General features: G+C 36.1%; 1 protein-coding gene across 2 annotated transcripts; it reads left to right on the top strand.

Annotated features, from left to right (window-relative positions):
- Positions 1 to 53,065: 53,065 nt before the first annotated feature.
- Positions 53,066 to 69,902, top strand: LOC308272821 (adenosine 3'-phospho 5'-phosphosulfate transporter 2-like; the record flags this gene model as incomplete). 2 transcript variants are annotated; one of them, XM_080709832.1, is made up of 9 exons in its annotated part: positions 53,066 to 53,266; positions 55,953 to 56,074; positions 60,453 to 60,607; positions 61,998 to 62,105; positions 62,906 to 63,003; positions 65,636 to 65,728; positions 66,125 to 66,236; positions 68,435 to 68,504; positions 69,749 to 69,902. In XM_080709832.1, the coding sequence occupies 9 exons, from the start codon at positions 53,066 to 53,068 to the stop codon at positions 69,900 to 69,902; spliced, it is 1,113 nt and encodes a 370-aa protein (XP_080565958.1). The 2 variants fall into 2 exon arrangements, with proteins under 2 accessions (XP_080565958.1, XP_080565959.1); XM_080709833.1 differs by lacking the exon at positions 65,636 to 65,728.
- Between the last annotated feature and the right edge of the window lie 2,187 nt (positions 69,903 to 72,089).

Below are 72,089 nucleotides of genomic sequence, written 5' to 3'. Positions count from 1 at the left end.
TTTTTTTTTTTTTTTTTTTTACCCCTTCCCTTTTGAAATGACAATGAAGATAATGTCTTAGAAATTCAGTGTTATTTCTTTAGTATACACATATGGAGGGTAAATCTATCCCCAACCATAAGCGTCAATTCCCCATCCTGACTCGGATTCCCATGAGCTGCGACAGCAGACATCTTGCTTATGCTGTAGCTACCAACTTCTTTGGGGCAAATTTCATCTTATCAAAATTTGACACTTATAGCAAATGGAAAATGTGAAATTTTTATTTAGCAGTTCCAAAGAGAGTCAAATTTTACTACCTCAGAAACTTTTACTTATTCCAACTTATCTGTCAGAGCATTGGTTCTTTCTTTCAAAAATTAATTATGATGCTGTCTTGTTACATTCTAAAATATGCCAAGTCCTTAGTGGTTAAGGATTCTTTATTTTTGACTTAGGGAGTGATCCTTAACTCTGAGGAAGAGGAACAAACAGCTGTGTTACTGACAGCTAGCAGCTGATTAAGAGCCTGCAAGTATTCTGGAGGAAAATCTCTTTGTGGAACAAAATGCCAGCGTGATGCCAGCAGCAAAGAATACTAATTAGCAGGGCTGGAGGGCCTTTGTGTTTTGTAGAGAATGAAAGGGACAAAAGGGAAGAAACCTTCGTTCACTTGGAGAAACTTGTATTTCAAGTTTGCAAATGGCAATCAGTATGGAGTTGGTTAGTGTAGTGGTTGTTGATGGTGATGACAATGAAAATGATGAAGATGAAGATGAAGATGATGATGATGGTGGTGGTGGTGGTGGTGGTGGTGATGGTGATGATGATTTGGTCCATTTTTTTCTCCAGGTTGACACATATTTTATTACCACAATGGTGGGTTCTCTTCCTGTTGAATTAAATGGCATGGAATCCTGGCTTATTCTTTCTTTTGTCAGCCACATGCTTGTAATTTTGTCAAAATTCTTTAAATTTTCTTGACAATTCAGTGTAACCATTTGGAAACTCATCACAGTTATATAATTTAACTAATTTCAATAGTTGGTAAGTATTCCTCTGTTAGAGAAAATATGGTAAAAGAGAACTGGCTCATGATAGCTTCAGGGAAGCAGAATTTTAGATAAAATTTTAGATGGTTACATTGTATCCTTATTTTTAATTTTATCATAATTTGTTATTTTTTTAGTGGTACTGGGGTTCCTGGAAGCCCTTCTACCTTCGGGCTACACTCCCAGACCTATTTTTATTTTGTTTGGAAACAGGGTCTCTTAAGTCAGCACGGCTGGCTTCGAACCTGTGCAATCCTCCTGTCTCCGCCTCCCAAGCACGGAGATTACAAGCGTGCGCCACCACGCCCGGCTCTAATTTTATCATAATTTAAAGTTTAGTACTTTACATGAGATTTTGGCTAATGGTGGCATTAATTAAAACTAATTTTATGAAATTTGACATTTAAAAAAATAGAAAAATATACTATGAAAAAGATTTAACAAGCTGAGTGTGGTGCTGCACACCTGTAACCCCAGCATTTGGGAGGCTGAGACCAGAGGATCACAATTTGAGGACAGCCTCAACTAACTTAGTGAGACTCTTTGCAACTCAGTGAGACCCTGTTTCAAAATAAATAAAAAATAGGGCAGGGGTGTAACTCAGAGGTCGAATGCCCCTGGGTTCTATCCTTAGATCTGAAAAAAAAAGTAACAATATAGTGTGTATTTCTTTACTTTTTAAGACAAACATAAAATTCAATGAAATAACTACTATAAAAATAATGGAAAAATAATGTTTTAAGAAATTGAGATTTTTACAAGAAGATAAGTTTTTCCTATAAAGTTTAGAAATAGCTATCACTACTTTTCCATTTGTATAAATATTTTCAAATAAAGTAAAAATATTCATTAATTAGGAAAATAGGAACATCTTACATAAAGAGAATACAATATACTAGCCAATCTTAAAGATTATAGAAATTGAATACTTTGTTCCGAAAACTGTAAGTCAAGGTGGGATTTTTAATTATCAAAGATTACATTAATATACTAAAAACAATATTTTATTTGGTGAGATTATGTCTTATTTTATAATACAAGTCCCCTTTAATCAGTCATGTTAACACAAATACATGCAAATGAATTTATATTGCTTTTTTTTTACTGAGTGATCAGACAAGTCTTTGGGCAAGAAAAAAGGATCATGTCAGTTCAAATATGAAAATAAGGGAAAGGTGTTGTAAAACTAAAGTAGTTAAGGTAGTCTTTTTAAATTTTATCTTATAAAAATTTTAAGCCAAGCCGGGCGTGGTGGTGCATGCTTGTAATCCCTGCTCTTGGGAGGCAGAGACAGGAGGATCGTGCATGTTCGAAGCAAGCCGCGCTGGCTTAAGAGACCCTATTTCCAAAATAAAAAAGTATAGAAATAGGTCTGGGAGTGTAGCCCAGACGTAGAAGGGTTTCCAGGAACCCCAGTACCACACACAAAAAAATTTTTTTAAACCAAAAGAGGTAAGATGAGATCACATTATTATATTACACAAATTTTCTACTTCTAAGTTAGCAGAAAGAAATATATTTAGCCGGGCGTGGTGGCGCACGCTTGTAATCCCCGCGCTTGGGAGGCGGAGACAGGAGGGAGGATCGCGCTGGTTCGGAGCCAGCCTCGCTGGCTTAAGAGACTCTGTTTCCACATAAAAATGTTAAAAAATAGGTCTGGGAGTGTAGCCAGTGGGAGTGTATACCAGAGGTAGAAGGGCTTCCAGGAACCCCAGTACCACCAAAAAAAAAAAAAAAGAAAGAAAGAAAGAAAAAAAAAGAAATATATTTAACAATTATATGTAGCCAGGTAATGAATTTTAGAACTTGATTATCTTTTGTATCGCAAACATACAATGCAAAATAAGTCATTCAAATAGAGTCTCAGTGGATGCTGCAGTAAAATAAGTGAAGGGCAGGTGGCATATGAGCCTTTCATTCCTACGGAGTCCACTTTAAGTTAATCCCACCCCAAATCATATCTGCCTGGAACCAAGAACAGAAAGGGCTCACAGTCCACAAAGAATCCCCAGGCTTCTTGTACGCACAGCAGCCGTCTTGGATACCAAGTGTACCTTTTCTGTGAAGGTTGCCTCTAGGTTATAGGAATGTGTAAAGAATTATCAGCTCACTTCAGTTCAGAAGTTATACATCCTCAGAATCTCTGCTTCTTCTTGTACACATTGCTGTGAATCTTAGTCTGCAAGTTGGAAGCCGGTAAGCTGAATTTGGATGACAGAGGTGTTTTGAGTGGTTAGTCATGCAGTCTTAAAAAAAAAAAAAAAATCAAAACTAGCTTTTTGAGAAGCACCCCCTTACAATCCTCCACAGTCTCCTCCATGCGCACGTGTCCCCCCCCATCAGGTCTACACTTTCATGCGCATGCCCAGCCCTGAAGACATCGGCATTTGGAGTCCCTGCAGAAGAAGGATGGCCTTATTACCGGTCCATACCCTTAGCAGGTGATCAAGCTGATGCCATATTGGCCTCTCTGCCCTTCAGACATCAGAGCCTCAAGAATTCAACCAAACAGAAACCTGCTTTTTAAAAGGAAGGGAGAGGGGTTGACAGGTGGAACCGACTGGAGGGGAAGACAACAAGCCTAGAGACATTATGAGAAACATGAAAAGGGGCTTGAATAAATAGAGATAAAATATATCTCCAGACAAAAGGTTCATTTTTTAAAATTACATATTTAAGGTATGATTTAAGTGCCATAAAATTACCCCATTTTAAGTTTATACTTCCATTATTTTTAGTAAATTTAAGGAACTTAGATTTCATCACCCAAATTCCTTAACACAATTTCATTCAAATTCTTAGACTTAATACAGTGTCATCCTAATTCTTAGCAGGAAATGGGTTTTTAGGAGATAGAACAAGAACTTGTTTAAATGATTATCAGGTTAATTTGGGAAAACAATGTCTAAGAGTGAGACGAAAGATCTTGAAAGAGAAATGAGAGTGAATTTGCCTGAAAATTAAAATGTGTATTGTAAAGATAATGTGGTATGGCTGGGAATGGTGGTACAAGCCTGTAACCCTAGTATGTGAGATGTAGAGACAAGGCAATCAAAGGTTTGAGCCCAGCCTCAGAAACTTAGCAAGACCCTTAGAAATTCAGCCAGATCTTATTTCAAAGTAAAGAAATTAAAAGGCTGGGGGTATACCTCTGGCTTCAATCTCTAGTACCAAAAAAAAAAAAAAAAAATAGAAGAAAGAAAAGCAAAGATAATGTGGTACTGGCCCACAATTGATCTGTACAGTCAAGAAGTTAAGTCCTAAAGCAGGTATTAAATTTTAGTTGATAAATGCAACTTTGAAAAAGTAAGGAAATTTTTTTTAATAAATAAGTTCTGGTGTAGTATTGCATAGCAAGGTGACTATAAATAACAATAATATGCCATATGTTTGAAAAAGCTAGAAGAAAGAATTTTAAATGTTTTCATTATAAAGAAATGATAAATGTTTAAGAAGATAAACAGATTTACCCTTGTTTAAACACTATATATATATATATATATATATATATAAAGACATCATATGGTCCCTCATAAATATATACAATTTTATGAACAATTTTATGTCAGTTAAAAATATAGTTAAACCGGGTGTGGTGGTGCATGCACACTTGTAATACTAGTACTTGGGAGACTGAGACAGGAGGATCAGTTTCGCAGCCAGCCTCAGCTATTTAGTGAGGCCCTCCACAACTTAGTGAGACCCTGTTTCAAAAATAAAGAATAAAAAATTGGGTTGGGTGTATCTCAACCCCAGCACCACAAAAATTAATTAATTAAAAATAAAGTTAATTACCGGGTGTGGTGCTGCACACTTGTAATCCCCGCGCTTGGGAGGCAGAGACAGGAGGATCACACTGGTTCGAAGCCAGCCGCACTGGCTTAAGAGACCCTGTTTCCAAATAAAAATATAAAATAGGTCTGGGAGTGAAGCCCAGAGGTAGAAGGGTTTCCAGGAACCCCAGTACCACCAATAAATAAATAAATAAATAAATAAATAAATAAATAAAATAAAAAATAAAGTTAATTTATTTATACTGGAAGAGGTGACAAGATATCAGGATTAGGAGGGGAAAATGGAGACTTGCTATAGGTCTAACAGCTTTGATACAGGTCTCAACACAGTGGGGTGGAGAAAAGTGATGGACTTTAGCACTGGAATGACCATTCAGAATTGTGCCAAGTTGGGTCAAGACGTCCTTCCCATTATATTTCCATATCTACCATGTATTGTACGTGAACTTCCCTGAGGAAGATTATAATCCCAAGCCAGGGAGCCAGCAAGGTCCAATTCACCCCCAAAGGGGCCAGCAGCTAGAGGGTGTGCCCAGCTCCTAGGGAAAATAGTCTGTGCTTGAAGTGTGCCCTTGCACAGCTGAGGATCATGTCTACAACAATGTGCAAATAACAGAGCCAATTTCTAATCATAAAAACGTGGAAAGGAAGAAACTTAGGCAACGATGTTCAGTTTCACTAATAATAAAATTAGTGCCAATCAAAATAATGGTTCTAAACTAGCTTGCCTCTCAAATTGCCAATCATTTATAATAGTAATAATAACAGACACTTACTTTGTGCTTTTATGTGCCAGGCACTCTATCAAGAGCAGTAGATCTATTATCTACCCCATTCAGTTCTCACAATGACACTGTGACCTGTGTGCTATGATTTCAATCTAAATTGTGCCAACAAGGAACATGATACACAGAAAGCTTAAATAACTTGCTAAAGCTTGGTGAGTCGCAGAACTGGAGTCTGTGCTCTGAGCCAATGTTGCAACTGCCTCGTTAAAGTAATCCTCACCTCGTTAAAGTAAATCTCACCCGTGAGAGGGCCCCAGGTAATCTACCGCGGGTAAAAGTCTACACAGACACAAGCTTTCTGTCTTTGTTTTTGTTTCTTGTGGTACTGGGTATTGAATTCAGGGGCATTGAACTCAGGGGCACTGTAGAAGATACACCCCAATCCATTTTTGTTTTTTATTTTAAAACAGGGTCTCACAAAGTTGCTGAGGCTGGTCTTGAACCTGTGATCTTCCTTTCTGAGCTTCCCAAGTACTGGGACTACAGGCCTGGGCCACCATGCCCGGTGAGATAACCTCTCTGATAATATCATCCTTAAGATGTCCATACTCAACAATCCCGCTTCCAGAAGAGTGTTTCAAGGAAACAATTATTGTGGTTAATTATTTATTTATAAAATACTTATGGCAACATTAGTTATGCTATTAAAAAAAAAAGGCTAAGTTGGGCATGGTGGCACAGTACATGGGAGGCTGATAGGAGGACCAAAGGTTTGGGAATGGTCTCAGCAAGCAGTAGACTCTCATCAACCTAGCAAGACTCTGTTTCCTATAAAAATAAAATTGGGCTTGGGGCATATTTCAGAAGTAGAATGCCCCTGGCTTCATTCTCCAACCGTGCCACACACACAAAAGCCTAAACAATCTAATAAATAGGGTATGGCATATCCACATGATAAAATATCCCACTGTCATTAGAAATAAAGTCTTACAAAACATTGAAATTGAGGAAATGCTTAGGATTCAACAAACAGAAAAGGCAGGAGGTAGACAAGTATAAGCCGTCTGGTTCTAAATGTGTACACATATGTGCACAGATAATTATGTACACACATAACTAAAAATATAATAAAACTTAGTGGAAGGAGCTCAACAGTAAGTTTACAAGTTATTTTGAAATGTTTCTACTTTTCTGTTTTATATTTTTCTATAATAAACTTAGATTGCTTTTATAATAATAAAAATAGTTTATGTTACCTTATAACTAAATCTTGTGATAAAAAAAATCCTGGGAATTCTCATAGAAAAAATATTTAGAATAAATCATTAATAGTGTTACATATCACTAGCTAAATCAAATGAGATGAAAGCCAAAGTAAGTTTTAACATAGAACCATATTAATAAGTAGACATTTTGACTCTGTCACACTGCAGGAAAATATACATAAACATAGTATTGGCTGATCTACCTAGTCCTCTCAGGGGTCTTTTATGGCTGACCATTTGCTTGGTGATATTACATGGAACTAACATAGGCTTTTCAAGCTTTCCTTAACGAAGTATCTCAAGAATCTTATCCTCAGAACTCTGATTCTCTATAACAAATAGTACTGGATAACTGGAGTAGAGATAATACTAGGTAGATTACTATGGTAATAAAAAATATTTTGTTGCTTTTTTTTTAACCATGGCCCAAGTCTGCAGCATCACTATAATTTGGTGACCAAACCTTTTGATCAATGTACAGTGAATGATTCTTTTGAAAATTAGCTGAGCCACCAGGCAAATCTTATATCTCCTTGTGACATTTCAGTAATTCAACTCAAGACAGCTTCTAGCTAGTACTTTTATGTGAGCAATTTATTTCCAGATATATGGTATGTAATTCATATAATGTAACATGTCTTTTTCTGGAATGAGAGTGTAAGTCCTAGATAAAGCACATATGTTGAAAAATATTTGTCATATTTGCACCCTTTCACTTGCTGTTTGAAACAGAAGTCCATGTAAGATCCTGTGCAGTTCCTCATTTGAACAACTTTAAAAGGTAGGTTAGATAGCTATCCTGACTAAAACTTCCAGGAATCAGGGGATGGATGGATGCTATAACAACTAGTCCTTAGATAATGCTATGTGCCAGGCATGGTTCTAGGACTATTCAGTTATTCACTCAGATAAACTTTACAATCACCCTATGAAAAGAGGATGGGGAAACTGAGGCACAAAGAGGCTAGTGCTTTGCCAGCTTGAACTCCATATACTTTGGTGCCAGAGCTTATGCTCATGAATATTTATTAGGATGTCATTTTATATGCTTAAAATAATAATTCAGTTTAGGGTCTTCAAAGACAGTTCAATTCTGTAATGTTGGATTACTGACATAAATTCCAAAATATCAACTCTGGCAATAATATCTAATATCTCTTAGCGCTACATATATCATACCAATCTGTATATGATGTTCTTCACAACAATTAAAGCATGTACCAGACACATGTCCAAGAGATCCTTGTCTCATTAGTTAAATGCTTAAAAAAAATAAAGCCTAGAATGGTGGAAGGGTGGCTAGGCCAGAAGGATGCCCTGCCTCCCCAGCAATCTGGGAGGTCAGTGGGTTATGTGGAGCCCGCTCTAAAATTATGAACTCATGCCATGGGGTCCTGGTAGCTGGACCCTATTCTGGCTTTGAGCTTTTCCTCATGTCGAACTTTAATGTTTCACAATTTGAGGGCTGAACTGATCCTTCACCCTGGTTTTGCCGGCAATAACTCTGTGCTGGTCACAGAGATCTTATAAACTATTGAGAGTTCCAGCAACTGTCTCAATAAAGTAGTCAGACTGTTGTGTGGAAAGTGAAATTATTTCCTTTTGACAAATCCTACCAGAGGCATCTTCTTTTTAATTGTTCTAGCATAAACTACTCAATTTTACCAATTTTGCCATCAAAATTCTTTTTTATCAATAATAAAAAAATTTAGGGCGGGGGATGTAATTCAGTGGTAGAGTGCTTGCCTAGCAGGCATAAGGCCCTAAGTTCAATTCCAACCACCTTTAAAAATAATTTAGTTCTGATGTCTACATTTCATACTTATGGTTTTAGAATATCACACTATCTCAAAACGCCACTCTCTTTGTAAGAGCCTGTATTTTGCATCTTGTAATCTACAAACAGGCAATGTATATCACTCATACAGTGAACTGATTTGAAAATGGTACCCAAGTGTCCTGTGCTTGCTGTCCCTCAGGCAAGAATACTTGGACAGTTTCCGTAACTGGATCCAAACAAAGCCCCTCTTCTCAGGAACTTCTCTTTTTGTAGTACTGGGCCTCCAAGCTCTACACCCAGCCCTATTTTTTGTTCTTCATTTTCAAACAGGGTCTCACTGAGTTGCGGAAGGCAGTACCTTAGATGCAGCCTTTATTGGGATCATTAAGAAGCTCAGTCTTTATTAGACCAAGAGGAGCCATTGGAAAGTTTCACAAGAAATATATGTATAGCACAATCCTAGAACACAGCCCAGAATAAATTTTCAGTGCTAATCTAAATGAGTTTTCAGTATAAACAGCGAATATTTGTATCTAGATTTGTTCCTTTGTTCTGAGACATGATCAAATAGCTCCATCATGGTAGAGCTACAATTTGAAAAAGCTCTGTCATGACCAGTAGATATAGTGACAGAAGCCCTAATTCCAAGAAGCCCTTTAGGGCCTCCAAGAAGATCAAAATAGCTAGTTGTGGAGAGAATCTCCACAATGCTCAGCAGCACCCTGGAGAGCAGCTCACTGTGCAGGCTGCTTCAAGGGATTCTCAGGAAAGACCATGTGCTCTCACACCCAGCACCCTGAGAAGCCACCCGGGAGGCCATCTGGAATTTATGAGGGTCTTTTAAACTGGAAGCTTCTGTTTCTTCCATGGCAAGAGGATGAGAAGATCCAGAACAAGGAAAGGGAAAGCAAGGGAAGGCACTCACTATTTTCAGGTTCTATCTGCTTTACAAGATATCTCTGCTGTGTGAGGGCTGGTATAAACTCCACGTTATGCATGAAGAATTTTAAAAATTTGTCAGGCGTCAAAGAGCTCCTGAAGAGCCAATGTGAGGTCTCTGTACATTTATACCACGCTACCTGGTCTCCCCCATCTGCCTTGCCGGCCAGGGATCTATTTGCTTTATTCCTTTCACCAATTTTGTTGCATGAACATAAAATTATCTTCATGGAGTTTCCCCTGGTGAGACCAGTGTTCTCAACAAGGTGAACTGTCAGCAAAGACGGCATCTCTGAAACATAGTACTCATCCCATTGGATGGGCTGTCACCTGATGCTTCCAAATACCTTAAGCTAATTTTTTTAAATTTCTTATTGGTGCATTATATTCATACATCATATTGGGATTAAAAAAAAAACTTGTGTGTACATACATGCACACATCACTGATTTAACCCCTACCCAATTCCCACCCCATTCCCTCGCTATCCCTCCCTCCCTTGCTGGGCTTTGTGGTTGACTTCAATATGTTTAAGTACATTGTGTGTTTTAGAGATTTTCCTTCTTCCCCCCTCCTTTCTCCTCCTTTATGTTGTCTTGTTTGCTCCTCTATAGGATTTCCTTTTTCATCTAGAGTTCCTCCTATGACCCATTTCTCCTTAGCTCTCACATATTAGGGAAAGCATCTGATTTCTTATTTTTTTTTTAACTGACTAATCTCACTTAGCATAATGTCCTCCAGTTCCATCCATTTCCCTGAAAATTATGTAACTGAGTTTTTTTAATGGCTGAGTAAAATTCCATTGTGTACATATCCCACATAATTTTCATTCTCCACTGCTCAGTGGGTGCCACACGCTTGTGCTGCTGATTCCCAAGGCTTCTCTAACGCTCAGGCCACATCCCTCAGCTCAAAGTTCCTACCTTAAGCTACTTCCTACAGTAGGTAGCTTATCCTGCAGCATCATTTCATAATCCCAGATATTTTTCACTTCTTGGAATCATATCTATAACATTTGCCATCTTCTTTCAAGCTTCTAACATAATTTTTCACAGCCAATGTTAACATAATTTCATTTTTACTAAAGATGGGATTCATAAACTAAACAACTAAGGAAAAGAAAGATGGATGGAAGGAAAGAGCAAATGAGGGAAGGAGAAGGTAGAGAGGAAAAGAGGGAGGAAGAGAAATAAAGCCTGAATTTTTACTTTTTTATTCATAAAATTTTTAGTTTTACAGTCCTCGTTCATTTTCTTTATTGATGCAAAAAATAACTAAAAGCATACAACTAATGGTGAGGTAGAGCCTGTTCACATATATATGCACACATATATATAATATATACACTTCATTCTGTTATATATTATATATTATATATAATCATTTCTTTCTGTTTCATCTTTATTGTAGTTGCATTCACAGAAACAAATTACTTGAGTTCTGTACAGCCAAGGTTTATGATATATATATTCTTAAGTACTTAAGCATTATAACATATATTATTAGTATGATTGCTTAGGAAACTGTTTTTATTTAAAATCAATTGAACTTTTAATTATCATAAATTATAAAATTAAGAAATGACTCAAGCTTAATCATCAGTCAGGTCTTTTATGTGGAAGTAAAACTTCTGTCACTAGAAATTTTAAGGAACTTACAGATATATACAGTCAGTTTCCTAAAACCTATAGGTGTTTAATAGAAAAAAAAAGAATAACTTCAGTATACCCTTTACTTTCCTAAATTCTGTAGTGCAATTGAAAAGAATACAGTATTTCTCTTTCAAGAAATCAAAGCTCTTTAATGCATATTTTCTAAAATTCCCACTTGTATGCTCTTAGTTTTTCTAGTCACTTATTGGTAGAACTAAGATGGAGAGAAAAATCAGATCTTTGCAAGACCTAAAATGAAAAAATGAAGGGTAATTCAAAGAGGTGCTCCCTGCTTCATGCTTACTTTGTAATTAAGTAAGGTGAATGTCAAACAGAGCTTTTGAACACACACACACATACACACACACACACACACACACACACACACACACACTCACACTCCTGACATAAGCTACCGCATTCCACTGTCATCACTAATGCAAAGCTTAGCTGTCCCGAGGGCAAGTACAATGAGCTTCCCAGTTACTCATCCGAGTTCCCATGTGGCATTTTGACATGTGGATGCTCTTCAGTACACAAAACAGCCTCACAAGTAAAGACCAGTTCAAAGGCACCCTTTGCAAAAAGTTAGCTCACTATCTTGACATAAGCATTATTGAAACATGGGATTAGAGTCTACCTTTATGAAAGATGTTATGTGAAATGCTTCTATTCTTCTTTTCCAGGATTCCTTTGCTTTTAGTGCTCTAACCAAAGTAGGGCAAAAAAAAAAAAAAAGAAACGCAAAAGTTGTTAGGATTTTGGAGTGTTACTATCTCTACATCTTGTGATATCAAATAGCATAAGTGTATTGTGAAGGGTTAAATATATTCTCCCCACCAAAGGAAACAAGGAAAATGTGAATATTCGTAGAACCAAAGATTATAAAAGATGTTACTGTGCCCATGTTTCTCTATTCTAAGTAAAAGGTTTCAGCAGGTCCAACTGAAGTAACGCTGACACACTGAAGATGATTCGTGTCATGGCATGGTGATTCTGAGCCGCAGAGCTACAGAAGCCAAAGGGTCTCCTTAAACAGAACTCATGTTTGTTCACTTTTCCCCCTGCTCAGTATTGTTTTATGTGGTATTGGCTATAGATCTCTGTCTAAGCCATTTTCTATCTTCCTGAATTTACCTAAAAAAAATTGCTCACTTCATAATCAGATGGCTTTATTATTGAAGATATTTTTACATGTGTGCATTTATAAAAATCATATATGTGACTTTTTATTTTCTCAAATATCAGCCTGATACATAGAAAGGAGGCTTACGTCGATTCTAGGTACTCAATTTTTGTTTTACGTATTTTAATAGTCCCTGTTAGTAGTAGCTACGTCTCAGTTTTTAGCTACTGTTCATTATATCTATGGTTTTGTTGTGTTGCAAGGGGACTAAGAAGTTGAATTTTTGAAGTTAGCTTTATTATTTTTAGAAGAGTGGTAGTTTTCTGACGTGTTACTCTATTGTCCATAAAGTAATTTGGAATTAAGCAAAAACTAATTAATATTTAACATACTTATGTTGATTACTATGACTTGACATTTTTTGATTTTGCAATTTTATTTTTTAAATGCTATTTCCACTTGGGGTCATCTATCCAGTTAAGCAAAAGATTCTCAAAAATCCACTCCAAGTTTAGAAACGATATAGACATGATAATATAGAGAGTATAGTTCAAATGCACTGCATGCAGAGCAGCTATTTAAAAACACTGGCAGGTATTTTGACTGGCTTTTTTCCTTATGCATTTTTCTAATCAATTATAATAAAAATTTTAAATTCCAGCCAGGCGTGGTGGAGCACGTTTGTAATCCCCGCGCTTGGGAGGCGGAGACAGGAGGATCGTGCAGGTTCGAAGCCAGCCGTGCTGGCTTAAGAGACCCTGTTTCCAAATAAAAATATAAAAATAGGTCTGGGAGTGTAGCCCGGAGGAGAAGAGTTTCCAGAAACCCCAGTAACACCAAAAACAAACAAAAAAAATTTTTAATTCCAATAAAATGCAAATCAAAGTGCTTTTTGTTGTTGTTGTTTTTGTTTTGTTTTTTGCAGGTCTGGGGATGGAACCCAGGGGCATTTGACCTCCTAACCCCCTGCCCCATTTTTTATTCTTTGTATTTTTGAAACAGGGTCTCACTAAGTTGCAGAGGGCCTCACTGAGTAGCTAAGGCTGTCCGGGAACTACTGGATTAAAGAAAATAATGTGTAATGAATGTTTAACAGAACATCAATTAACCATAAACTGAAGATTAAAGCCAGGCTCAGTGGCATGTGGGAACTGAAGCAGGATGATCTGTCTAGGCTTTTAGTTTGAGACCAGCTTGGCAACATGGTGAGATGATCCCTGTATGTCTTCTAGACTAGTCTGCAGGCTCTTTTAATTCAGAAAAGAAAAAAATGACTATTATTCAAGTTTCACTCCTCTTTGCTTTACTTGTACTATGCTAATTAAAGTCATTGAGAAGAAATTTGGAACGGCATTATACGATACATTTTTTTGTTAATTAGTATTTCTAAAATCCATTCCAAGTCTATTGTCCACATAAGTGTAAGTGTTGTGGTGCATCAAAGATGGGATGACACAATTACATGCTTGGCACAGTGTACAGATTCTGAGCTTGCTAACACTGGCCAGCAGCAATGAAGCAATTAACATACCAGTCCTGGAGTAGTACTGTAGAACACAAGGCATCCAATCTATCAGTAGCTTTCTATTTCCTCTAACACTGATTATAAGCCTGTATTACTTTATTTTTCTCCTAATGGTAAGAGAGGCTTTTGAAACCCAGACTCATCATCTGAATATCATTTATTATGGATATACTTCTTTGAAAGAAGTCTACAAAAGAAGATGACACTTAAGTTGAAGAATTATGTATTATGTTCAGTTATGTATTTCTGTCTATCAAAAATCCCAAAATGTAATGGCATAAGCAAAAAAAAAAAAATGGTTTACCTTGATAACAAGTCAGTAATTTGAGCAGAACTCAACAAGGACAGTATACCTCTACTCCACAGGATGAGAAAATCTGGAATGAGCACTTCCGAGAAGAGTCCTTCTCATAACTGGCAAATTGATATAAAAGATCAGCCAGACAGCAGCCGGGCCGCTTTCTAGCACATGAGTCCTTCTGCAGAGTGGCCTGGGCTTCCACACAGCTTGGCCACTGGAGCCCAAGACCAGGTTCCAAGACACAGATGGCAACAGATCCCAGTATCCAAATATTGTGAAACCAACATGGCTCCCCTCCTGTTACATACTATGATCCAAAATAGTCATAGGACCAAACTAGATTCAGAGGCAAAGAACACAAAACCCCGTCTTACACAAGAGGAATCGCAAACAACTAGTAGACATCTTTAATTTGCCCCAAAGATGTTTATTCGCTTAAATAGAATAAAGATTTAGAGCTAGAGATATTTTAAACATTCTCCAGGTGTGTGTTTTTATTTATGGTCTTTATAAAAGTATTCCTAATTTGAACACTTATACAGCAAAACAAAGAAAAATCCTGAACCAATTAATATACTCAACAATAAAAAAATATAGTGAAGCTGAGTGTGGTGGTATATGTCTGTGATCTCAATACTTGGGAGGCTGAGACACAAAAATCACAGGTTCGAGGCCAGCGTCATCAACTTAGTGAGACCCTCAACAACTTAGTAAGATCATGTTTTAAAATAAAAAACACAACAGGGCCTCGGTGTAAGTTAGAAGTAGAATGCCCCTGGTTTCAGTCCCCAGAACAAAAATCAAGGATAGTGAAGAAAACAAATACCTACACTACCCAAGTAAAAATAAGTCTGTAACTGAACCAATAGTGAGAAATAAGCATCATCTGCCACCCTCTTTTGGGGTCAAGTGGGCAGAATTCTTAGCATTTAGTTATCATAGTTAAACTGTTGGTTTGCATAAGTACAGCTAATAATAACTCAATATTAAAAAGGGAATGTATGCAATTATAAACACAGAAATACATAAATTCTTATGTTTACTCAGTAATTGATGCTTGATTTTTTAATTTTTTTAATTGAATTATCCAGAAACAAATTCCTTAGTGCTCTACTCTACATGGTCTTTGAAGCACAAACTACTTCAGAGAAACATGTCAGACAAAGCTCAAATATATCAACAAGAACAGGATAATAAGAGTTATGTAAGAGTGTTTTGATCCTAATGGAAAAAAGAAAGTATGAATAAAGTAAATATATGTTGGTAAAAAAGATTTAAAAAGAGTACTTTAATATTAATATAAGCAACTTTAAGATACAAATATATCATTGTATATAAATATATCATTGTATATGATATATTTTGATATATTTGTACCTCTAATACACCATGGATTTGCATTTAATTGTGTGGATCCATTAAGAAACTGATGACTTCCTCATATCTCGGGCAAAGTTTTAACCCTGAATGATACAGTAGGCTTACTAGTTGTTTTGTAGTTGATTTCTAAATCCATTGGTACAAAACAGGGATCGACTATCAGCAAGCATTCACTAACCCAGCATCTAAGAGAAACTAAGTAATTTCAAAGATTAAATGAGTGAAAATGTATGACTGCTATATCTATGATCTTACAAAATGGCATTTGAGGGCTGTACATTATTTTAACCATTAAATTGTTGAGTCGTAATTAACTCAAAGCACCAGAGTTTGCTGGGATTCTGTATGATGTGTCAGATGCAGTCTACTGCTTCCCTCTTCTGGCCAAAGATGGAGAGGAAAGTTTGAGTTTCTAGTACTGAATCTGAAAAGGACTGTCTTCATGGTCATCTGTAGTCAGGTCTTAAACAATGAAAATTTACTGAATATTCTATCAGCAAAATAAAATGTCGTATGATTCAGAAAGCAGAGGTTAAACTATCTAGAAATAATTTTCCAGGAGGGTCTGTTGAGGTTTTTATTGGTAAGAATCTTGAAAGTGTGTAGTGATTTAAGTCAGTATTTTCCAAGCAGCCTTCAGAACGTGAAGTGGTGGCGGCATTGCTCTGAGGTCACTGGGGGTTAACACGCTCTCACTGTCAACTAAAATTATCCATAGATAGTGGAACGTGCATGGGTGGTTCTTACAAGGAAGAATGAGAAATTACAACGATTAAGAACTTCAGAGTTTTCTAATACAGGCTGTGGAATGAAATTGAATCTTTTTTCATGATCCTGCTAAGCTGTGAGTCTTGTGAAGGGCAGTGATGAGATTAATTCAGAGGTTCAAAAACATTTATCTTCATTAGGATAAATTAAATAATTTAAATCTCTCTATAGGTCTTTCTAGTTCAGGCCATAGCTCCCCAAAAAACCCAAAAACTTATATTAAAGAAAATAAACACAGAAAGGTTTTCAGCATATGTTCTTTGTTACTGGGTGTGCTGGTGCCCACCTGTAATCCCAGTATTTGATAGGCTAAGACAGGAGGATCCCAGGTTCAGTGTCAGCCTCAGAAATGTAGCAAGACTCTTAGCAAGCTAAGGAGACTCTCTTTCAAAACAAAAAAATAAAAAATTGCTAAAGATGTAGCTTAAAGGTAGAATGCCACTAGGTTCAAACTCTAGTAACACACACACACACACACACACACACACACACACACACACACACAAATGTTCTTTGCCTAAATTATAAATCTATATGCATAGCAGCCATTTTATAGATGAATATCACTCCATATTTTATTCAAAGGAATGAGGCCTAGAGTAATAAGTTCTATTAAAATTAAGTTTCTGGACATATGTGCTTTGAAATATTGATGTAAAATATAATCCAACTAACTAAACTTCCTGATATGAGAATATCTAAATAAAAAGAACAGCCAATATTTGAATCCCAGCTCATATTCACTTTTTTTTTTCCCAGTACTGGGAATGGAACCCAGGGGTGTTCTACCTCTGAGCTTTACCCCCAGCCCTATTTTCCATTCTTTACTTTGAAACAGGGTTTCACTGAGTTACAAAGGGCCTCACTAAGTAGCTGAGGCTGTCCGCAAACAGTGATCCTCCTGTCTCAGCCTCCCAAATGCTGAGGTTACAAGTGTGTGCCATCACTCCTGGACACTTTTTAAAAATTAAATTTAAAAATCTCTCATTTAGAATAAGTAAATGAATGGCTAAAAATCAACAAAATAGGGCTGGGATGTATCTTGGTGGTAAAGAACTGGCCTTGTATACACAAATTGACTGCAAATAATAATAATAATAATAATAATAGTAATAATAATAATAATAACAACAACAATAATAATAATAACAATAATAATAATAATTAATAATAATAATCAGCCAAACAAAATTCTGCTGATATTCAGTGACTGGTTATCTACCTTCATAATGAACAGAAGAAACACTCCTGCATTGGCCTGGTGTCCCAGAATGTGGGCAAAGGATGACTGAGGTTTTGCCCATAGAATGGACCACACAAGGTCCATGCAAGAAGCAAAGCAGCTGTTTCACTACTAAACCTATTTAAAATTGAACTGAAACTCTTTTTTGGAATTGAGGATTGATCCCAGGGGCTTTCTACCTCTAAGCTACACCCTCAGCCATTTCATTTTTAATTTTAAAACAGGACTCACTAAGTTGCAGAGTCTCACTAAATTGCTGAGACTTGCCTCAAAACTTTGATCCTCCTATCTCAACCTCCCAAGTAATAAGATTATAGGCATGTACCACTACACTTGGCTGAACTAAGACTTTAAAAAATAAAACTAAGGCCGGGCGCGGTGGCACATGTTTGTAATCCCCGCGCTTGGGAGAAGGAGACAGGAGGATCGCAGCGAGGGTTCGAAGCCAGCTGCACTGGCTTAAGAGACCCTGTTTCCAAATAAAAATATAAAATAGGTCTTGGAGTGTAGCCCGGAGGTAGAGGGGCTTCCAGAAACCCCAGTACCACCAAAAAATATAAAAAATAAATAAATAAATAAAACTAGAATTATGTTCTGTTAAAAGAACACGGCTCTTAGGAATTGTTACAGAACCCAAGGTATGACCAGAGCCCATCAGCATGAGCATCGTGTAAGATCTTTTTAGAAGTGCAGGCTATTCTGACTTAGTAAATCACAACCTTCATTTCAAAAAGATCCCCTGAATGCGCACACCAAAGTGGAATTTACTGCCACAAACATGAGCTATAAAAGGCCCATTGTCCACTCACTCACTACCTTGGAAGCTCAATGACCTTACGATGACTACTTTTTCCATCTCGCTGGCTTCTCCTCATTCTCCATTTACCTTTTTACACGTGGAATGATGTTGTAACATCTGGAGCTAGAGCAACTACCCTATAACTGTGAGGGTGAAACTTAATGTGCTGAGAACATCAGGGAAGAGAGACTGAAAGAACCTGGTTTCTTTTTTAAAAAAAAATATTTATTAGTAAATCTACCTGCTCATTAAAATGACCCTGTAATGAATACTTCACATGCCTTCCTGATCATTTTGAACATTTGGAGAATGTGTTGCAAAAAATTAGAATTACATCATGTGCTAAAACAAGGCAATGCTCTGCTTTCTTGTTTTGTCTCTGATGCTATAAATAAGTGACCTTTATGTGGTCTATTTAGGGTCGGGCTTCATGTCTGTGCTCTTTGTCAGTGATAACTGTTTAAGAAGGCTCCCAATTATAATGGTAAGTATTTTGTTTGCAACTAAGCTTGTTAACACTATTTAATGAAAATGTACAAAAATAATGTTGCAGTTTCTTGTTAGATTTAAGTCAAGACATTCATTATCCATTCATCCAATGTGAATGTTCCACACATTTCTCTAAGCCATCTGATCAAACAACTGTCTATGAACATCATCTTACTTTGAAAGGTATTGTTCTTGATTGTTCAGCTCCTCCCTAAGCTCTGAAAGTTTCCTCCTCTGGACTTTTTGTCCTACAGATAAAGTATTCATTTAAGTCATTTATTTTTAACCAGGCATTCTGTCATTTCCATTTATTTGCATAACTAAAAAATAATGGGTAGGTTCCATAACAACTGAATCCAAGAACAATCTGGCTCCTGGATATAAAGTGAGAGCAGTTTTACTTTATAAATTTGAAGCCAATTGTCTAGATAGATTGTTTATGATAGAAGCTTGTCTGTAGAGAGCAGGAGAGGGATAGCAATAGATACAGAATTGAGAAAGGATTTCTTTGAAGTTGAAAAGGATCTGAAAATTAAAATATCCTGATGGAAATGTCAATAAGGAAAAATAAATGAGACAAGATTTTAGCCTTTGTAGAAAAAGTTTTAAGAAATTAAAACCATAACTTTTCTGTAGATAAATATAGGTGGAAATGAAAATGGTAGGTGGTAGGTATAATTAAGCTTAAAATCACAAGTAGAAATTTAGATACATAGATGCACAATATTTTCTCACTGATGTGAAAGGGGGGGTTAATTTCTGGAAACCCATGAAAGACATTGTTAATACAGAAAACTGTAGAAACTAATTTCTGATCATGGCTGTTAGGATAGGAGATGGGTAGCGAAAGGCCTACTGGGAAGACTGACACCTACACTGATATACAAATCCCTGAGTTGCTAAGTGAGGCAGCTGGGAAGATGGAAGGTTGCGTGTCATAGAATTTAGGCACACAGGGGTTAATAACATGGTCAAGATCATCCAGCCAATGAAGAGGGAGAGTCCTGCTTCACATGGACACTGGCTCCAATCTCTTACTCCAAACCAAATCAAGGTTGGGAGGATTACTGGAGAAAGGCACCTGTGTTTAAGAATAATGAAAATATGGAGCATAGTGGGCTAATCTCATTACTATTTTCCGAGAGCAAAAGTGAGGGACTCAGCCATCTAGAATGTTTACATTAAAGCCTTGGTTGTTCTTTCCAGGGGGAACTCAGCCCAGATAACCAGGTTTAAAAAGGATTTAAAATCCCATGTTTCATTCTTTCCGATATGGATTTTTGTATGTTGGTTTTGCATCCCGCAACTTTGTTGAATTTGTTTATTAGTTTGAACAATTTTTGTGGGATCTTTGGTAATTTCTACATGTAAAACCAGGACATCTTATTATTCTTCTTTTCTAATTTGAATGTCTTCTATTTCTTTTTCTTGACTGATTGCTATTGCTAGTACTTCCAGGAGTATTTAGAATAGAAATGGAGAGAGTGAGCATCCCTGCCTTGTAACAGATCTTTATGGGAAAGATTTTGGTGTTTTTCTTGTTGGTTATGACGTTAGCTATGAGTTATCCATGAGTGATTTGTATTGTGTTGAGAAACTTATATTCTTTACCTAAACTGTTAAGAATTTTCAAGAAAGAATGCTGAAGTTTATCAAATGCTTTTTCCATGTCAGTTGGGCTGATTATGTTGGCTTTATTTTTCATTCTGTGAGTTTGACTTATTTGCAAATGTTAAATCATGCTTACGTAGCAGGGTTAAAATAGCACTTGGTCACAATATATAATCTTTATGATGTGGTGCCAAATTAAGTTTTCTGGTATTTTATTGGGAATTTTTGCACCATTATTCATCATGGATGTTGGCCTATAGTGTTGTGGTACCCCTGTCTACTTTAAATATCAAGGTAATAGCTTTGTAAAATGAGATTAAAAGTATCCCCTCTAGCTCTGGTTTATGGAAGAATTTCAGAAGTATTAGTAATACTTTTTTTTGAATGATTGGTAGAATTCAGCCTTAATACTATCTGGCCCAGGGCTTTTCTTTGTTGGAAAGTTTTTAATTACATCTTCAGTTGCTTTGTTGTTAGTCTATTCAAGCTTTCTATTTCGTCCTGATTCAATCTTGATAGGCTATATTTTTCTATGAACTTATCAGTTCCCTCGAAGTTATCCAGTTTGTTGATATATAATTGTTTATAATACTCCCTTGTGATTCCTTTTATTCCTAGGGCATCTTTTATAATGTTTGTACTTTATTTATTTAGTTAGTTTAGTTATTTACTTGAGTCTTCTATTTTCTTAGTTTAGCTAGTGGTTTGTAGATTTTGTTTGTTTTTTCAAAGAACCAACTCTTGATTTTATTAATTTTTCCTATGATTATTCTGTTCTTTCTTTTTTTTAATTTGAGAAAAAATTTTCAGGTAGCAAGGCTTTCTTTGTTATAAAATATAGATGTTCCTATCTTCTTGTATCCCTGGTACATTTTTTGAAACAAATGGAAATAATTGTGTCCTCAAAGAATGAAAGAACAAACTTGTCTGGGTTCACATCCTTTTATTTTTTTTAACTTTCTTTTTTTTTATTAGTTCACATACTTTTAATATAATATTTTAGATTCAAAAACTTAATAAATACTCAAAAATCACCTTATTTGAATCAAGAAACACATATAGATTTTGTGATCTATTAAGATATTTGAATTTACTAGTATAAATTAAAAATTTTATACCTCTCCATGGGACACAGTTGATTTCTTATTTACATATTATTTACCTATTGCTTTTTTCTCCTTTGCTAAAAATTTTGTTGGGTAGAGTATTGTGCTCAACTAAAAGTGCTTAATCATCTAGCTTCCTTTGTAATTATGATTAACCATGCCACATATTTCTGCAGCAAGGAGAGCTGGTCTCTTTCTCCAGTCAATAAGTACAAGTTAATGAAAATAAAGCTTGCAAAGTCCTTTCTTCCTGCCTGGAATGCAGATGCAATGCATATAATGCCTAGAAATGTACCCACAACTATGAGCCACGAAGGTGATAGAAAAAAAAGAATAGGAAAATAAAGTTATACGAAACCTTAGAGCTTGATGCTAGTACTGAGTTGCCATTCCAGCCCTTGAAAGCCTACTTTTTGAGCTTGTTGCACAGAAAAAAATTCCACTCTGGTAGGTGTAGTTATTGACATCAAACACAGGTCTAAATGGTACAGTCTCTACCTGAAGTTCAGAATTGATGTTTATTGAGTGCTTATTTTATGCTACACATTGTTGTAAGCATTTTACAAGTGTATCTTCATACTGTCTTAAGGAGTAGGTTTTACTGTTAAACTAGTACTATGAAAGAAGAACAGAAGCAATAATTCACAAGTGAAAATTTTTAAACACAGGAAAATTTTCTTTGAATTTACAAACTCTTAATCTTGTATGTAAAGTCACTGTGATGTGTGTGTGTGTGTGTGTGTGTGTGTGTGTGTGTGTACATATAACACAGTCTTTGCTATAGAAAATGTTCATTAAGTGGATAATATTGTTTTTCTTTTTTTAATTTAATATTATTTTTTATAAGTGGAACATATTGAGAGTGGTGTACATTTACATTGTGCTTCATGCCCTTCCCCCTCCCTTTCCCTCTCCCCCAATAGAGAGTGTCCAGGTTAACCATGTTGTATTTATGCTATTACACATATTCGTATGTAGCTCCTCCATTGAACAACCTCAGCTTTCTTCCTCTCCTATCCTTCCATTCAAGCTTTGCTGAGATTTCCCCTCCATCATCTGGAGTCCCTCTGGTATTACCACTACTCCCTAGCTTGGGCATATTAGAGAAAACATATGTCCCTTCTCTTTCTGTGCTTGACTAATCTCACTTAACATAATGCTCTCCCGCTCCCTCCATCTTCTTGCAAATGCTATTATTTTATTTTTCTTTATAGCTGAATAGAATTCCATTGTGTGTATTTCCCATAATTTTGCAATCCATTCATCTGTTGATGGAGATCTAGGTTGGTTCCATATTTTGGCCATTACAAACTGTGCCACTATGAACATGGGTATGCATATGTTAATGTAGTTCTCTGATTTCAACCCCTTTGGAAAGATAATGATAATCCTATTATTATAGCTATACTAATATTATAATAAGTTTGTATTTTCTAGTTTTACTTTTTAGTCTTGCTAGAAATTTGTTATGAATTGACTAAAGAAAATAGTGGAATATTTTTGTCAATTGAATTCTGCTTTTCAATTTAGTTATTTTTAGTTTCTATTATTCCTTTTAAGTTATTTTTATACCTTTATAAGGCCTCAAATTGACTTCATTTTAATTATTTTACTTTTCTCTAATGAACCTGGTAAATGGAATGTTTTTTTCTTTGAAAGTATGACTTTGGTGCCAGGATTGATACGTAAAGTTCTCATTTTTTTCTTTTGACTCAATAAATAAAAGAATTAAAATAAAAGTAATTTTCAAATAATCAAGTAGCAGTTTGATAGAGTTATATATTTTACTAACTTCCATTTTGACTTTAGTATAATAAAATGTTTTTGCTTTGTTTTGTTTTGGGTTTTTGCAGGTCTGGAGATGGAACCCAGGGGCATTCGACCTCCAAGCTACAGCCCCTGCCCTATTTTTTATTCTTTATTTTGAAACCAGGTCTCACTGAGTTGCAGAGGCCTCACTAAGTAGCTGAGGCTGTCCGTGAACCGCGATCCTCCGGTCTCAGCCTCCGGAATGCTGGGATTACAAGCATGCGCCACCACACCCGGCTAATAAAATGTTTATTTTCAGAGGCACTTGTTAAATGAATCAGTTTCTATGAACGCTGTATTGACACAGCAAGAGGTCATATTCTTGTCTTGGCAATGAAGTTCCATGTGTATCTTTTAAATTCACTCTATTCATTATACTGTCCTGATCCTCTATCTCTCTTCTTACTTGAACCCATGGCCTGGGACAGATAAAGTCTCCACCTAATATGGTTCTATCATGTCTTCATTGCATTTTGGTGATTATATTTTTGTTATATATTACTTGTCGCATAAAGACGTGTTATTTTATCATCATTGTGAATTGTTCACATTAGCAATAGAAAGGGGTTTTCTTTATTCCAGCCAATCTGACTATTTTTAATGCATCAAGCCATTTTTCTTTTTTGTTTTGTTTCCTTTTATTTGTCTGCTTTAGTTTGAGTACGTGTCCTTTAAGGCATTCAGATTTGTTGTTATAAATATTATATTAAATCTTACCTTAGGTTTCTTCTGTTTTCTTTTATGCATCTTTGTTATTTATTTATTATTTTGCTTTGAACATAGGCAGTGTTTATCTGCTTTTTTGTCTGACTTTTATTTTGAACAGTTTTTCTATTTTCGATTTAAATACAGATTAGCCTTAAGATTTTTCTAAAGATGCTAACCTATAATTCCTAATGGTTGGGATGACAGGTAAAATATAAATCTATTTTAGTTTTTCTATTTGAAAAATCTTTCCTCCTCCTGGTTCAGTCTTTACAAATTTAATGTTCAGATTTTTATTACAATATTATTTTTAATTTTTATCCATTTGGGATAGAAAGTACTAGGTTCGAATCCAGGGGCATTCTACCACCAAGCTACACCCCCAACCCTTTTTATTTATTTTTTTTTTTATTTTGAAACAGGGTCTTACTTAGTTGCTAAGGGTCAGGGTCTAGCTAAATTGCTGAGGCTGACTCAGGTCCCCACGTTACTGGGATTACATACATGCATCACCACACCCAGCTGTATCCATCTTTGAAAAATAAAATTTTACATGTGACATCTTTTTCTGCAGACTGACAGGATCTTAACTGGTTCCATTGTGCACTTGGCATGTCTTCATAGCATGGTTATGTCACTGACCTCTGAATCATTATCAGCCTCACTTGGCACCAACGGATCATCAAATCTGACAATTACTTTTACCCTTGAAATGCAGTGGCCCTACATTGACACATTTTTGTTAATATTTTTAATTCTGCAGCAAATAAGTTTGAGTCAGATTGGTCTGAACTGATTCTTAAATATTCATTTTTTATTAAGATGTTAATTTACCTACCATAAAATTGACTATGTAGAAAGTACATTCAGTGGTAGCCAGTATTCACAAGGGCACTCAGACATGACCATAATCTAATTCCAAAATCTCCATCACCCCAAAAAGAAAACCCATACTTGTCAACAGTCACTCTCATTTCCCCTTATGTCCTGGTAATCAGACCTCTATCAATATAGATTTGTTTTAGACAAATGTTTCATACAGATAGAATCACACATGATGTGGCCTTCCTGTCTGGCTATTTTTACTAAGCACAAGATTAATAACTGATATAGCATGCATCAGAACTTGATGACTTTTTATGGCTGAACAATATTCTATGATGAGACCACATTTTTGTATCTATTCATCAGTAAATAGACATTTGTTTCCACTTTTTAGCAATTAAGAATAATGCTGCTATGAACATTAATGTACAGGTTTCGGTATAAACATATGTTTTCAGTTCTCTTGGGTATCTATGAGGAATGGAATTGCTGAATGTTACGATAATTTTGTGTATAAATTTAAAAGAATTGCCAGGAACAGTTTAAGGAGCTGTTTTACAAAGCAGTCGCATCAATTTTTCATTATGACCGGCGATACATGAGGGTTTCAATGGCTCCATATTCTTGCCAGTACTTGCTAATTTCTGTAACTTTTAGTGTTTTATTCTTATGGTGATACTAACGGGTAAGGAAGTGGTGTTTCACTGTGATTTTGATTTGTATTCCCCAAACGAAATGAGCATCTTTTCATGTACTCATTGGCCATCTGTACATCTTCCTTAGAGAAATATCTATTCAAAACCCTTGCCTCCTATTTAATTGGATTATTCATCTTTTTACTGTTATGAGAGTTATTTATATATCTGATAAACTAGATTCTTCTCAGATGTGCAAATTGCAAATATTTTTGAAAAAAAAAACTATTTTTCCTCACTCAATGGTCTTGGCACCCTTGCTGGAACTCAGCTGCCCATGCACATGAAAGTTTGTTTCTGTGCTATTCAATCTCTTTCAATGAGCTGTACTGATGTTGGCACCAGAGTTTTGTTTAATATTACGCAGTAATATGTTTTGAAGTCAATAAATGTTAGCTCTATGACTTCATTTTTCATTTTTTTCAAGATTGTTTTGACTATCAGGGACATTTATTATTTCATAAAAATTTTAGGATCAGTTTATCCATTTCTAGAGAAAAGGCACTTAAAACTTTCTTTAGACTATGTTAACTTGGTGTGTTAATATGGGGCATATTTTATCTTAATACTAAGGTTTTCAATCTGTGGATACAAAATGTGTTTCTACTTATTTAGGCCTTATTTAATGTCTTTCACCAACAAATTGTTCACTTCAGTATCTAAGTTCTAATTTATCCCTATGGAATGTTAGTTTCTGATGTTATTATAAGTGGTCTTGCTTTCTTAATTGTCTGTGGGCAGTTCATTGCTAGTGTGCTGAGTTACAATTGCTTTTGTACATTGATCTGGTGTCCTGTGATTTGTTAACCTCACTTATTGGCTCTACTAGTTTTTCATGGACTTTTTATTGTTTTCTGTATGTAACATGTCTTTGGGAAATAGAAATAAATTTACTTCTACTTTTCCAGTCTTGGTGACAGATTTCTTTTTCTTGCCACAATTTCCCTGACTAGAACATCTAATACCACATTGAATAAATGTGATGAAGTGGACATCCTTGGACAAAGATCCTGTCTTTCATCATCAGGGATGAAGTCAGCTGAGGATGTGTGTGTGTGTGTGTGTGTGTGTGTGTGTGTGTGTGTGTGTTGGTACTGGAGATTAAGCCCAAGGACATTCTACCTCCGAGTTATACCCTAGCACTTGTTCTTTGGAGGGGTTTTGGGTTTGGGGACTTTTTTTGTGGTTTTTGTTTGTTGTTGTTGTTGTTGTTGTTGTTGTTGTTGTTGTTGTTTTCAGTATTCTACCTTCAAGCTACACTCCCAGCCTTAATTTTTATTCTTTTTTTCAAATTTTGAAACAGGGTCTCACTAAGTTTTGGAGGGCCTTATTAAGTAGCTGAGGCTGGCTGCAAACCCAGATCCTCCTATCTCAGCCTTCCAAGTACTAGGATTACAAGTGTGGGCCACCACACCTGCCCCAGCACTTGTTTTTGAACCAGGTTTTTGCTAGGTTGCTAACAAGTCTAGCTATTACTGGGACTGTCCTCCAACCTATGATTCTCCTGTCTTAGCATCTCAAGTACTAGATCATAGGCATACACCACCACACTCAGATAGCTGAGGTATATTTTTTAATAAGTGGACTTCATCAGTTTATAGAATTTCCTGTTCATTCTCAGCTTGATTTTTTAATTTTATCATAGAAGGTATTAGATTTTGTCTAATGCTTTTTCTGCACTTATTGAGACAACCATGTCATCTTTCTTCCTTTATTTTGTGGATGTGATGTATATATATATATATATATATATGTGTGTGTGTGTGTGTGTGTGTGTGTGTGTGTGTGTGTGTGATGTGTTTGCATATAGATATATACATATATGTGTATATGTGTGTGTGTATATATATATATATATATATATATATATATACACTTCTTTACATAATGCTGGAATCTGTTAGTATTCTGTTGAAGAGTTTTATTAGCTTTTTTTTTTTTTTTCGCGGTACTGGAAATGGAATCCATGGTATTCTACCACCAAGCTATATCCCCAGCCCTATTTTTTATTATTTATTTTGAAACAGAGTCTCACTGAGTTGCAAAGGCCCTCATTAAACTGAGGCTGTCTGTGAACAGTGATTCTCCTGACTCAGCCTCCCAAATGCTGGGATTACAAGCGTGCGCCACCATGCCCGGCTCTTAGCTAATTTTTAAATACACCAAGACTGTAGAGTTCATCGGGTAAGACTTGGGCCAAAGACTTTGTTTGAGTCTTGTACCTATCACTTAGATTATCACTTAGATATTGTGAAACCTTAAATCTTATTCCTTGCCTTCATATCTCTGATCTGTAAGTTGAGACCAATAATAGTACCTGTAACTTAAAAACATTTCAAAGAAAAATGGTAAGTTTGAAAAAATACTTTGCTACAGACTAGTATATGAAACTTTTATTTTTAATCACTTCACAGTCTATAAGATTTGGGTTTTTTTTTCCATTCTTTTTTCTCTTTTGGTGGTACTGGGGTTCCTGGAAACCCTTCTACCTCTGGGCTACACTCTCAGACACCTATTTTTTTTATATTTTAATTTGGAAACAGGGTCTCTTAAGCCAGCGCTTCTGGCTTCGAACCTGCACGATCTTCCTGTCTCCGCCTCCCAAGAGCTGGGATTACAAGCCTGCGCCACCACGCCCGGCCTAAGATTTGTTTTTGATGTAGTGGTTTAACATTTGCACTAGTATATTAAGTATGATTCCTCATACTGATTTTGCCTAAAATAGAGTAAATGTTAACATTCGTACCCATCTGCTTTCCTTTGGCTAAATAAAGTAGTCTCTTGGGTTTTTCCCTTGTATTCTGTATTGCATTTCTTTCGCTTTTTTTAAACATTCAAAGATTCAAAGGTTGACTTTTACTTTCTTTCCTCCTTATTTTCCTTTAAATCCTCCTTTGCCATCTTAATTATCTCCTTTGCTTTTCTACACCTCCAAAATTACTTTTGCTCCTAACTGCTTCCAAAGTGGTTTTTAAAACTATCATCATTGCCAGGGGTGGTGGCGCACGCTTGTCATCCCCACACTTGGGAGGCAGAGACAGGAGGATCACGCAGGCTCCAAGCCAGCCTTGCTGTCTTAAGAGACCCTGTTTCCAAATTAAAATATAAAAAAATAGGTCTGGGAGTGTAGCCCGGAGGTAGAAGGGTTTCCAGGAGCCCCAGTACCACCAAAAAACACAAAACAAAACAAAACAAAACAAACAAAAAACTATCATTATATACTTGGTTCTGTTGAAACTCTTCTGTGCCTTTTTGATCCATTCTTCTATTTAATTCTGACCCTCTCCTTGGTGTGACCTTCAGGCTCTGCTACTTACTTCTTGCTCAGTAAAAACATTTTTATTTATAAACTATTTTCATTTGTCCACTTCTGTTTCCTGTTATTTTTACAAATCTAGCATATGAAAAGCAATCATTGCCATTTTACAAGTGGAACATTAAGTAATCTGGCTGCCATCAAAATGAGTTGTAGAACAGATCTAAGACCAAAATTCTTAACTTTCAAATAAAAGGTTTTTTCTATTTGAACTTTCCAAGTTTTCAATTCCTTTCAAGTTTTATTAATGTCTCAACAACACTTAGAGTAACTGAACTGGTTTGGAATTCTAAGCTACTACTTAATATCACTTTTATGGTTTTTACTTTGGCTTTAATAAGAAACTTATGATTATAGATTAAATTAAAGTCAAAAATTCAACATGTTTGCTACAATAGTTGTTCCTGATTTGACTGGTAGCATACAAAGAAAATGTATAACAACAAAATTTTTCCCAACATTTTTTTGTTATTTTTTTGGTGGTACTGGGGATGGAACCCAGGGGCCTTCTACCTCCGGGCTACACTCCCAGACCTATTTTATACTTTTATTTGGAAACAGGGTCTCTTAAGCCAGCTGAGGCTGGCTTTGAACCTGCGCGATCCTCCTGTCTCTGCCTCCCAAGCGCGGGGGTGACAAGCGTGCGCCACCACGCCCGGCTTTCCCCAACATTTTTAGATACAAAAATGTCTTGACTCTTTTATCTTATATTACTCACCGATCATTCATTTACTTTTTTTTTTTTTTTTTTTGCAGTACCAGAGACATTCTACCTCCGAGCTACACCCCCAGCCCTATTTTTTATTCTTTACTTTGAAATAGGGTCTCACTGTGTTACAAAGGACCTCACTAAGTAGTAGCTGAGGCTGGCTGTGAACTGCGATCCTCCTGTCTCAGCCTCCAGAATGCTGGGATTACAAGCATGGGACACCATGCCCTGCCCTGTTTACTTATTCAATAAGCACTTTAGAGTGTCTTGCTTCAATGTAGCCACTTTGAGAGTCACAAGAAAGCATGTTTAATTTTATAATACAATTAAAGGAATATGGTATCAACTCTGCTTTATGAATTAAAGAAAGCCCAAAGGTAATAGAAGAAAAATAAAAGCTTGACAGGTTAGAAGGAAAGAAGCTTTTTAGTTACATTATTTTATTTTTGACAATGAAAAACATCTCTGATATTGTTCTAACTAGTATCTCTGTGGTTATTGTTTGGAGTCATATGAGAGCTTAACACACAGCATGGCCTGAGGCTTAGACTGAAGATATTGATGGTACATAGTATTTATACAGATTCATACTTTCTGCACTATGTTGATTGGATCAGAAGAAAGTTAATTCTCATTTTAAATTTCTGGAAAAAATATGGACAGGTGAGATTTTATAATTATTTTTTCGTGGGTCTGGGGATGTATAATTATTTGTTAACTGACAGGTGAATTAAGAAGAGGCCAAGGATGCTGGTGGATCTTTGTAAGACTGCCAATAAATAATGACTAAAACACATGATAACATAAACTGCAGCTTTAGAATGTATGCCTTATGTGACCTAAAATCAATCACGGTGGGTCTCAATTTCCACTGTGAGAAAGAAATGTCTCTGGTGTCCTATACCATAACACTTTCTCTGATTTTAAAAGCGTTAACATTTTTGATCAACAAAAATTCAGATTCAGTTAAATTCTATTCTTTGGAGCATATCAACATGTAAATAGAAAAAGAATGCCTCTGGATGGTCACAGCGTTTTTCAAAAGCAATTGCATTTTAAATAGGCTTCTCACAGGCTCCAGCATCTGATTTCTTTACCCATAAAAAGTCACAAAACGGGGAGTAGTCTGAAGAAGAAAGATCATTTAGAACAGAGGGACAAAAGAGCAGGAAGAAGTTACAGGTGAGGTAGGCACAATAGACTTTAGCTAAAGTCTACAACCCGTTGCCCTACCAAACTGCGGGCTCTGAAGCTTATGCTAGGAATCTTTCTGGGGGAAAAAAAATGTACACTAGAAACCAGAGACAGACATCCTCCTGCTAAAGACGATCTGATAATCACAAAAAACAAATCACTGGAGGAATAACAATGTATCGAGAGCTATAGCTCATGGGGTCTAAAAACTTCTATCAGAACTTCTATCAAATGGGTACTGTCTTTTCTAATGGATAAAGTTGTAAAAGAAGTAATAGAACAATAGTGAAAGGACCCTTTTGGTGTGGTGGTATTAATCTTTGACATCTGAAACAAATTTAAGGCAAGGGGCTCTACGTGTCATTTTACAATGACTGCAACAACCTCATGGAGGATTTGTACTGGGGATTGAGCCCAGGGGCATTCTGCCTCCAAGATATACCCCCAGCCTTACTTTTTATCCTTTTATTTTGAAACAGGGTCTCAGTGAGTTGCAAAGGACCTCACTAAGTATCTGAGGCTGTCCGCGAACCGTGATCCTCCTGTCTCAGCCTCCCAAATGCTGAGATTACAGGCGTGCACCACCAAGCCTGGCTTGTTTTTATTATTTTTCTCTCCAGTCTACAGGTTGAATAATTTATACTGACCAATCTTCATGTAAACTAATAGAGTTTTAAATCACATATGTTATTACAACCCTAAAGAATTATTTTTAATTCAAATATTATATTTTCTACTACGTTTCATTTAGTTCAACAGTTTCTATTTCTTTCCAAAACTGTGCCACAGTTTCATTCACAATGAACCTTTTCATTTTTTATAGACATATTCTTCTTTATTACCAACATAGAATTCTATACTCTATTAAGCTATCCTTCAAAATTGAAGGAAAAAATAGATATATTATCAGGTACTAGTTTATTTGTCTGGCATCTTATTATCATAAATTTTAATCAAGTATATTCTAAGAATTTTATAATCAGAAAAGAAGTGATCCCAGAGACAAAAGTTGGCTCTGAAAAAAATATTAGTAAGCAAAGCATTCAAAAATATGTAAAAATTGACAAAATGAAAAAAACAATAATTTGCAATTTAGCTAAAACTAAAATACCTGTTGACAATAGCATGTAATTTCAAAGGGGGTGATAAAATTAACATATTCTAAGACACATGATCAAGGATCAGGACTGTATTAGTAACTTTAGACTTTGCTAAGAATGTCTGTTAAGATAACTAGGTTATGGACTGAAAAATGGAACAAACCGCTTCCAAACAGGTTGAAAGAAAAACTGAATAAAAATGAACAAATTAGTCCAAAAAGAGGCAAGAAGGTTTAGATACAACAGTAGAAAACAGAAAATATAAGATAATAAAAAGCAATAATGACCTAAACAAATCTAAATGCATTCATAATAGATAAATGTAAATATACTACAGTGTTACCACGAAAGAGGACTGCAAACTAGGTAACTTGAAGCAAGGGAAGCCCCTCCTCTCATAGTTGCAGGGGCCAGAAGTCTGGGGTCAAGATATCCGCAGGGCCACGTTCCCGGAGAAATCTTAGAAGATCCTTCCTGGCCCCTTGCTGGTGCCCCCAGACCACTTGAGATTCCAAGTGGATTTTTTTTTTTTTTTTTTTGGTGGTACTGGGGTTCCTGGAAGCCCTTCTACCTCTGGGCTACACTCCCAGACCCATTTTTATATTTTTATCTAGAAACAGGGTCTCCTAAGCCAGCGCGCGCGGCTGGCTTCGAACCTGCGCGATCCTCCTGTCTCCGCCTCCCAAGTGCGGGGATTACAAGCGTGCGCCACCACGCCCGGCTCCAAGTGGATTTTATAATTTATTTAGAAGAGTGAAATAAATTGTTCTTAGAAACAAATCCAAGAAAACATATGAATTCATATATGAAAAAGTAATAAAATTTCACTGAAAGACATTAAAGACTTTAAAATAAACATATATCCATATTTGCTACAGTATAAATAGGAATGGTCTCCCAAGTTCCAAGTGTTTATAAACTCAGTACCCAGCTTGGCGTTATTGGGAAGTGATGGAAACTTGAAATAATGGAGCCTAGCATGAGGTCCTGAGATCAATCAATGCTGTGGCTCTAAAGAATTGTGAGTCTCTGGCCCCTTCCTCCTTCTCTTTGCCCTCTAGCTCATAGAGTGAACAGTTTTGTTTAGCCACACCATAGTCCAAAGGCAACAGAGCCAACGAAACCCAGACTGAAACACTCCAAATTCTAAGTTAAAATAAACCTTCCTCCTCCTCCTCCTCCTCCTCCTCCTTTTTTTTTTTTTTTTTTTTTTTTTTTTTGTGTGTGTGTGTGTGTGTGTGGTACTGGAGATTGAACCCAGGGGCATTCTACCTCCGAGCTACATCCCCAGCTCTATTTGTTTTTTATTCTTTATTTTGAAACAGGGTCTCTCTGAGTTGCAAAGGGCCTCACTAAGTAACCTAGGCTGTCCACGAATCGCTGTTCTTCTTTCTCAGCCTCCCAAATGCTGGGGTTACAAGCGTGAGCCACCACGCCAGGCTAAACCTTCCTTCTTTGTAAGTTGATTTTCTTAAGTTTTTGTTATCGTTAAAAAAAAAAAAAACTAACATAGTGTTCTTGGATAGATGTATAAACTAGTTTATAAAAAACTAATCTATAGAGAAACCAATACATATTTCAAAGGAATTTATTGTTTTTACTTTTGAAATTTTGAGTTATGTTTTTAATTTATTTGAAAGGAAAAGCCCCCAAATATCCACCAAGTTGGGAAGGAGTCTTAAGCTAATGGGTTTGAAGGCCTATAATAAAGCTATATAATTAAGAGCTATAGCCAGGCATGATGGTGCATCCTTATAATCTCAGTGCTTGGGAGACTGAGACATGATCACAGATTTGCAGCCAGCCTCAGCTACTTACTGAGGCCCTTCACAATTTAGTGAGTCTCTGTTTCAAAAATAAAGAATAAAAAAATAGGGCTGAGTATAGCTCAGAGGTAGAATGCCCCTGGATTCAATCCCCAGTATCCCCATACACGCAAAAAAAGAAATATAGTTTAATTGTGGAGATACATAAATAGACTCATGGAACAGAATAGAAGTCTAGAAACAAATCCATGCAAAATAGTTTATAGTGATATATAACAGATCTGGATTTATGATCCATGGGGAAAAGATGGGCTACTGAAAAAGAAGCTGGGCATTTTAAGTTTTCCCTGTCAAAACTGTTATTTATTTTTTCTACATCATGTTACTCGCATAGCAAAAATAAAAAAAGAAAAGATCACTTACTAATTGATTAAAGAACAACATAAAAAACAAAACTATAGAACTTGTACAAATAATGTAAGAATGTATCTTATGTTAAAGAAGTACTTCTTAAACAAAATACAAAAAATATAACCTATAAAGAGAATACTGATAAATTTAAGCACATGAAATTTATTCAGATTATCAATCTGATATAGTAACTCTTAAATTACTATAAATTGGAAACAAACTGCAAGATAGAAGGCATTTTAATGCAAATGAACTAAAAATAACTTATATTGAGAATATAAAAATAACTCCTATAAATTAAGGAGAAAAAGACAAACTACCCAATTTAAAATGATTTGAGCAGGCACTTCACAGAAGAAAAAAAACATAGCATATATACATACCAAAAAAATATTAAACCTCATCAGTATTCAAATAAATAAAAATAGCCATAATTTAATTATTCCATAACAAGAAAATGGAAGAAAATTAAAATTCAGACAACACAGTATTGGCAAAATGCAAAGCAACAAAAATTCCCATATAGTAATTATGGTTGTATAAACTTTCTAACCATTTTGGAAAACAATTTGACATTACCTACTAAATCTGAGCATTTACCTACTCTGTGATTCAGCAGTTCTACTAGTAAATGTACACTTGGGGAACCGCTTATCCATGTATACCAGAGTATGTGTATAAGTGTCACAGTAGTAGCGCTACTCAGACATGTAAAACCTGAAATGAGTGGAATGTCCATCAATAGTACAATGGAAAAATAATGTTATATTCATACAATGAAATACTGTGCAGCAATAAAAATAAATTTGCATAAACAGATGAATCTCCAAAATATGACATTGAACAAAATAAGTTCAAAGAAATGTATATAATTTGCATGGTGCAAATATATAGGTCAATCTAAATCATATATTATTAGTGTGTGTAGGAAAGCTATAAAAAAAAAACTAGGGGAAAGTGAACACAAAAGTCATGATTCTATTACCATTGAGAAGAAGTAAGTGGTTTAGAGAAGAATAAAATCAAAAAGGGTCACACCTGGAGTAATATCAAGGCAATATTTTATTTCTTGACATGGGTAATAGATTCATGATGTCTCCTTTTATTATTACTCTTTACACCAGACATGAACTTTTATGCATTCTTTTATATGCATAATAAATTTCACAGTAAAAAATTAAGCAAAAAAAGCAAGGAGCCAAGAACAGAAAATACATTTTGAATAAAAAAGCAATAGTGTGTGCATATGTGTCTGAGAAATACAGGATTTTTCAACACCCACATTGACTCTTCCTTTTTATAACAGTGCGACTACTATCCCTTCCCTTAATGCAAATCCATGCAATGCTATCTGATCATTAAGCATCCCATTACATGACAAGCTCCAGATCATTTTATCCAATCTGACATTAAAACTTTTATAAAATTGTAACAATGAAAACTGTGGGGATATATAAGAATAGATAAACCCAAAGAATATTATAGGTCACCCAGGAATAGAGACCTAGAAACAGCCCTCCATGCATGGGGGCAGGGTGGCTTGTCATTTGATCAGAGAGGCCTTGCAAGGCTCTTGAAAAAGAATGTAATAAATAGAGCTTGACCAGTACATATCAGAATGTATAAATTCTTACTGTAACTTATGTGTCTTCCTGCAGCACAGGGAGAGTTGAGTGTTAGGGGCCCCATCCTTGCATTTCCATCCCTTCTCCAGGTACTTAGAGTAAGGGCCAGAGCGGGTCACCTAGCTTTTGTGGAACTCATTTCACTCATTACTAAAATGGGGATGACACAATGATAGAACCTGCCTTGCAGGCTTGGTAAGAATAAGGCGCAGTCGGCATTGTATATCTAAGATTCCTCGTGTTCCTTGGACCAAGTGTGGATGTAGGCAGGGGCGGGCAGATATTGCATCTGTACTAAATATGGACAAACTTTATTATCTTGTCAGTATTCCTCCCAACAATATAGTGTAACAACTATGCACATAGCATTTACATTGTGTTAGGAATTACCTAGAGATAAATAGAAGTTACATGCAGATAATTTCAAAAATACTTTACGAAGCACATAGGTTATATGCAAATGCTACACCATTTTCTATAAGGGACCTGAGCACTGGTGGATTCTGCTGTCTGCTGTAATAGGAGTCGGAGGGTGTCAGAGAATCTGTCCCCCGGGGATCCTGAGGAGGTCCCTGTTCCATTTTAAATGCACGCTTGTAATCCCCCGCTTGGGAGGCGGAGACAGGAGGATGGAGCAGATTGGAAGCCAGCCGTGCTGGCTTAAGAGACCCTGTTTCCAAATAAAAATATAAAAAAATGGTCTGGGAGTGTAGCCCGGAGGTAGAAGGGCTTCCAGGAACCCCAGTACAACAAAAAAAAAAGAAAGAAAGAAAGAAAGAAAGAAAGAAAGAAAGAAAGAAAGAAAGAAAGAAAAGAAGAAAAGAAAGAAAGAAAAAGAAATGCTCACTTTGGGGCAAATTCTCAATAAATGGCTGGCTTCCAAACTTCAAGTTTCCTAAGTTAAGGATTTAATGGGATAAGGAGGGAAAGGAATTTTTAAAATTCACCGTTTGTTGCGGGGCGTGGTGGCGCACGCTTGTAATCCCCGCACTTGGGAGGCAGAGACAGGAGGATCGCGCTGGTTCGGAGCCAGCCACGCTGGTTTAAGAGACTCTGTTTCCAAATAAAAAATGTAAAATAGGTCTGGGAGTGTAGCCCGGAGGTAGAAGGGCTTCCAGGAACCCCTGTACCGCAAAAAAGAAAAGAAAAAAAAATTCACCGTTTGTTACTTTTCTATCTAAGTGACAGATTTGGACTTTGAATTCTGACTTTATATCTCAAGTGACAGCTTCAGAGAGGCGGTTATGCCTATTCAACTTCATAGATTCAGTACTAACTAAAAACTTGCCTGCTAACGAATGCTTAATAAACAGATAGTGTGTGGCACTGGATGATTACGAAGGGAAGCTAAAGCAGCATCACTATAAAAAGGGAAAGAGTCAACGTGGGTGTTAGAAAATGCCACAGCTTTTCACTACTGTGAGGAAAATAACAAAGCGGTGTTTTAAAGGCCAAATTTAATGGATTCCCAAGGTTATGCTACTGTGAAATTATGCTACTGTGGAAGAGGAATTAGAATCAGTCATTCCAAAATGTAAAATACCACGGAAGATAAAGTAATAAAACAAAGTATACTTTAAGTGAATAGTTCAATTAGCCAAACACCAGGGAGAACTTAAGGCAGAATGTAACTTTATACGAGCAGAACAAGGAGCAACCACTAATACTTACAAGTAAAAATGGCAAAAAAAAAGGCCAGCAATTATGCAGTAATATGCCATCTCATGCAAGCGACTCACCCAAGAAATGTCTTTAGTCTAATGCACCCACAAACTCTTTTGTGAGGCGCTCAAATAACCACATCTATATCCATAATTTAAATAATCCAAATCTGAAAAAGCACAATAAATATATACATATATGTGCATATATGCATATATGCATAATATTTTTTCACCTTCACAAGATACGATCTATGTTAGAGTAGAATAAAGTTCAGGGTTGCTTAACTCTATTATATCTTGACAGGCACTGATTTAAAGATTCATCAGAATGAACTGTCATGAAAGAAACAGAGGACTTAATTGGTGTCACCACTGCTAAAATACTAAAGAAAATACATTTTCTTTTGAAGTCTGCATCATAAACATTTCTGCAGGTGACATAAAAATTTCATATTATTTTATTTTTTTAATGTGACATAAATCCGGGCGTGGTGGCACACGCTTGTAATCCCCGCGCTTGGGAGGCAGAGACAGGAGGATCGTGCAGGTTCAAAGTCAGCCTCACTGGCTTAAGAGACCCTGTTTCCAAATAAAAGTATAAAATAGGTCTGGGAGTGTAGCCTGGAGGAAGGGTTTCCAGGAACCCCAGTACCACCAAAAAAAAAAATGTGATATAAAGCTATTCTCTGTAAAATTTAATGGCAAATTTTTCAAAATAGTTTGTCTTCTAAAACTATACAGCCAAATGGTTTAAATGTCAGAAGAATTGTGATGGATATGTCTCTATCCTCTAAAAAAGTATATTTTTTTATTTCATTGGCAAGAAGAGAATCTAAAAAGCTCTGTTAATTTTCCTTTTTCATTATTGTTCTGGAAATGATCTACTGTAGTATATCAATACTAGATCTTCGAAGCTATTACATTTCACCATCTGGTTAACCTTTATCAGTAAAGCGCAGAAAGCAAATCCCACACATTAGAATTCAGACATTCTGAAGAGTTATCCTGACCATAAAGAGTTGCCCAAAACTGAGATAAATTATTATGGAGACCAGAAATGGGCCACATTAACTGCATGATTGAATTCAACAAGGAAAGCAGAACCTATACCAAGCTCCTTCGCGTAATACTGCTGATAAGTGGTACAAGGCCAGACTAGAAGATGCTGGTCATTCAGTTCACATTACCCAGCACAGCACAGCACAGCATGTTGAAAACATGTCCAGATAGAAATACACTGAGGCTTTCAAAGTTTTTAAAAACAACTCTTCCTGATTTACAAGAGCATCTCAATGTTAGTTAACATTTTCATACCCTTCCCCAATGTTTATGAATCCAATCCATGGTTTTGATGTAAAACACCATGATGATTCTAGAATCATGACCAAACTGATGCCCCTGCAAGTAACAATACTAAAACACACAAATTGCATAACTGAAGTTAGGTTTAGGTCAAGAGCCCAAAGCACTATGCTTATTATGATCCTAGAAAATACACAAGTTGCCCTGAAGAAATTTATAAAATTGACCCAGAAAATTTGGTTAGTAGGCCATAAAGGTAGCACCCAGAAATGTCTTTGTCATCTCTGCCTGGACTGTGACACAAGAAAATGACTTGTGACCTAAAATATTCCGGAAATGATGAACAAAAGGTAAGGTGCTAATGTGATCATCAGTAAACATTCATGTTTGCTGGGGAAAGTAATAAGCATGTCTACAATTATGTTTTCGTAGTTCAAAAACTACTGTGTCCTTTCATTCCACACAATAAGAGATCAGTTTGGCATTCCACTCACCAGATATTCCATGATACTCCTTCCTCAGTTTTGTTTTGTTTTATTTTTTTTTTTGCATTCCCATAGAATGCCAAGGACATCCAAAATGCATTACCATGCAAATGTCTTGGGTGCCCTTACTACACATTTATATTGCAAGGTAATCAATAAATTATTATTTCAATATTTATTGGAATCTCAGAATAAGAAAGAAGATAGATTGTGCAAATTCATCTTCCGTGATTAATGGATGTTCCAGCAGAAGGCATACACTGATGGAGTAGGTCAGTATGCAGACTATATTACTGAATATTTCAACCCAGGCTGTAAATATAGTATCTGTTTCTCTTAGGGACCGTCACACTGAGTGCAGTCTAAAAGGCAATAAATTTCAACAGATTAATTAACTCTTTGGTTACTGGAGCTGTGTGTCACCTACCCTGGCACCTAATAAAAATTCCTTTAATGCCAAGACATAAAGAAGGGCCTCTTTGGAAATGAGTTATTAACAGCATTTCGTGAATAGATGGAGAAATTGTAGCCGAGCCATTTAAGTGTCATAAAGTGCAGAAAAGGCTGCTGGAGGCCTCTGAGGGACGCCAGGCAATACCATAACAATCAAATCTGAGATGGAAGAGGGATTGAGCTGTCCACTCAGAATTTTTATATTGTCAAAGAGCAGCGAGGAAATAATGTGATCAAGAAGTGAATTAACCTTGTGTGTGAAAAGAAGGGGATGATCTGATGGAAAAGGCAGTAAAGTAAAAATCACTCCATAATGCCTACATGGCGGGAGAGCCATGAGGGGCCGGAATGTCTGCAGGCTGTCAGGGAACGGGCCCAGACCTCTAAGTACCATAAACCCATTACCTGCATTAGCCTATAATTGGAATGCATTTATTCATGCTCTTTGAGTTCTTCGGGGTCTCCATGTTGTATACCCATCGAGCATTAATTCCTATAAATGCTCTACCTTTGCCGACTCCCGCAAAGGGCCAGTCTTGGGTGGGAATTAACATCCAAGGAAAGAGGAAGAAAATGAGGCATATTATAGCATCAGATTTGTATCCATTTTCCATTTCTTCTCAGTTGATTAATTTAGTGCTTGCCTGCCCCATCCAAATAGTCCGTGGATGCTCTTTATGAATATCTAGCAAGGACGCTTTTTTTATATTTTTTATAAATTTCCAAACAAGGGTTCCAAAGGGCAGAAAATAAGCAGCAGCAAATACTAACCTGTTCTGATTTCTGATATTCAGGTAACTGTGATTCCAATGTAAAAACTTCATCTTTTCTCTTGATGTCAGACCCCAACACATATTTTTCATGAAGTTTTACACATAAGGATCCAAAAATATGGTAGAAATATGAAAATTTAAACCAGTGATGTCTTTCTGAAGACAGCATGCGTAGTCTAAGTTACTTAGGAGAACCAAACCCAGCAATTAGTAGCCAGTAGGTGCCTGGCACGCAGAGCATCTCCCAAGTATATCAAACACTGCTCTGTTTATATAATAAACAAGTATAATAAACACATAGATTAGCTTAGGTCACCTGATGACAATCCTACCATGTAGGTGCTATTTATTGATTGGGTGCTGGAACACAGAGAGATTAATTCCCCAAAGCCACATAGCTAATTTGAAACTCCTAAAATCTGTCTCTGGGACTCTGGGTTCTTAGCTACTTTGCAAAATTGCCTCACTAAAACATGCAACTTGAATTACTCATTCCAAGCAGTGGATATTATATTCATGCTTTAATAATTAATCAATCTTAAAATTGCATACAAATATACATAAATATGTCTGTGTTGTCCTCAAGGATTTTACCCACTCCCAACTCCCCCTCGTTCCTCCTGTGTTGTCAATCATCCCTTTTCTGTATGAGAAAATTGTCATTTGCCTGCAGATGGGCTCTGGTGTCTTCCACCTTGCTCTTCCATATCCACATTAATTGATCCCACATCCCTTTACAGCTGTGCTCTCCTCTTCAGGTAAAGCTTCCCTGAGGAGTTGTATTCAGCTGCTGCCCTGTGTCCTCCTTCCTTCCTCTTCCTATTCATTTCTCAACCTCTTTTAAACCCGCCTCTTTCACACCACTCCACAGAAACTGCTGTGCTAAATCCAAAGGTCACTTTTATGTCTTCATTTTGCCCAACCTTTGGCAAACAGAACACAATTAAGCACTCTCCTTCTTGCAAACCACTCCCATGGTGGTTTCCCTGATACCATTACTTCTTGCCCTTCCTCCTGCCTCCTACCTCACCTGACCCTCCTCTGCAGGCTCCTCCTCTCTCTCCCAGCTTTTAGGTGCTGTTGTGCAGAGCCTGGTGGTGATCCTTCACTCTGCCATGGCCAGGCCACCTACTACATGGATTCAAAACCCATCTTCTTACTGATTATGCTTATACTAGAACTCTTTTATTTTTTAATTTTTTAAGTGTGTGTGTGTGTGTGTGTGTGTATGCAGTACTAAAGATCAAACTCAGGGACATTCTACCTCTGAGCTATGTCCCTAGCCCTCCCTTCCTTCCTTCCTTCCTTTCTTTTCCTTTCTTTCTTTCTTTCTTTCTTTCTTTCTTTCTTTCTTTCTTCTTTCTTTCTTTCTTCCTTTCTTTCTCCCTTTTGCTTCCAAACATGGTCTGTCAGTTTGCTGAAAGTTTCACTATATTGCTAAGGCTGGTCTCAAACCCGTGATCTTCCTGTCTCAGCATCCCGAGGACTGAGATTACAAATGTGTGCCAAGCTTCAAAATAGAGCTCTTGATTTCTATGCATGGCCCCTGATCTTCCCTCTCCACACCTACAAATAGAGCGAGAGCGAGAGCGAGAGTGAGAGAAAGGGGGGGGGGAGAGAGAGAGAAAGGGGGGGGGGAGAGATTGAAAAACAAAAATGACAAAACATGTCACTTTCATCCAGCTACTTCCTTCTAGGTGTTTAAGCCAGAAATCTGGGTCATCCTTGTTTCTCCCCCGTTTCTTGCCATGCCCCACATGGGCATGGCTCCAGAGCCCCTGCTCTCTCCATCGCACTGAGCAGGTATCTGTTGAAAGGCTGGTATTTACCCAGATCTGACCACCAAAGAGATGGAAAGACTTTTCTTTACCTATAAGAAGACACACCGGACGAAATGCTTTCTTTGTCCAGGATGTGATTGAAATTGCTGACAGTTCTGTGGTCCTGTGAGCGGACATCACTGATAAGATGGTGCACACCAGGGCATGGGCCTGGGACACCGACTCAATCTGCCCTGCAGCTGCACTACTTCCATGTTTATCATGTGAGCAATAAACTCATTGTTTGAAGATACTTTTAGCTGGTTCTTGTGTTAGTAGAGACACAAGGCCATCTTATTGAAACATCCATTCTTCCTCGGTTTTCTGCATAACAAATCACCTCAAAACTTAATGGCTGAGCCGGGCATGGTGGCGCACGCTTGTAATCCCAGCATTTGGGAGGCTGAGACAGGAGGATTGCGGTTCGCAGATAGCATCAGCTACTTAGTGAGGCCCTCTGCAACTCAGTGAGACCCTGTTTCAAAATAAAGAATAAAAGATAGAGCAGAGGGTGTAGCTCGGAGGTTGAATGCCCCTGGGTTCCATCCCCAGATGCACAAAAAATAAATATAAATAAATAAACTAATTGGCTTATAACAACAGTAAATAGATCTCACTGTTCCTGCAGGTTAAAAACTCAGGAGTGGCTTTGCTGGGTGACCCTGGTTTGAAGTCTCTCATGAGTTTGTAGACATCGTGTCTACCGTGGCTGTTTAACTGAAGACCTGGCTGGAGCAGGTGGTCTCTCTTCCCAAATGGTTTATTTATATGCTCATTTGCATTCACAACTTGGTACTTGCTGTGGGCCACAACCTCGATTCCTTACCATGGGGTTATCCCCAAGCATGTGAGAGTCCTTGCAACATGGCAGGAACTTCTTCCCAGTGAGCACGCAAGAGAGTGACCTCAGGAATTACACAACATCACGCTGCCACCCTGTACTCACCTGAAGGGAATCACTAGATCCTCCCAGATTTAGGAGGATGGAATTAGGCTCCAAACAAGAAAAGAGAATTAACAGATATTTTAAACCACAACATGCACCCTTTCTCACTGTCTTCTTTTAGTCCCTGGAATTTGCTAATCTACTTTCCACCTCTGTCTCTTTCACATGTAAACATGTCTGCCTAAAAGATCCTTCCCCTTTCTAACTTTCTTTGAACGCCTTTCTACAGTGGCTTCTCCTGATCCATTGATCTTGATTATTGCCCCTTGAATGTTAGTGTGGCTAGCTCATCCTAACATCCCCAATTTCTACTACCTTGTAGACAGTAGGCATTCAAAATAGTTATTAAATGAATGTATGAATTAATAAATTAAAGTACTTAGGTATGCATCCACAAAATTTTTCTGAAGAGCTGAGAACCATTTGGCAAAACCATTCAGAGGGAAATGTCTAAGATGATAAGGTGCTTAAGAAGTTTAATATGGAAAGCGACATTTATAGGTATCTTTTAAATATTTAAAGCACTATCACTGGGAAAAGATTAAGTTTATTCTTCATAATTCATGGAGTTGAATTAGAATGAATAGGTAAAAATTATTGAAAAACAGACCTTAGCTGAATAAGAAAAAGACTTTTCTAATGATTAGAGTTATCTAAAGAAGAAAAATCTGGCCATTTATGAGAGAAATCTTATTATTTGAAATGGTCAGATATAAAATATAAGACTACCTGCCTGCAATATTGGGGAGAAAATTTAGATATGGAAATTGATTAAACGAGATGACCATTTTACATTCCAAAACACTATAAGCCTTAACAAAATATACATTTTAAAAGTTTTAATATTTTTGTGGGTCATAATTAAAAAAAAACAATAAAATCCATAAGAAAAAATGCCTTGGGAGATCTTGATTATGCAGAGAATAAAATTTTTAGAAAAAAATTTGTTACTCTGGTTATAAAAAAGTATGTTTAGTTTAGCATCTACATGTCATCATATATTGGTATAACATAGACATTGTTCTTAGAGCTACAGACTTTAAATGAATATTTTACTATGAAGCATTTTTCTAATCTCTATGGTTTCCCAAAATAATAGAATACATAAACTTTAGTTTCTACCTGTGCATTAAATCAGTCTTTAGAATTTTCATAAAGGAAAAATTATTCATTATATAAATTATAGAAAAGCTTTCAATAGATGGATAGGTGCATCTATATGCTGAAATATTACACAGTGATAAACAGAAATGAATAATCAAGCCACAAAAATATGGAAGTATTTTAAATGCATAATGCGAACCCCAAATTGCCAGTCAGTCTGGGAAGGCTACACACTATATGATTCTAACTACATGACCTTCTAGAAAAAGAAATACTATGAAGACAGTAAAATATCAGTGGTTCAAAGGGAGGGAAGGATGAATAAACGGAGCACTGAGGACTTTTAAGGAATTATTTTAGAAACTATTCTGTGTGAGACTGCATTGATGGATACATGTCATTATACAATTGTCCAAACCATAATGTACACAACACCAAGACTGACCCCTAATGTAAATTATGAATTTGAGTTCATGATAATGCATTAGTATTGGCTCATTAGTTGTAACAAGTGAAGCATGATAATGCAAGATGTTAATAATAAGGTATCTGGCAAGGATGGGTGCCTGAGAACTCTCTGTCCAGCCTGCTTACTTTTTGTGTAAACCACACAAGTTCCATATGATTATATACATATGTATAATATGTATATATATGTATGTATAAAAAGATTGTGGCAGTTACATGTAAATTTTTTTCAAATTAATATTAAGATATTTGAAGTGAAAAGAGAGAATTAATAATAAAGTATAAAAGAACAGATTCCAAATATGACAAATTATAAAATTTGGAGAAAATGTGGAGAAAGAAGACAATCTGCACTACTGAGACAAAATGAATGAGGGCTCAGAAGGGAAATACTATGAGTGAGTGTACTCCTAATAAAAAATGTCATAGCATTCATATAGGACAGTGTGTAAGTCAATTTTCTGTTATTAAAACAAAATTTCTGAGGTGCTGGGCATGGGGGCGTACACTTGTAATCCCAGCATTCAGGAGGCAGAGACCAGAGGACCACGGTTGGCAGACAGCCTCAGCTACTAACAAGGCCCTTCGCTACTCAGTGAGAACCTGTTTCAAAAAATAAAGACACTAAAAAATAGCACTGGGGGTGTAACTCGAAGGTAGAATGACCCTGGGTTCCATCTCCAGTACCACACACACACACACACACACACACACACACACACACACACACAAAAAAAAAAAAAAAAAAAAAAAAAAAAAAGGAAAAGAAAAAATTCTGAGGTAATCAACTGAAAAAGAGGCATGATTTATTTTGGCTCATATTTTTGAACATTTTAGCCCATGTTCAATTGGTTCTGTTGCTTTGGGGTCTGCAGCAAGGTACATCATGGCAAGAATTTGTAACAGATAAGTTGCTTATCTCATGGCGGCCAAGATGCAAAAATGGAAAAGAGAGGTGAGGGGTCTAGTGTCTCCTTTAAAGTCATACTTTCACAGGACTGGAAGACTTCCAACTAGGTCCCAATTCTTAAAGATTCCACTATCTCCCTATAGCATCAAAGACTGGGGACCAAAACTTTACCACTCGGTTCTTTGGAGGAGACTTACCAAAACCATAGCAGACAGGAGATATTGGCCTTGATTAAGCTTATGATTTATTGATGCATCCAATGACTATTTATATAAGCAAGCACTGATATAGAGTGACAAATTTTTCAGATGTTTCTTAAAAATTAATCCTACCTTCCAAAAGTTTGTTGAATGGTATGTTACCATCCTCAGAATCATAAAACTGAGAAACACGTAATTTTCTAAAAGTGTAGATGAGATCCAGAAACTAGTCATGCCTAAAAAGACTTTCTTATCTACTCATGACATATGCATTGACACCTTCATATTCACCGTGGTGTGAGAGATCTATAACCATCACCGTGGCCTATAGGCATGAGCTACTGTTGCCAAGGCAATGTTCCTTCCATAGGGAATTGGACGACCAAGAAGGAAGAGATGTCCGAAGCAACAAGCATCCCCAAGGCTAGAGCACTTGTATGGAAGAGGGCATCATAGAGTTAGGAACCCTAAGGGGGTATCTAGTTCATATCTACAATGAAGGGATCCCTTATGTAATAACACTCCAGAAAATGGTCATCCAACTCTGCTTTGTATCTCATGAGACAGCCATTTTATTTTGGAAGGTTATCATGTTAGAGTCAGAGGAATGATTCTGTACCTCGGTTTAGTCTAGTTCTACCTTCCAGAGCCACCTAAGTTTGATTCCTGTTTCTGTCATAGGCATTTAATTACCTGAGGACAATAAATTGTGTACTCATGTCTTTCAGTGATTTTCTATGAGGTTTTCATTTCCAGATCCTAGAATAACATAATTACATTTATACTTTGCTTCCCTCTCTACAACCAATTTTAAAGGACCAATTGATCAAACTGAGTATCACAATTAAATGCATGATAACCAAACCAACCAAACAATGTACTGAATTTATGTTAATAAAACAGAAATGTAAGAATAATGGCTTTGAATTAAATATGAATGTACATATTTAATAGACATATTAACATATTAAATAGACCAAAAAAAGAAGTCATGCATTTGATATAGCCTGAGCCCCTGTTTTGGCTGAATCTAGGTTTTACTTTTATTTTTTAACTCTAAACACTAAGAAATCTCTAAGATATAACATTAGATGAAAAAAGGCAGATAAAAAAGTATATATTAAGAAAACATCTTGCATTTCTAAGAAGGAAACAGGAAGGTATATTTCTTAAGCCTATAATATTACTGATATACTAGGCTTCTAGGAACATCTGTTGCTGTAGAGGGGGGAAATGAGGTCGATTAGGCTATAAGTGTATAATCAACTTTTTACTACATATAAAATTTTTCAATTTTTGAATCTTTAACTGTGTGAGTGTAATGTCATAAATATAAGAATATTTTATATTATTCTTTTATACTAATACCATATTCTTATTTTGATACTGTTGAATATTTATTATCAATAAAAATATAAAAATTAGAGTCCCACAAATGCCAAAATAAAACATGTCTGAGGCATTTTCTCTGATCATCAGTATTAATTAAGCAAAATGGAAAATGAAATAATCCAAGAGTTGAATTCAGTACTCAAGTTCAAGTCTGAAAAGTCACATCTCAGCCGGGCGTGTTGGCACACGCTGGTAATCACTGCACTTGGGAAGTGGAGACAGGAGGATTGCACAGGTTTGAAGCCAGCCTCGCTGGCTTAAGAGACCCTGTTTCCAAATAAAAATATAAAAAATAGGTGTCTGGGAGTGTATCCCTGAGGTAGAAGAGTTTTCAGGAACCCCAGTACCACCAAAAAAGAAAAAACAATCACATCTCTACATTAAATACCATTATCTTTAAATTTTTATGGCTATACATATTTCAACCAGAATTAAATGTATATGTAATTCCTGGTTGAAGGTTTTGAGAAAATTTTAAACTGTCAACATAGCTTATTTTAGCAATGTTGGTAACTAATGTGTTCAGTGGTCTGATATGACTAATAATCAGAAATGCCTTTTTTAAGGCATGGCAAATTAACCTTCAGATTGTAGTGTTTGATTCATGAATAGGTATGAAAAATTTTTTTCTTTCATTGTTGAGGTTCAGAATGTGACTGAAAGAATATAAAATGTTTTAGAAAGTCACAAATCAATGAAAGTCACACCTCAGTTGTCCCTGAGAAACCCAGTCATGCCAGGAATTTTTATCTGGTAAAATATAATGACAGATTCAGAAGCCAATCTCTCAGCTAAATGTATTGCACATCAGTTGTATCAAATAGATGTGTATGTTAAATATATATGTTAAATAATTTACATGCTATGTTTCACATAGAAGTTAATGGGTACCTATAGTTGGTAATAAGTATTATTTCAAAACCAAAGGTCCAACAATCATCTTATTTACAATCACTTTGATACAAAAAGTTTGTTAACTAACCAGTCAGACTGTACCACTGAAAAAGTATTATACCAGCAGGATTCATGGACTGGAATCAGGATGAATCTTTCAGGAGGATCCCCTGGCTTAGAAGAGCTAATTCAATATAAAACCAAGTTGACTACTTGAATCACTCCAATACACTATTCTCTTAAAACATACTCAAAGAAATTAAAAGCTCAAATGTTGTGTTTCGTAGGTGAGAACTAAGTACTAGTGCACACCAAGTGTCAATTCCCCTGAAGGAATTGAGAGCCCAAGTGTGGCACTGTGGTAGATGTCTCTTTCTCTTTCAGGTAACTGGAATACTGTGGCAACCCATTGGCCTCAAAGGAAGAAAAATACTGTATTGATGTCTCAGACTCAGTGGCAATAATGATCGCTTCTGGGTGGATGGGTGGATACTGCCTCCTAAACAATCTTAAATGAGAAGATGCAGCTTGTGCACAACTCTTGGTATTTTTGAAGCTCTTATCACGAATGGCCTTTAAGATAATTTGAGATTTACAAAGATGAAGTATATCATGTCTCATATCATCTCTCCCCATAACAAGATATTCTTCAGAGAGATTCTATTCACAATAAAGTGCATCATGATGTCAGTCAAGCTCACCGTCCAATTCCTCAGCTATATGGTGCTACATGGATAAATGGAATGTCCCTATTATTTCACTTTGTTACTATTCCACTACTTTTATTGACTTAAGATCAAAATATGAAAAAGGAGGCATGATTATAAAAATCCATCTCACCATCTCCTACAACATGACATGCTAAAGTGAAATCAAGCAAAATGCGACTATTTTCTCCAAGCTATGTTGATCTTGAGAGCCTTTTTATTTCATAATGAATCCTATAAATTGTTATAAGAAGACATCTGAAGTACTATTTTCATCTCCATATTAGACCTATCACAGATTCTACATACCCAATTTACAAAAGCTACCCATTCTATGTCTAAAAAAATGGTTTATATTGTTGGGAAGACCTAAATCAGATCAAAATGAATATGCGCAGTATGAATTAAAAAATGTGTGCGCACACACATATACACACAGCTTATTTTCTGAAAGACTGTTGTGATGAAATCAAAGTAAAGACAGCTGAGCCGTTATATATTATTTATTTGTTAGAAAAATTGATTCAAAGAACTTGGGAGGTGGGGAAGGGAGCTATAAAAAGAATTACTGGTAAAAGAAACTTTAGCTAGTTGGTTTAAATCAATAGTCATGTTAACAATTTATGAACTTCATTATATCTTCAAAATTAACCACAACCCAGCAACAACTTCAGTAGAAAGGTATTACATTTTTATGATATGGGACAACCAGACTGGCAACCAGACATATAACATACATGTTTCAAAGAAGAAACAGCTCATGGAAAACAGCTGAGTACAATTTTGTTTTTAATAGTAATTTAAAGAGTTGAAAAAAGCTCATCATATCTAACTTTATTCTTATATTTTCTTCTTCCTTTGTATGAGAATAACAAAGATGTATCTGAATACTTTAGGCAGGTATTTTCATAGAAATACATAAAATACTTTTAATACTTGAAAGAAAACTGGGGCTCTTAGTCTCTAACAGCACAAGTGACTCAGAATGTGTGCTAATATTTTTCTAGATTTATTAATTTATCATTGTAGATTTTTATTGCTTTTCTGGTTGTTGATTATAATACTTCAGTTTTTTGTGTGTAGTACTGGGAGTGGAACCCAGAGGTTTTCTAGCTCCAAGCTATGCTCTCAGACCTATTTTATATTTTATTTGGAAACAGGGTCTCACTAAGTTGCTGAGAACCTCACTAAGTAGCTGAGGCTGGCTTCAAACCTGTGCGATCCTCCTGTCTCAGGCTCCCAAGAACGGAGATTACAAGTGCACGCCACCACTACCAGCAATATTTCAGTTTTACTTTAGCTTAAGAAATAATTATTTTCTTATTCTTGATATCCAAATATCTTAAAAGATTAAATAAAATATCCATATCATATTACCTCTCCAGATTCTACTTTATTATACATATTCAACTGTAGAAATTTTCTCTTTATAATGCAGACTAAACAGAAATAGGTATCCTACCTATTTATCATGAATTTGTTATAATATTGACTATAACCAAAATTAGTTATAAGCAAAAATTGAATAGAACAAATTCTTTCCTAGTTCTCTTTTTTTTTGAAATGCAGAATATAATGTATTTTGAAAGTTTTAGGTCAATTTTATATAAAATTATATAAGTTATATGTTATATATTATATATAGCCTTTCATAGATTTACTTATATATTTTATATGTATTCAATGTATCACTGAATTTCATCATAATGTATGATTATAATGCACAAGTAAAAAAATTAATTAATTAATAAAATAAAAACAGCCAGGCATGGTGGCGCACACTTTTAATCCTAAGACTTGGGAGGCTGACACAAGAGGTTCACTGCCAGCCTCTGCTACTCTGAGAGAACCTGGCTGGAGGTGTAGCTCAGAGGTAGAATGGCCCTGGGTTCAATCTCTAGTACAGGAAAAGTTAATTAGTTAATTAACTATAGAATATTTTGTGGACAGCAGGAAGACAGGAAACAAGTGAGATAGGAGAACAAGAAGTACCGTGGAGAAGAAATCAGAAAAGTTTCATAATGAAGCTGGTCCTCGAATGACCTAATCTCAATTATGAAGTAAAAAACAAGCCTAATAAAAAATATTTAGGTTGAACAGTTAGAGTGATAAATCCTTCCAGAACTACACTGCAAGCCAGGCATGGTGGCTCACGCTAGTAATCCCAGCATTTGGGAGGGTGAGACAGGAGGATCGCGGTTCACAGCCTCAACTACTTAGTGAGGCCCTCTGCAACCCAGTGAGACCCTGTTTCAAAATAATGAATAAAAAAATAGGACTAGGGTGTAGCTCAGAGGTAAAATGCTCCTGGGTTCCATCCCCAGTACTGGAAAAAAAAAAAAAAAAAAAAAAAAGAGAGACAAAAGCGGAAGTGGCGCGCGGGCATTTGTGATGCAAGCACCTTGTAGACCCGCGAGGGCAATTGTGATGCAAGCACCTTCCATTCCAGACCCGCAGCCTAAGAGACGAGGCTGTGGGAAGTGTTGGAAGTGTTGGTGTAGGAGAAGAGGCGGTGGAAAGTGTTGTTGTTGGAGAGAAGAGGCGGAGGAAGAAGTGAAGGCACCTGATCTGGGAAGGGAGAGACACCCCGTGTGGCTGAAGCCACACGGAGGTGACCTCCCGGCTTTGAGGTGGGCGGTCCCCAGGCGCCTTCCAGTGTATTGAGACCCAGGACCAGCCCCCCAGAGAACTACCCACTGCGGGTCTTCCTCCTCCAGAAGGGGCTTCGAGGAGTGAAGGGTCCCGAAGTCAGGAGCTGGTGTCTTCCTTTTTAAACAAACCGAAACCCGCTGGCACAGTTTCCACGGAGGCGCATCCTCTTCTGCTTGCGCCCCTTCCCCAGTTGGTTGGCGGGAACGGCTTCTCTGCCTAGAGATATGGCGGATGCCCTATAAAATGTTTTGATGCCTGTGTATTATTAATTAAAAGTTGTTTTCAGAGCATCATTGGAGTTACTACATAGGGCCTAGTTGATCTTTCTTAAGCCAGTAAATTAGGAATTATCCTGAAGAGGCAACTCTTGCCATTTTAAACTATCACATGGCTGCTTCTTTTAAAGAATTCCCAAAGCGGAACTCACTGCCAAAACTATTTTTATCTCCTCATCCCTCAGAGTCTAAATTTTGTTCTTTATGGAATTATAATGTCTTTGAGAAAAATGGGTTTTCTTTATAAGTATATTCTGTTTTTTAATTGTCAAAATTCTTCAGGTTTTTCCCAATTTTTACACGGAATTTATCTTTCCAGCTTATATAAATCCACAGTGAAACTGACATTGATCTATGGTGCCATCATTTTTTTTCCAGAATAACAAAAGATGACATATTTCTAGCTGTTTAAACCCCAAAGACTTTCAGCGATTTTCTATAAAAGGGAAAAAATGTTTTCTTTTTAGCCCAATAGATGTTATTAGTAAATTAATATTATCCTTTCTGTAGCCTCTGATAAACCTAGCTTTTTAAAATATTTAAAGTTGTTACTTTATTTTTAAAATATCGTGATCAAACGTATTTTACAGTTCTGGTAGTTTTTATTTATTTCTTTCTTTGGTACTGGCGAATGAACCCAGGAGCATTCTACCTTAGAGCTATCCCCCAACACTATTTTATTTTTATTTTGAAACAGAGTCTCACTAAGTTGCCAAATTTTGTTAAATTGCTGAAACTGGCCTTGACCTGAGATCGTCCTGTCTCAGATACCCAAGTACTAGGATTACAGCCATGCACCACCACACCTGGCTTGTCCTAGTATTAAAAGGAGAATTATTCTTTACTCTTCTCCAAGTAAAGACTGATTAATGTTCAGAATGTTATGCATAAACGATTATAGGTTTTAAAATTTGTATATTTTTCCTAGGTATAAAAACAAGCCATGCTTAGTTTTTTGATGAAATAAGTACCAGGTTAACTTTTGGTTTGTTGCTCTGCAAATCAGTATAGTATATATCCAGTTTATTGATGCATTGATCTTTATCAGGTGACGATAAATTATTTGAAGATTAGGTATTTTTTTGGGTTGTTTGGAAACTAAGGAGAATTAATGTAGTGATTCCACAAAGAACGAGCCTTACTTTTACAATTTTAAAGTATAATTTTGATTACCATTTGGAGCATATGACTTTAAGATCTAAACATTTTGCTTTAATTGCATATTTTCTTCTCTAGGACTTGGCAAGGCAGGCAAAAGAAACACTAAAGGAAAAAGACCAGCTCAACAAAGATAATTTTGGAAGCCCTGGATGCAACCAAAAAGAACAATGTATCACAAGTTCAACAAATCCAGGGAATATACCTCTATCACTATGCCATCTGAAAACCAATCAGTGTCATCCCACATTAAGTCAATTGATGACATTGTAGTACTTGGCATAAATCTCCACAAATTTAAAAAACTTACTCAATTTTTTATTTGTGTTTCTGGAGTTTTTATATTTTACCTAATTTATGGATATTTACAGGTAAAAATGTTATTTGCAATCTATTATTTATTTATAGCAATTAGCATCAGTATGAGCACTTAATAGTACTTTTGTCCAAGATATTTTTACTTACAGAATACCAATTGATTCATAAATTTGAGGGTTTTTTTTTTATGGAAGAAAACAAAAGGTCTTCTTAAAATGGCTGCTGAAATACCGAGATCAGAATCTCAGAGTTAAATTTTCAAATGGGAGGAAGGGTATATAGAAAATATCTTGAAAAATTAAACATAAGATCAATTTTAAAATATTATACTTAACAAAATAGATAATTCCAACCCTGTATTAGTTTTTAAAGGAAAACTGCATCAGATGTTGGTAAGGAGATATATGGGAACATAATTTTCCAATAAAATTGATAGCTCAATTCTTGGAGCTCATAATAAAAGCTCAATGTATCAGGATAGTTTGTGCTTTTCTATGGGTATCTTTACATCTTGTGATATTTAAATTCTTTTGTTGGCCGTTGAAGTATTATTGTGTCCTCATTCTTACTGATTTTTTTATCTAACTTCCCCAGAATCTTATTTTTGTTTACACAAAACATCTGTAATATGTAACAGTTTGTTTCTTATTTGCACTGTATTAGGGGATAGTAGTATATATTGGTAAGCAGCAAATTTCTGACCTTTTGTATGGGACTCCATAACATGAGAGAACCTTTAAAATTCAAGAAAAGGAAAGTGATGTATTTTCTTAAAATGATTCTCATACTCATTAGTACTAATAAGTTACAATAATCTTAAAAGTCTTACTCTCTGTTTTTGTCTTAGAGTCAAATTATAAAAGCAGATGTAAATAAACAAGAAAGTAGAATTATGACTTTTAGCTACCTCCCAAAAATGCCATGAAGAATATTAATGTAAAACAAAGACATGACAAAAAATAGTAAATCTTTACAACTGAAGATTGTAGAAAACTTGCTATTTCAATGAGTAGCAATTAGAACTAGAAATTAAAATTTCTTGTTGAACAAAGTTTTTTCCTTTTTTATATCACTATTACAAATAATTAGAGCTGAAGGGAAAGGAAAATTAATTAGAAATTTACCATACAAATTTTATTATATTCACTTTTATTAGTAGTCAGATATTGTAATTTTTAATTCATATGTGCAGAGTTTTACTTCATATTTTTTTGTGTGTGAGGGTATTGGGGATGGAACCCAAGGACATTCTACCTTTGAGCTACACCCCCAGCCCTAGTTTTTATTCTTTCTTTTGAAACAGGATCTCACTGAGTTGCAAAGGGCCTAAGTAGCAGCAGAGGCTGGCTGTGAACCATGATCCTCCTGCCCAAATGCTGGGATTATAAGCAGGCACCACCACGCCTGGCTTGCAAAGTTTTATTTTAAATTACATAAACCACTGCAGATCCTGCTACCATCTTCACTGTGTGAAAACTGACATTGCTCCCTTTACACTTTGTCAAAATAGTTTAAAGAAAATGGTTGTGGTTTGGTAACATGAGTGAAATATGTGTCTCAGTCACACACACACAAGATAAAAAGTTTGATATCAGGTAAATTAAGCCAGATAACCTTATAAGACTACTTCTAGTGACTTGTTAAAATGGTCTATTAACAATTAACATAGATATTATGATCATAACACTGTGTTTGGGCAAATTCTCTCTACAAGGGGAATTTTTACTTGATCTGTGGCTCAAGAATTTCACAAAATACCATTATTGGTATGCAGTGTGTTCCTGCAGGTAAACAGGCCTGAGATGATGTCCTTCTAGTGAAATAGGCTCTTCATATAATAAACAAGGTCTGGACATCCATCTTTTTCATTTTTTGATATGCTTTTACTGGTACGTGGAGATTATGCCTCACAGTGAGGTTCAAGTGGTGCGCACGCGCACACAGCGCTTGCCGTGTGTCGCTCTGGATCCCACCCCTCGCCCTGACATGCTAGTGAGATTGGTAGTGATACCTCCATACATGGACCTGGTGTTACTGAACTGCCTCCTCTTGGAGCCTCCTTTCCCCTCCCGCTCCCCTCCCATCCCCTTCCGCTCTTCTCCTGCTCTCATTCCTCTGAAGTCCCTGTTGTTTACCATTTTCTCTGTAGCTTCCACTTAATGAGAGAAAACACACAACCCTTGACCTGAGATGGCTGATCTCACTGAGCACAATATTCTCTAGTTTCATCTGTTTTCCTGCAATGGCTTAATTTTGTTCTTTATGGCTAAGTAAAATGCCCCTGTGTGCATGTGCTGCGTCTTATTCATGTATCTGTTGGTGGACACCTGGATTGGTCCATAATTTGCTGTTACAGTTGTGCTGTTGTTAACATGGATATGCATGAATTACTATAGTTTTCTGACTTTTAATTCTTTGGAAAGATTCCAAGGAGTGATATGACTGGGTTATACCAATCTTTGGTTTTGGTGTTTTAAATAAAGAAGCAAAGGATAGTGTTTCTTTATATTTACTTATTTCTCTGCTTCCTTTCATACCTAGTCACTTAATGTCTATTATTTGGAAAGAACTAACTTCTAACCTCTAAAATACCTGTCATAAAGCCTGTGGTTTGATTTTTTGGTGAGGGTGGTTGAGAGTATGGCTTGGTTCCTTTGAATATGTTGTGTTTATTATAGATTTACTGTGAAATTGGTCTACCCCTTTGAACTTAACAAAAATATTCATGTCTTTCAACAGGAATTGATATTTTCAGTAGAGGGTTTTAAGTCTCATGGCTGGTACTTTACTTTAGTGCAGTTTGCGTTTTACTCCGTATTTGGCCTAATAGAATTTCAGCTTATTCAGGACAAAAGGAGAAGGTATGTAGTTTGTTTTATTTGTTAATTTTTGGCATGTATTAGTTGATTCTTTATAAAAATAATTTTTAGCATGTTGAATACGCATGTAATTTACATTTCAATTAACATTTATAATCATGAGGTTTGGTTAAAATAATTAACTTACTAAAAAAAATTAATATGGGTCCTCTATACACTGAAAGAAGTCAGGCATCTCTTTAAAATGTAAAATTATAAAATATAATAGGTTAGACACACTTTATGGCAAAGCATATCTTCTTAAAACACAAGAAAGTGTTCAGATACACATAGTTGTTTATAAAGTTCACTGATATCGGTGTGATTGCTGAAAGGTTTTCAGTGTGACTACCATAGAGTGATAAAGAGAAATAATCAGTGTCTGTTTTGAAACCAGTTTTAAATGTGAAGTTAATGTTTTGTTTTATGCTGTATATCCAACTAATATTATCATATAATGTTCAATAGCTCATATTTGATTTCTTAAACATTAGAGAAAGTTTTTTTTTAAGGCAAAAATTACAGATTCAAAAATATCCTTTTTTTTTTTTCCAGTACCGGGGATGGAACCCAAGGACATTCTACCTCCAAGCTGCATCCCCAGCCCTATTTTTTTAGTCTTTTTATTTTTGAAACAGGGTCTCACTGAGTTGTGAAGCGCCTGGCTAAGTAGCTGAGACTGTCTGCAAATCTCGATCCTCTGGTCTCCCATCTCCCGAATGCCAGGATTACAAGCGTGCGCAACCAGCCTGGCTTTGGTAATATCTTTTAAAGTGACAACCATATATATTTGGAAAATGTATGTCTTGAACATGCTTTTAAACATGTAATAAAACATTATAAACAGAAAGTGGAGCCGGGCATGGTGGCACATGCATGTAACCCCAGTTTATGGAAGGCTGAGACAGGAGGATTGCTGTTCGAAGACAGCCTCAGATACTTAGTGAGGCTCTTTACAACTCCGTGAGACCCAGTTTCAAAATAAAGAATAACAAATAGGGCTGGGGTGTAGCTCAGAGGTAGAATGTTCCATCCTTAATACCTCAAAAAATAATAAAAATAAGGAATTTGAGTACAAAGTAGGAATTTTAATATGAAATATTTTTAATAAATGCCATTCTTTCCTATTACATCCTAATAATAGGTATTTCATGTATTGGCAGTTTTAAGTACAATAAAGACTATAATAGTAATATTCTGTCTTTTTCATGTGAATGTTTAATCCTTTAGAAAAAAATTTAACAGTATATGTGTGTGTGTGTGTATAAAATGGTGTTTAAGTATGTATGAAGATAACTTTGTAATTTTAAATATTTAATTCTGTGAAACAAGATTGTTCCTGGAAGAATCTATGTCATATTTGTTCTCATAGATCTAATTTTGTTTCTCAAACTCTTTATTGCCAATAAATTACTATACTAACTATAATAAAAATATTTGAATATGAGAACATCACCTTCCTTATTTTCATGCTCTAAAACCATATATCTGTAGTCGATAGAGACTAATTGAAAAGGAAACCAAACTGATAGGCCTCTGATTGCTTCTAAGATTTAAAAAAAAAAGACACTTGTCTTTGCTAACTGACACAAAGATGTTGTATCTCCATACTGTTAAATTTCAGAAAGCAACCGTTGTCAGTCAGTTACCCGGATGAGATGGGAGTGGGCCGTGCTCATCCCACCTTTAAACCATATTACCAAAACATATCACAGAATAAAATATTCATGTTTAATTTAAACATAAATGAAAGAATTTAGAAGGATTTATAGACAACTGTAATTATGAATTGGAATCTTTTCTTTCCAAGGCACATTAAGTTTTTAAAAACTCATTAAAGGTATGTTACAATGAAAATATGCCAAATCACATTTATTTTTTAACATATACCACTTCTGAATTTATTCAAGTTGACTGTTATTAGACCTTTGTTAAACTTACTGCTTGTTGTTTTCTCCTTTCTACATTTATATAAATAACTGTATTGGAAAGAGAATGGTATTTGAAATTAGAAGGAATGGATTTGATTTTAGGCATTGCTTGGTAATGGCTCTGGTAAGACCTCAGGAAACTTTCTGAAATTCTCAGTTTTATTGAGAATCAAATATGGTAATGTGTACCAAACTATATTGTAAAATATAATATCCTAAATATGCTACTTAATACTTTTTATCAAAAATTATAACTTTATTATTAAATACTTTCAGTTTTAGGCATGGTGGCTTATGCTTGTAATCCCAACATTTGAGAGTCTGAGACAGGAGGATCATGGATAGAGGCCAGCCTCAGCTTCTTAGGCCTTTTGCAACTCAGTGAGACTATGTTTCAAAATAAAGAATGAAAACTCAGGTTAGGGGTGTATGTAGCTCAGAGGTAAAATGTCCCTGGGTTTTATCCCTGGTACACGAAAAAAAAAAAATCAGTTTATAATATAGGAGATCTGTCAAATAGGGTTTGAAGGATTTTTTTAAGATTATAATGTTCCCACTACTTCTTAAGAAGTAGGCAATCAAGGTATTAAATAAAATACAAATCATGAGACTCCTAGAGGCCACCTGATGAAATCCAGCGTTCTCATTTTACCCATGAGGAAAAAGTAACCCAGGGGAGTGCTGAGATCTCCGTGAGATTCTATAGTAAGTTGCTGGCAGAATCCAAACCTTCTGATTTTAGGTACCCTGAGTTTCAAACGGATTTTCTTTCTACCTATACTGTGCTGCTTTTCTAATTATTCCTCTTAATTTTTCTGACCTAACTTTTTTTCTGGCCACTACTGTCTGTGATATATCTTTGAGGAATTTGACCCCTGTGACTTGTATCATTGTCGGGACAAGAGATGCTGCCCTCCTTCGCTGATGAGGAGAGCGAGGGCCTAACCCAGCAGACTGTGTGAACAGGAGTTTGTGTGCACTGATGCGTACTTATGCGTGCCAAGTTATTTCCAGTAGCTTTCAAAGGTTGACTGCTCTGTTAGTACTTGGGTAGGAAAGGCTTCAAAATGCAAATGATGTATTCCAATTGAAATTGTTCAGTAAGTTATTTTACCTTGAGTACCTGACCATAAAAAAGATACGGAGGAATTTTGTTGCTTTGATTTACACATAAACACAGATTCCAAAGTGGGAATGATTTCTAAGTAGCAGCATAATCAAAGTATGTGATTAGTGCCCCATTGCATTCTTCACACCAGTGTACAAGGCTATTATGTAGACCATTAAGTATGCAATCCTTGGGGGCACAGGGATTCAATAATGGCTCAAAATCCTAAAGATGCCACATTTAGAACTTCCTTAAGGAGCCATGTGTAATGGCACACACCAGTAATCCTAGTACTTGGGAAGCTGAACCTGGAGGATCGAGGGTTTGAGGCCAGCCTCAGCATCTTAGCTAGAGCCTGTTTCAAAAATACAAAGAGCTAGCCGGGCGTGGTGGTGCACGCTTGTAATCCCAGCATTTGGGAGGCCAAGATCGGAGGATCAGAGTTTGCAGACAGCCTCAGCTACTTAGTGAGGCCCTCCGCAGCTTAGTGAGAACCTATTTAAAAATAAAGAATAAAAAATAGGGTAGAGGGTGTAGCTAGGAGGTCAAATACCTCTGGGTTCCATCCCCAGCCCCGCAAAAATAAATAAATAAACAAACAAACAAATAAATAAATAAGGCTAGAGATGTAGCTTGGAAGTAGAACACCCCTGGTTTCAATTCCCAGACCCCCCCCCACACACACACATAGTGAATCTCCTTTAGAAAATCTGCATACAGCCAAAATTAAGGTTTGTGATCATGAGAGAGGTACTGTATCTTAAAGTTCATTATTATACTTTCTCACATTCAGATGTGATTTATGAGAGAGTATGGTAATGGCAATTATGTCTTGAGTTTTAAAACACATGTCCTTTTTCTAGAAAAATTTTGCTCAGGTTCTGCTAGCAGAATGAATAGATGTATTTTTCCTAATGCTAGATGGAAAGAGTAGGAAACAATAGAAATTAGAAATTACTGAAAAAGTTAGTTGAGGTGCCCTTTAACATTATGTAGGTCAGTACTTTTTAAAATGGTTTCTTTTTCTCTAAATCTAGCCAAGATAGTTTTTGTCTGTAGAACTGCTGTTGAGAACACTTCAATCCCCATTTAATACCTTCAGTAAAATATCAGTACCTCCTAATATTATTACTTTTTTACACAGTTGATAGGCCTCATTTATGGCTGATTATAGTTCTTTTACATAGTATTTCAACTTTAAGAAGTAATTTTTAGTACCTAGTTTTACTAGTATTTCCAGAAATATTAACCAACAATTAGTATTTACACATTGTAAATACATTATCTTAAAGTAGTATGAATTGGGTCCCAAAATGAAGGTCTTAAAAATTGTCTTTTACAGAATACCAGGAAAAACCTACATGATAATAGCTTTTCTAACTGTGGCTACTACGGGGTTATCAAACACTTCTTTGGGCTACCTGAATTATCCTACCCAAGTCATCTTCAAGTGCTGCAAATTGATTCCTGTTATGCTAGGCGGAATTTTTATTCAAGGTATAGTAATGATATATTTTCATACTACTTGAAACTAATAGGCTATGTTATGGCATCTAGCATTAGGAAAAACATTAAATGTCTATAATATTTGTGGTGAGCATTTTAAGTATAATAATTCTGAGTGATATCTTATAAAAGTAAGAAACTATAAAAACACTCATGCTTCTCTGGTATACATCAGTATTTGAAATCAGTAATTTAGACTTAAAAAAAGAAAAAATATTTTGTTTTATTATTTTACTTTGGAATTTAACACATTCTGATTCACATGTTGAAGACCCAGGTCAAAAGTACCTGGAAAGTTCCTCTTTTTAATTCATTCGTTTTCCTTCCTCCACTGCACAGTGGACCGTTTTCTTACATTGAAGTAAAGCTTGATCTGAGTAGAACTGTTTTCTTATAGCCATGCTGACTGGCTGGTGTTTAAAGTCCCTGCTAAGCTATAAGCTGTGTGAAGTTACCGGGAGAAGAGGCAGCTAGAGCAACAAGCAGTAAACGAGTTGTTCTTCCCATTCACTCTTACAGGGGTGTTCATATTTCAGTAATTGAGTACGTCTGCGTCATTTAAGGCCTTATTCAACCTGATTTCATTTTATGCATTTCCCAAAATAGATCTTTTAAAATGAAAGTGTGTATTATAACAACTTCACATACCATTTCAGGGTAATGGTCCACATAGGAAAAAATGTTCATATCAATATTTATTAAAATTACATTTACCATTTAGATTTGGCACATAATTCCTTGTAGTCCTTACAAAAAGTTAGACTACATTTCTTAAAAGATATGGATGTAGTAAAATAAGCTAATGCTTCTTCCCTGCCTACATGTTAATATGTAATAGCATTTGTAAACTTAGAAACCATGAGAGAAAATTTATAACCTTTTATTACCTATTAAGTTTAAAAAACACTATCTTCTATAATATTTTTAAATATTTGTAATGCACATTATTCTTGTCATTTTTTGCCAAAATCATGTACCACATACTGTGTTTGAGTCAGCAGTGGACACATATCCGAAGGTAGCCCCGTAAGTCAGTGTCACTCAGCCATCATAGCCGTCTTGGTGTAAGTATACTCCAGTGCACAGCAGCAGAATCATCTGAAGATGCACCTCTCAGGGCATATCCTGGCCATTATGACCTTTTGTATTTTATTCACTATCAGATAAAGTAGGACCTCATTTCTTACTTAGGGACGTTGGTGCCCACTCATAATTTAATCATCAGAAGCCCTTCTCTGACTGTTTCATGCCTTGACCTAGATGTTCTTCACATTTTGGGCACTAGATATGAAAAACAGATCCCTGCTCTACTTGCTAAGCACATAGCTCTGACATTTTGGATACTTGCATATGAGACGTGGATGACCTTTGTTTTACATAGGGAAGCGGTATAACATTGCAGATGCGTCTGCTGCAGTCTGTATGAGCCTCGGCCTGATCTGGTTTACTCTTGCGGACAGCACGACTGAACCCAACTTCAACCTGACAGGTATTTATATACATATACTGTGTTCCTAGATTTTATAGGCCTTTTACTCTACAGTAAGAATCTCTAAAATTTCATAAGGATTCTAAATGATGGCATGATGTATGTGATTCTCATATCTACCATGAGACGTTCACACTTCCCATCACAACTCTGGAAATACAATAGTTGTAAAACTGAGGGAACTCATTAAAAATATGAAAAGATTCTGCACTTCAGTTGCTTCAGAAGATCCTAAGTTTGGGTGCTCTTTTAAATAAAATAGCTTATAAGGCACAGAGAATATGTATTATGTATATTATAAATATGGTTTATTCAAAAAAGAAACTATAGCGAATTCTAGTCAGGAACCATCAAAGAAAAGACCTTTAGAGCTGCCTCCATGTGTATGTTTTAAATTGGACATTTTAGTAACATAGGCATTCTTTTATGATTTTTCTTTTTATATTTTTCACCTAGCTGACTAACCACGAATCCCTGCAAATCATCTAAGAATTTCTTCTATATTTGCTTAAAAGTAATTCTTTTAAACATATAATCTAGGATAAAAGTATAACTTATTTAAAAGGATGTGGAAATGCAGTCATGATGACATTAATCCAATTTATTAGTGTTAGTTACTTATTTTGTTTTACTCTCAACTGCTAATTTGCAACTGGTTGTGGTTAAAAGTATTTAGCTTTATGGAGCAAATGTTGTTGAAGATTTGCTTTTGGTTTTTAGCCCACTTTAATATGTGATAGAACTTGATCATGGTCTCTGTGTTTAAATAAGGCAGTTGTTTCTTTTCTACCTCCTCGAAGGCATAATGCTTATCTCCCTGGCACTATGTGCAGACGCCGTTATTGGGAACGTTCAGGAGAAAGCCATGAAACTGCATAATGCTTCGAATTCCGAAATGGTAAATACTCTTGCACATTTTTCTTCATGCCAGACAGACTAAAAGATGGTGACATACGTAATTTTTTGAAATAAAATATCAAAGACTTGGATTGTATAATAATAATTGTTTATTATTATTTTTATATGAGCAACACATTCAGGAATATATTTCATAAAAGTAATACATTAAAAGAAGGTAAAAAAAGTACCATTACAACTGCTAACAATTTATTGTTTGATTTATTTCCTCATTCATTTACACTTTTTTCCTTATTAAGAGAGTCTTTTGCTATGCTGTTTGCTTGCCTTTTTGTATTGAGTGTTATTTTACATGTAGAAGTTAAAATTTTTATATGGTCCAGTTGATTTGTATCTTCATGGCTTTTACTGTCATGGTTAAAAAGGACTTTTCTGATTTTTTTCTTCAATATGGCTACCCATAAGTCCCAATTATGTGTATTGAATAATATGCTTTTTCAGCTTCTTTTAAATGCCTTCTCTATTATTATTATCACATTCTGATATAGGGTACAGAATTAAATTCTCTTGAATTTATTTCTGTATCAGTACATATACTAATACCAGCTTTATCATACATTTACCATCTCTTAGGACTAGCCACCATTGTTCCTTTTCTCTTTCAGAATATTACTACCAATAGTTATTCTTGGGTGTTCATACCCCCCCAAACTAGAAATCCCATTGGTATTGTGATTGGTATGGCATTGAATTATAAATTAATTTAGGGAAGCCGGGCGTGGTGGCACACGCTTGTAATCCCCGCGCTTGGGAGCCAGAGACAGGAGGATCGCACGGGTTCGAAACGAGCCTCAGCTACTTAGTGGGGCTCTCAGCAACTTAGTGAGACCCTGTTTCCAAATAAAATATAAAAAAAAGTCTGGGAGTATAGCCCGGAGGTAGAAAGCCTCTGGATTCCACCCCCAGTGCCACCAAATGAATTAATTTAGGGAAAATGGCATCTATACACTTGATTCTTGCATCCAAGAATAAGGTATGTCTTTCTTTTTTCAAGTGGGTTTTTTTTTTTACTATCTATTAAAATTTTTAATTTTCTTTATATAAATCTAGCATGTTTCTTAAAGTTATTTTTAGGTCTTCTTTTTGATGCTTTTACTGTAAATATTCTTTTTCTTTCAATGTATCTTCTAACATGTTTTTATTTATATATAAGAAAGTATGGTGTGTGTGTGTACACTTTAAGGACATATAGTAATATTCTTTCCTGCTACTGTCTCAGCACAGAGTAGGGCATCTTCAGGCATTTTCTTGGTCATCATCACAACTCTTTCTAGATAAGGTAAAGATGGCCTCAGAGAAAATTTAAAGAAATGCACGCAATGTAAAAATTAATAAAATGCAGTGACTTAGTGGTCAGTTTTGAAATAAAGTAGCCTCATTTATTTATTTATTTATTTTTGCATGTCTGCGATGGAAGCCAGGGGCATTCGACCTCTGAGCTACATCCAGCCCTATTTTTTATTCTTTATTTTGAAACAGGGTCTCAGTCTCCCAAGGGTAGCCTCATTTCACATCGTAGCTTTACTAGCTCTCATTTGGGGAAAATTACTTAATATATCTAAGTTTTAGGATTTTTTAACATATACTTTCATTGTTACTTTTTTTCCAGTATTGGGGATTGAACCCGGGGGCATTCTACCTCTGAGCTACCCCAGCCCTACGTTTTATCCTTTATTTTGAAATAGGGTCTCACTAAGTTGCAGAGGACCTCACTAAGTAGCTGAGGCTGGCTGCCTCCAATCCTCCTGTCTCAACCTCCAGGTACTGGGATTACAAGCATGTGTCATCATGCTGGGCTTATTGTTACATTATAATTATAATCCTGGTGAAGTTCAATGTCATATAAAAACCATGCCCACAGGTCTTGGTGTGTTTCCTTCAGGTCCCACCCACTACTCCCCATACATAATAGTGAGATGGGTAGTGATACCTTCATACATGGGCACACCATAATTCACACATAGGCAGTCCATAATTAGAACTCTTTCATCAGTTCTTCCTTTTCCTTTTAAATTTTTCATTTAAAAATTGGTATTGAGCACTGGATTAAGAGTATCTATCTCTTGGTGGTGTGAGTAATCTTATAGATCAGTAGCACAGAAACTGACACAGCAGGTGTTCAAGTCTAATACTGTTCTTCCTATTGCTGAGACTGTGTAAAGACCATAGTAAACTAAGACAAAAAGGCTGGCAAGAAATTGAGAAATAGATATGCTATCAACTGCTTGTTGGCTTTTGTTTTAATATCATTTGCAAACAGCATTTAGTTTTTTTTTCATGTTTCATAAGTAGATTTAAGGATTTTATTTTGTTTATATTTTTAGTCTACTAACATTAAAATCAGATTTAAATTCACCAGGCAAGAAATGAATAATTATGTAAGTATATGTGAAAAGATGAGTAGCACTGTATTACTGGGTACATAAATTGAAGTTGTAGATTAATAGGACATTGGTATCAACCATCATTTCCAGAAAGTTAGGCCATGTGGAAATGATGTTACTTTACAAAGGTTTTGTTTTACACACTTAATTGAGTAAATTAATTGAGCTCTATATTTAAAGCTTTCATTTTCCACTTTGGATTTGATAGTATTTTTTTATCTACTTTAGGTTTTCTATTCGTATTCAATCGGTTTTGTGTACATTTTCTTGGGATTGACATGCACTAATGGATTAGGCCCTGCAGCAATATTTTGTTCAGAGGTAAATACCAATCACTTCTTTAAAAAATAAACATCTTTTATTACATAGATTTTCCTATATTTCTAATTTTCCTAGTTCAAAAAGACTATTGACATAATTTGATAACTAATGTAATATATTGCAAATCAAAGATTATTTCAGAAATTAAATGATTGATATTTAAATTTATCTTATCATATCCCTGTAAGTTAATTTTTAAGCAGTTCATAATGGAGAAGTTGAGGAATTTTAATTTCATCATTATTTTTCCACTAAACCAAAAGTAGCATGTGCTTGACGGCATCATCAAATGGCTCAGCATTGCTTAAGAAGTTGATAGAATTAGAGGTAGTGTTTCGTTTGTAGGACCTCGGGTTTGTTTTGTATTCTCCTTACAGGCACTTTCCTTTGTTGCAGGATCCTCTCAGGACCTATGGTTATGCTTTCCTTTTTTCCCTCACTGGGTATTTTGGAATATCCTTTGTGCTGGCGTTGATAAAAAATTTTGGTGCCCTCGTTGCTGTCACAGGTAGGATGGATTCACTGGTTTAGATTATGAAATAAGCATTTGTATCTTTATTGGTACTCTTTTCCAAAAAATAAGGATAATACCTCTTCTTCATTGAAAAGAAAATGTTATAGTACACCAGTTTATTCTTTGGTTTGTGGCATTTTTTTTAATTTTTAAGAAAGATGGCATTTCATCTTAATTTCTTACTCTAAGTTTGATTTTTTATTTGTCTTTCTGTGGAGCTGGAGATGGAACCCAGGGCCTGGAGCATGTTCCACAACCACTCTGCCACTGAGCTATGCCTCCTTCTCTCAAGGCTTACTTGAAAGTTAAATGTATACATTTTTCTTAATAGTAACCTTGAAGCCAAGTGTAGTGGGGCACGCTTGTAATCCTCGAGTTTGGGAGTCTGAGACAGGAGGATCATGCAGGTTCAAAGCCAACTGTGCTGGATTAAGAGACACTGTTTCCAAATAAAAATATAAAAATGAGTCTGGCAGTAGAGCCCGGAGGTAAAGGGGTTCCAGGAACCCCAGTACCAACAAAATAATAATAAATAAATAAATAAATAAAATAAAAAATAAAGAGTAACCTTGAAAAGCATTAGAAAAATTTTCTGTAAAAGTATAGTGGTATGAATACCTTCAAAGAAAATACCACCATTATATACTTTTAATTTATTACCAAAGTTGCAGTTCTCTTGCATTTTAAATAGGATAAGTTCATTTTAAACAAAGCTTTTTAGACCTTTCACATATATTTTCTGAAACAACAACCAGATTAGCTATTCTTTTCACTAATAATTATGTACCTGCTCTGTGCAGGGACTTTGCTTGGCACTCTAGAGGATTGAAGGCTGAATTTGTTCTGCTTTAGAGGAGTCTATAGCCACATGATGGTCTGGTGACAGGTTTGGTGCGCTTTCCCACAGCTGTGAGATGCAGTGCTTGTCGTGCTGGTGTGGGCAGCTTTTCCCCTCCTCTCTTTCTCTTATGTTAAAGCCAGAGGCGATCGTAATTAAATATACACATAGCCCTTATTATATACAAGATGCCATTCTAGATATTTTACATATATCGATCATTTTAATCTTATAACAATCCTAAAAAAAAGGCACTATTAATGTTCCATTTGACACATGGATAAACTGAGGCTCCGGGAGGTTGACTTATCTCTTGGGCAGTGAGAGTCAGGATTCCAACCAGGGTCGTCTGACTCGTACCGCTATTGTATTGTACTGCCTCCTGAGCTAGTGTGAAGAGTCCATATCCTCAGTAACCCAGGCTCCTTCCGCCTGCTCTGCCATCATCATATGCCTGCCAGGAGTGGGGTGAGTAAGAGAAGATAAGAAACATACTCTTCTCTTTATGGAAACTGCCGAAGGAACCACACTCCTAGCAATAGCACATCTCACATTTCATTGGCACGTGACCATACTTTTTGGTAGGAGAGACTGGAGCATATGCCCAGCTAAAACTAGGGTTCATCTACTAAAAGTAGGTACTGGGAATCAGGCTCTGACACTTCTTACCAGGACTGTTTCTTCACTTGGCATTCTTTCATTCATACATTGAATATTATTAAGTGCCAGGAACTGTAGACTCTTGGAATATAAGGATCAATGAGAAGAAAGTAAGTAAAGCACACATTCTCTGGGGAAACAGCAGTGCACACTGATGTGGGGGAAGGGCTATAATGGAGACGTGGGTGTAGTTCCTTCTCTGCCTGGGCGAAAGGACGACGGTTTCAGGCCTTATGGCAGACTTCAGGTGTAATACCTAGAAAGACAGGGAAAATTAATACAAATACATGATATGGATTATACAAATTACTCATCTTACAGAGATAATCACTATGAAGATTAGTATATTCTTTGCTATTTTTAGTGAATAACTCCTGGTCTACCTACTCATATCTTCCTTAGGAAAGCCCTTCTTTTCTGCCACTCAATTCTCTTTAAGGGATGATGGCCCCATAGTACCCGGTTTGTATTGAGTACTTATTACAGTTGTACTTTAACTATATTAATGTCTGTTCCTGATAAAGCCCAAAGCCCCATAACAGGAACAAGTGGCTGGTTGTCTTCTGCCTTACAGTGCTCCTGGACCTCACATGATTCTGACATATCTTCAGCTATAAGTATTTGTTGAGTAAATTTTTTCTAAAATATTACCAGTGTAGTAGGCACATTCTAAACCAAGTCTTTGCCTCTACAGTGACAACAGGAAGAAAAGCAATGACCATTATACTTTCATTTGTGTTCTTTGCTAAACCGTTCACATTTCAGTAAGTACTTTTTACTCCTAAGTTTTCAGTTTTTAGACTTTGTTTCGCATTCCCCCTTTAACAGCCTTATCATCAACCTTTACTCTTTTGCAGAAAGTGTGTTAATTTTCGTGTAAATTAATGTAATTATTAGGCTTTATAGAGTCCTCATCTTGAATTTTTATATGTTGAAGAGTCTTCTGCTATTTTAGAAATGTTACAATTTCTTGTTTTAAATTTATCATTTTGTATACTTAAATTTCCTCACCAGAGCTCAGTGCATATATGTCCCTGTTTCCAGGATAATGAATAAATGTGAGTGGTGTATGCGCTGTGGAGATTAAGGGACTCCCTCCTCCCTAGGGCAGGCATTTAAACTATGTATTTGTAGTGCACGCTTTTACAATTATTTATTTATATCCTCTTTCCATAAAGGATTCAAGGTAGAAGAGTACTTGGTAAATTGTGTCTTATTAACATATTTAATTAGTGGCTTTCTGTGGAAACGTTTGCTATTCTCTGTATGACCTAGTCTATATTTGAAGGAAGTGTTATTTAAACTTATATTGTCTGGTAATTGTGAAGTTTCGAATTCCAACTTACCATTTTTAACATAAATTTCCATTAATATATTACAAATGATTTGTTGTCTGTAAATTACTTTTTCTTCCTGCATGAGAGAAATTACAATACAGTAATTAAATTACAGTGATTTCCCTACTTTCTGAGGGATGTGTTTCTTTTATATTCTACCCAGTAGAACAAATAGTTGGACTGCTGAATTGAATTCCCAAGACAGCCTTTGATAGGTTGACAAGTCCCGTGTTTTAGATATAATCTTAAGACTTTTGTTAGGGGCTTGGGCTTTAAATATGCCATTATTCCCAAATGAGTATTATTTTGTTAAAATAAAAAAACTTTTCCATATACATATGTGTGTGTGTGTGTACATATATATGAGAATATGTTTACACATGTGACAAGGGTTTCTATGTATAGAAAAAGATTTTACAAAATATTATACAAAATATAAGTATATAATACATAAATATGTAGTAAAATATAACTATATATACTTAACATGAAATATATGGAATTCAATCTAATTTCATCTGAAAGTACTTTCTTAATGTTATTGTAGACCTCTAGTAGCATAACTTTATTTTATTGAAGAATTATTTTGAACTGACCACCAATTCTCTTGTTAGCAATAAATTGTTACATTGTTAATTGTAACACTTTTTTCTGTATTTATTTTTTCTTAGGTATGCATGGTCTGGATTACTATTTGCCCTTGGTATATTTCTCAGTGTTTACAGCAAAAAAAAACTGGATAAAATAAGACTACCACCACTGAATACTCTGATGAACAAATCAGTAGAAATGAAAAAGTCAAGGATGTTGGAGCAAACTGTATAGACACTGATTTGTCTTGTTTAAAATAGAACTTTAAGGGAACATTTTTAAATTAATTTTTCAAAAGGATTGTTTTAAAAACCAAAGGGTCTGAAGGCTGCTGCCCATCTGGATGGACTGCGTGTGAAGTAGCTTCCAGGCCTCAGCCTTTTTTCAGCACATTTTTTGGATTGTTTCACTTCTGAAGCAATTGAGAGCCGCACCTAGCACACTTTACAATAAGATTCCAATATGAAGGACTGTACTTCCTAGCAGTTTCTTGAGAATTTCACTGGAAATGGACCATTCTGAAAGACTGATCAAATATCAATATGACATCAGAAACATTGTTAACACCGATATGTAATAGCACAGTTCTGTCTTCATTCCGCTTTGGTGATATTTAAATTGATTCTCTGTTATAAGATAAGAGTAAGCTGATGATTTAAAGTCTGGAGAGAATAGCATTCATTATAAGTAAAGTTATCTTTTGTTTGTTTAAGGAATGTGTTAATAGAATTTTGTTCTAGAGAAGTAGAAGTATTAATCTGAGCTTTAAAACTTGTTTTACTCTCATACATAAAAATATTCTTCATAGAAAACACGCCGTAAGTTTTAGGTAGAATACAGGCAAGGCAGTAAAAGCAGCAGCATCCTACATCCCGCTACATCCCGTCAGTATGCGTCACAAGAATAGTTTGCTCCTGGTCACAAAAGAAGTATTGGAAGAATCACGAGTTGGACTTGTTAACTGAGAGGAAAGCAGTTGACATGGCCCATGTCCCTGGCTCCAGGAAGACGGCCTCTGAATCCTTGGAGTTTCCCAAGTGATAAGGTCCCTCAGTTGTTTCAGACTCAGGGCCAGCCATGCTGGAAAAACTTAAGGATGTGGCTATGGGGTTGGGGTTTTGAGGGACATCAAAGCGGCCAACCTCCAGGGAGAGGAAGGAAGCTGAAGGTGAGGCTCGGTCAATCAGATGGGCAACGTTTAATCGGTGAACCATATGGCCACACACTGGTCTCCAATGGAGAACCACACTGATGCTCGGGAGCGTTTCCTTGGTTAAGACTCATCCCGAGAACAGGGAAGCTAAGCACTGCAGCCCTCCTTGACCTGGCCCCATGGGTCTTTCAGCTTGTCTTGATTGGTACCTTTACAGTAAAACTGTGTTAGGAAGTACACTTCAAGTTGTGGTACATTGGACCAGAGGGGATACAAGCCCTGTACTTGTTACCAGTTTAGGGACCCTATCACTTGGGAAGCTCCAAGGATTTAGAGCCTGTCTATCCTTCCAGCACTTAATTCTTCCAATACTTCGTTTGTGACCAGGAGCATATTATTCTTGTGATGCATACTGATGGGGTGCAGGATGCCATTGCTTTTACTATCTTGCCTATATTCTACCTAAAGTGTGAGTGCTGGGGGATCCCAGGTTTGCAGTTGGTGTGTGTAATGAGAGCAGCCATTGGAGACTGTCTGGTTCTTGACATTGCACTTAACTCCAGGTACTTGGGCTCAGATTTCCACTACAGGTTATCAGTCAAATAACAGTTGTTACTCTTAGCATTTTCTGGGCTCTTAACCAATTCCCAAGTGCTTTTTATCTTAAGCTCTCTTTTGTTTTTGTGTGTGTGTGGTGCTAGAGATTGAACTCAGGAGCACTGTACTCTGAACTACATCCCCAGCCCCATTTTATTTTTATTTGAAAACAGGGTCTTGTCAGGTGTTTGAGACCCTCACTAAGTTGCTGAGGCTGGCCTTAAACCTGTGTTCCTCCTGTCTCAGCCTTCCAAGTACTGGGATTAGAGGCATGTGCTACCACTACCATATTCATCTTAAGCCCTCTGTTTTGTAGATTCTGAACCTACTTTAATTCTAGATTCTTCTTCAAAGGGTGTAGAATTGTTGCAAAATCTGACCAGGATAATGGGCTAAATGTTGCTTAGCATTGCAAGTACTTATGAATTATAAAATCACATGTGCCCTCTAAGCTACGTTGTTATCACTCTATCAGATTCACTTAAATGCATCTTCATACTCAAAACCTTTGCTGTTTCTTTCCTAATTAAGCACTTGATGAGTTTCCCTATTATATTTTTGAACAAGTTTTTTTCCTACTGTTGGAGTGATGTTAGAGTCTTTAGAGCTCCCCCTCCCCCGCATAGAACTAAAAACTGTTACCCTCTATCTGCAAGTGACATCTGGTTTTA

Source organism: Muscardinus avellanarius, assembly GCF_963383645.1.
Source record: "Muscardinus avellanarius genome assembly, chromosome: 14".
Taxonomy (NCBI): domain Eukaryota; kingdom Metazoa; phylum Chordata; class Mammalia; order Rodentia; family Gliridae; genus Muscardinus; species Muscardinus avellanarius.
The sequence above is the reverse complement of the archived record's forward strand: the minus strand, read 5'-3'. Positions and strand labels throughout refer to the sequence as shown.